This window comes from Tachypleus tridentatus, chromosome 9, assembly GCF_004210375.1.
Source record: "Tachypleus tridentatus isolate NWPU-2018 chromosome 9, ASM421037v1, whole genome shotgun sequence".
NCBI lineage: Eukaryota > Metazoa > Arthropoda > Merostomata > Xiphosura > Limulidae > Tachypleus > Tachypleus tridentatus.
The window spans coordinates 16,516,310-16,588,398 of NC_134833.1; the positions used below are offsets into that span (position 1 = coordinate 16,516,310).

The following is a 72,089-nucleotide window of genomic DNA, read 5'->3' on the forward strand; positions in this document are numbered from 1 at the left end:
AAAGTAATTATTGACCTAAATGTTTGGGAACTTTAATAAAAGATGTTTTGCAAAGTAATTTATCCATGTTTAGAATTTTATTGGACATTCAATACGGTTTTATTAAGAAAAAATATCTTGCCTTCTCAATCTTTTGACACACTTTGAAAAGGTTGCTACTCATGCAGATGAAACTAAGAGTGTTGAGTTTATGTATCTGGATTTTCAGAAAATATTGACAAGGTGTCTCATAAAAGGGTCGCGAAAAAATTGTCTCTGTATGTGCGGGGAAGTAAGATAGCAAATTGGATAGAAGAATGGCTGGATTTCCGAACCTAAACAATATCATGGAATAAAAGGGTCCTGGTGTAATGGTTGATCAGACGCCGAAGCCACCCAAGCAGTGTGCTGTTTCTAGTGGTTAAACAAATGGGATTTTAGATTGTATCTAGAGAATACAAGACTAAAGAGGCTATAATTGTATTGTATCTTTTACTGGTTAGGCCACATTTGGAATGTTGTGTCTTGTCTTGGGCTCCTTACCTTAGGAAAAACATTGAATTGTTGGAAAGAGTTCAGAGAAGGATTACTAGAATCGGTCCTGAGATGGAGGGATTGTCATACAAGGAGAGGTTGAAGCCTCTCAAATTGTTTTCTCTCAAAAAGAAGAGTTAGAGGGGATCCGATTGAGGTGTTTAAGTTTGTAAAGGGAATGTATAGTGTCGATACATCATCTTTATTTCATAGTTAACAGTGAGAATAGTAGGACTTGGGACACAATTATAACTTTGGCATGATAGGAGTTATCTTCAGTTGAGACAGTTTTGTTTTTCTAACAGGACGGCTTGCATTTGGAATTAGTTGCTGTCGGATGTTATAGAGGCAGAAAATTTAAGTAAATTTAAGAAAAAGTTTAATAAGTGTATGAATATAAGGGATAACTTTAAGGTTTTTGAAAATTATTTTAATTTAGTTTAGATGATGGAACAACCGAGATGGACCAATAGGTCTCTCGTTGTCAGCAAATATTATGCTGTTTTGTAATGATAAAAAACCGAGTTTCGATACCCATAGTGAACGTAGCACACCTAGCTCATTTTGAAGCTTTGTGCTGAATAACAACAAACCAGAAAGTTACCTAGCGTGGAAAATAGAAGCTACTTACTTGGGATTTTGTATAAACTAAATACAATATTGTAAATTATTCAAGCATCACAAAATTATGTTTGTAATAATGGAATTATTTTATTTGATGTAATTAATTAAAAATAGATGTTGTTATTTTGAATTAAACACAAAGCTACACAATAGGCTCTTGGTGCTCTGCCCACCAAGGGTATCGAAACCCGGTTTTTAGCGTTGTAAGTCCGCAGACATACCGCTGAGCCATTTGGGGGCTTAGAAACAGATAAAAAAATTTTAAATATTTTGAACAACAACATAATTATGGAACTCTTACAATTCACTGTTTCATTTCATTTCAGGTGGTTAAGGCGCTCGACTTGTAATCCGAGGGTCAAGGGTTCGAATCTCCGTCACCCCAAACATGCTCGCCCTTTCAGCCGTAGGGGCGTTATAATGATTAGGGCTATCCTATTATTCGTTGGTAAAAAGAGTTGGCGGTGGGTGGTGATGACTAGCTGCTTTCCCTTTAGTCTAGTCTAGGGACGGCTAGCGCATATAGCCCTCGTGTAGCTTTGCGCGAAATTTAAACCAAACTAGAAAAGAGAAAATTATGAATATGAAGGGGCAGGATGCTAGAAGCTTATGGTCACTAATAAAAATAAGTTAGTGTTTTAGTTGATTAATTGCTTGTAGTTAAGCACAAAGCCACAAACTAGGCTCTCTGTGCTGTACCCACCACGAGAATCGAAACCTGGTTCTAAGCAGTATACGTTCACAGACATTCCGCTGGGCCAGTGCTGGAGGAGGGAGCTAGTATATCAGAAATGATATAATAAAAAGAAATGTAACTAAGTACTCAGTGATGGTTAGTTGCAAATACAATGAAAATTAAACAGCATAAAGTAACTTTAGTTAGACATTTAGAATATATTTATATCATAATTTTTGACAAGATTACTTTGACACTACAATTATTTGTGGTACACACATGCATTTTTGTATGATCGCAAATTTTTAAACTGTTGAGATTCTTCTTTTCTCAATAAAACATTTTTTACACGTATTTTAGTCTCTCTTACTAATAGACTTCGTAATTCTCCGACATATTGTATTTCAGATTCACCCGCATGTGAATATATTTAATAATAAATTTTAGGCTGTTTCACGTTTAGAATTTTGCTTTTGTTTGTCAGTCGAGCGCCTTAGTTTACATTGGTTTAAACTTAGTTAAGTCACAAGTGTTCTGTCAACAAAGTACTATATGAGAATTAGGCCTAGGTCTAACGTGTTTTTCTTTTTTACTTTTTCTGTACAGTTTGACGCTGGAGGTTGATTTGTAAAATTGAGTTCGACGAATACGTTAAGAACAGAAAGTAACACAGCTTTCATGAAAGTAATGAACATTTAATAACCATGGAAATAACCAAAATAAGTAAGATATTAAAACATTTTTGAACGTTGAAGTAAATATTTAAGTTTCAACTTGTACTTTATATAAGTTATATTTGTAAGATACCACGGTCATCACTGTAATTGCAAAATTATGAAAATGTAATGCCAGTACATAAGAGTCCTCAAAAGTTAAGTTTTAGAAACTCGATATTGGTACAGTAATAGTACTCACTAATACATAATGGTGTGGATAGGATATATATAAGTGAACCTGTTTTAAACGAAGTAAAGTTTCCATATTTTCATGTTTTTCATTTTTGATAGCATGGTTGTTATGAAGCTCATTGTGTAATGTAACAATGTGTGAATTTCTAATGTCTGTTACATAGATTTCAAGGAAACTTTATCAGTTGTTGAGACTGCTATTAGAGAAGCGACTTTTCTTAGCATTGATGGAGAATTTACAGGCAAGTTAATTATTTAATCTCTTTATTATAGTGTTACTACATATTTGTTCATTCTGTTATTATATGACACTAATTAAAACATGCCAGTTATTTAACTTCAACACAAAACCAAATACGATTATAAAGTGATTAAAACTCCATTTCATGATTCTTACTGATTACGTATGAATCTATTTTTTTCGCTTTTGATCATAACTATGTGTACAATGTATTTAAAACCTAATATAATGTTTGTTGTCAAAATAATCTAAGATATGATGTGATAATATTGTTTTTTCAGACATTAAATTAAAATTAGTGTTGACTGTTGTCACATGTAATTAATATCAATTTATGAATCTAATGCTTTTTAAAAACTAAATATTTCAATTTTTAAAGGTTATTGTAGTGAGTTTAGGTTATTTTATTGAATCAGTGTGTGAAGGTACTTCCAAACAAATATTGTATTACATTTCTAGTGAATGATATAGTGACAAGTCACTTTAAATAAATGTCTTGATTTTCTGTGCATTTACAATGTTTCAAGGAATTACATTCAGAATTTAGTGAAACAACTTTTATTGTCAATGTGTTTAGTAAAATTAGTATCAGAGTATAGTTTATAATTTACAGTTTCATGTAATATAAGGTTTAATTTATTAATTTCAAAAGAAAATATTTTAAACAATTCTGTTTTTATTTCTGTGGCTTAACAGTAAATCTGAAGGTTTTTCAATGCTAGAAAACAGGTTTTAATTCTCATAATGGACAGAAAACAGACACTATTATATAGCTTTGTGCTTAACTACAAAGAAATAAAATAATTTCAATGTGTTTGCATTTTAAATTTTTCTTTACTTTGTATAACTTTAGTATTATAGCAACTACACTATCTGAATTGTGTTATATATGCAATTTCATGGTCAAATGCATACATTCAGTAGATGGACTTCTTCCTGTAGTCCCTGTCACACCAAACATTTTCACCCTTTCACCTGTATGGGACATTATAATGTGATGATCAATCACATATTTGCTGGTTTAAAGAATAGCTCAAGAGTTCGTGGTGGGCAGTGACTAGCTGTCTTTCCTCTAGTCTTACTCTGCTAAATTAGGGATGGCTAATTCAAAACTTCCTGTACTCAGATATCTACTTTATTAACCAACAAGAGGAACCCTGCTCATTTGTACTTGATTTTTAAGGCTGATCTACATGTTTATAATTAATAGAAAGAGCTTAAATGTCTGTTTTCAGTGGTGTTCTTTGAATTGGTGCCAATAGATACTAGACCATTAGAGAATTTCTTTACGTGCTTGTTGCTACATGCATTGATATTCATGGTATTTAACTTTGTTTGTTTTTTTTTTAACCATAAATAGCTTAATCAGAAAAGCTAGTTAAATTACAGTTGTTTTTGGACATCATGTTCTGGTAATTTGTGTTGTTTTAAAGTTCATATTTGAAAGGTAAATTAAATTTTGCTTTTGAAAAAGACTTTGAGAAAGAATTATATTAAAGTAAGTGTGAGTGCACTAAATCTGCTCATGTACGTTGTATTTGTGTGTGAAGTGTTTTCCTACTGTGAGGTCTTGCTGTTTAGGTGATAAAAAGCTGGAAATTGTACAAACCAAGTAATAAAAATATAAAATAAAATATATGTGAAAAGGTTGAAATTCTGGATAGAATAAACTTGAAGAAATGGAGGTTGTTCAACTAATGAATAAAAGAAAAAGTATTGATTTTATTTTATAACTTCAAAATTTCACATTGTTGGCTATTGATGATTTAGCTATATTGTTACTGTTAGGGAGCCCCCTAGTGGCTCAGTGGTATGTCTACAGACTTACACACTAAGAACTGGTTTTGATACCCGTGGTGGGCAAAGCACATATAGCCCATTGTGTAGCTTTATGCTTAATTCAAAACAAAAAGTGTTAGGGAAGACAGAAAAGGAGATAAATATATACTTTTACCCTTAAAAACATTTAATATTCATTGACTGATTTAGGAGGTTCGAGAGGTGATAACTATTTTTATTCTTAGCATGAAAATCACATTATTCACAAATTTACCCTATGAAGTTTCATAAGTTCACAGACATCCCTAATTAAAAATATTATTATTTTGTATAACAGTGACTTTAATGTTTATTAACTTGAAGATGTGCTTGGTAATATCAGAACTATAACATGTAAAGCATCAAACTTGTGTACAATGACTGACCCATGCTTGAAGGATTCAGAACTATAACATGTAAAGCATCAAACTTGTGTACAATGACTGACCCATGCTTGAAGGATTCAGAACTATAACATGTAAAGCATCAAACTTGTGTACAATGACTGACCCATGCTTGAAGGATTCAGAACTATAACATGTAAAGCATCAAACTTGTGTACAATGACTGACCCATGCTTGAAGGATTCAGAACTATAACATGTAAAGCATCAAACTTGTGTACAATGACTGACCCATGCTTGAAGGATTCAGAACTATAACATGTAAAGCATCAAACTTGTGTACAATGACTGACCCATGCTTGAAGGATTCAGACGTCTAAATTAATAGTTTATACAGATGGAAAGTCCATCTACATCCAAAGTTTATTTTCAAAATGAGGCAATAAATGATGTTGTAGTGTTTCTAAACATGAATGTATGTGTGGTTTTTTGGTTTTTACAGGTTTATGTACTGAAATGTCTATTCATAGGTTCGATACAGCAAGGGAGAGGTATATGAAGTTACGAGAGGTAACTCTACCTTAATATGTAGATTCATGCATGCATTTGTTAAGTACTGATGAAATAGAAGAAATTTCTCTTTTATTGTCTTATTTTATACTTGTGTTTATAACGAACTTTAGAAGAAGTACAACTTATTAATTCTCAGCATTGTTTTAAAAATATGAAGTAGTTAATGTGAGTTTGTGCTTTGGATGAAATAATTTTTTGATTTTAGCTAACTCAGAATTTCAGAGTCATCTATTTTACACAATAATGTTTCTTTGGGTGTAAAATGATTGGATGTGAATAATATTTACAACTTTTTTTTTGTGGTGCAAGTTATATAAAAAAATAGTAGAAAGTTTAACGAATGAAAATCTATTAAGAATGTGCCATATGGGCTAACAAAATAATATTATGTGGAAAGTGAATTTCATATTGCTGTATTTTATCTATGCAAGTATTGTTTACTGATGAGCAAAAGATGACAGACGTGTCGTTTACTGATGAGTAAAGGTGAAAATTACAGCCTTGGTTAAGCCATGTTTTGAATATTGTGTTCAGTTTTACCTTTGTTTTACTTATAATAAATGCTAGATCATGCACATGCGTTATCCTAATTTGAAAGAGGACAACCTTAACATTGTCATTGAAGTTTAAGTTCTTTTGCAAAAATATTAAATACAAGAGTCAAAAGGTTATACCTTTATTAGGCCACATTTGGAATTCTGTGTCTATTCTTGGGCTCCTTATCTTAAGAGAGACATTGAACTGTTGGAAAGAGTTCAGAGAATGATTACTAGAATGGTGTCTGAAATGGAGTGGTGGTCATATGAGGAAAGGTTGAAATCTTTCAAATTGTTTTCTCTTAAAAAAAATAGTTAGAGGGGATCTGATTGAGGTGTTTTAGTTTATAAAGGGAGTGGATAGTGTTGATACATCATCTTTATTTCATAGTTAACAGTGAGAATAGTTGGACTAGGGGACACTGTAACTTTGGTATGATAGGAGTCATCTTCAGCTGAGATAGTTTCCTTTTTCTAATAGGATGGTTGGCATTTGGAACTAGTATAATGTTGCAAAGAGAAAGTTTGATAAGTGTATAAGTTATTAGGGTTGGCTTTAAGATTTAAAAAAACAAACAACATATTTCTTAATAGCGTTAGTTTGGTTTAGAGGATGGAACAGCCAGGATAGACCAATAGGTTCCGTGTTATCCTGAAACATTATATGCTGTCAGAACCTCAAGCAAAGATATGTTAAAAGTGTGCCTTGACAAACATGAATGTGAATGGAAGACATTTTGGCAATTATATAATTAGAATTTGCTCTTCTATGTTACTTTTAATGTGGTGAATTCATTGTTATTATTAAAATTTGTGTTTAGGGCTTGTAACTGTTAGTGGGAAGAAGTTATAGATATGTGGTATTGATCAGATGTTTATATAATTTACAACAACATAACCGTAATAGGATACCACAAGCTAGGTACTTGCGACTTCCATAAACACGTATAAATGTACAGCTTATTTCAAGGCCGTTGTAACGTGACACTTGTATTTATGTATTTGCTAACAAGCATCAGATTTTGTTTTAAACAAAATTGTTGCAAGTTGTATGAATTTTTGGTCGTTTTTTTTTTTTTTCAGACTGCTTCTAGTTTTCTCTTGATTCAGTTTGGATTATCTGCTTTTCTGTATGATGCAGAAAAAGACAGGTATGATTTTCTGATCTGTTGTAATTTGTTGACGTTAGTACGATAATAGTTTTTACATGTAACAGCTGAAGGAATAGTAGCTATTTTAAAACCTATTAATAAAATCTAAAAAAATGAAGTTTCTTTTCAATAATCTAGTAGTATGAGTTGTAAAACCAATATATTAATATTTTTATAATAGAATTTATTTTGATTTTTAAGTTTTGTGTTTATTTTAGCAATGTTTTAAAATTCAGTGGTATTAATGTCTTGAAAACTAGAGGCATCCTTAAGAACATGAGATGAATTAAAATGTGTTGTTTTGCAGTTGGATTTTACGTAAAAACGTACTATTAATTCAGTTAGTAAAATTGTGTAAATTAATGTAGTACTGTATTTTGAAACAAATGTTACTCTTTCATAGTATCACTGTTTAGGTTTATCTCCAGAATTTGCAGATCTTCCATTTTCTTTTCAGTATAACAGATAGTGTGTTCATATAGCATATCCTACAGTCCATTAATTGATATTAAAAAAACAAACTTGAAAATGGTTTTTAAACTGGACAGTATGAAATTTTGAATATGGTGAAAGATGGCTCATGGTTGTTGAATGTGATCAAGCTTATGAACAGTCTAGTAATGTCAGTGTTTTAAAAATAAACCAATGATTGTTGATTGACTGGTCTTGTGATTGTATTGACAATTTCCAGATTTAGAATCTGCTTTGATCAAAAGAAAAGTGTACTATTTTTATCAATTCCAAAATACCTGTACACAATACAGGTTGAGAAGCATTTCATATCAATAAAATACAAGTGGAGTTTTAAAGGTTTTCATATTTATGAAATAGATGGTTATGCTTCAACTTTATTTAAAAGAAAATCTGTAGAAACTGCATGTTTTGGAGTAAACCTTTTCTTAACTACATTGTTTATTTTAACAAAAACAATTTTTTGAAATTTATATTATGGGAAAAACCAAGCTTGACAGTGTAATTTTTAAACATTTTTTGAGTTATTTTATTAACCCTTTTGGCACGGTTGGCGACCACAGTCGACTTGAAGGCTCAGCGCGGCAGGCGACCTACCTTTATTACTGTTATTCTGATGTATTGAATTTAACATGTATAGTATTGGGTACAATCACTGAACATTTCAGGGACTTTTGTTAAGTTATTGCTGAGATATCATGCTTTTAGTACTGATACCGTAATTAGTTGAAGTATCAAACATATATATTCAGCGCCCATGCCAAACATTAAAAGATGTTATTCAGTGCTGAAAGGGTTAAATTTGATTTATTCTTTCAAACATTTTTTTTATAATGTTGAGTACTTTATTTTTTACTTTCCTATAGATACACACATAGAGACTTCAACTTTTATGTATTTCCTAGAAAAATAATTAGACAGTGCTTTGACCACCAATTTCTATGTCAGGTAAGTAATGTCTTTTGTGATGGAAATTCCTATTGTTTTTTCCTGGAATTCATAGTGTGAAATAGATTAAAAATATTGTTTAACAAGAAGTAAACAAAGTGAAACTTTTTTATCAGTTAATTTTAACTTCATAAAAGGGTGTAGTTAACGTACAGAAGGAATACAGAAAGTAAATACAGGTGTAAATGTTATGGAATTAAAATTACAATGGTGATAAAACACAATGGCTGAACAAAAGCATGAAAACAATCTGCCATTGTTACATTTTTTTGTAATTATTTACTCAGTCCATACAGATTTAAAACTAAAATTTTACAAATGATTCCTCTGTCTGCCACGTGTTCAACATGTGCAAGGTCATTTATTCAGTATTGAAAATCTTCATGTAAACAAGTCTTGTAGTTACCAAACGCTTCTTGTGAAATACTGTTTTTATGCTGTATTTTTTGTGGTGTTTTATAGTGATGAACCTTAACAGCTGAGGAACCATGGGAGACTTAAAGAAACTTAAGTCTTCTCTTCACACTATAAAATGTTGTGCTTGTTTGAAGCTTTGTTATTAGACTGTACATGTTATGTATTATTTAACATTTATATCCTTAAAGCAACATTTAATTGGCTTTTTTATAATTTTAAGATTGACTTAACTGTTTTACCTAACTGATGTCAGAAAGTTTAAATTTATAGATGGATTGGACATTTTTTAATTTAGTTTTTGCATTGTTATAGTACAAACTGTTTGTATTATTTGAACCTACAAAGTATTTACCTGTGCTAGGCATGACCTAGTGATTAGCATGTTCATTCTGTGGATCCAACTGTTTGTGATTTACATTCTGTTACCACAAACATGTACTCTGAATATTGGGGCTGGAAGGACAATATAAGAAGGACGGACAGAGCTCAATATTTAGTTCCATAATAATAATCCAAGAATGTGTGTGTGTGTGTATTTGGTGGATCCTGTTGACTAATTATCTTTCTTCTAATCTGTCAGTTCATGATCAGGAACGTGGATGTGCAGATAATCCTTTGTAGCTTTGTGTAAAAATTCTGAAATAAAAAACACCAGTAAAATTTATAAAATACAGAGATATGTTGATGTGTTTTTCATTCAATCTTTGTTTCTTTTTTCAGGCATCTAGTTTAGAGTTTCTAGCAAGTAAAGGGTTTGACTTCAACAGACTAATCAGTGATGGTATGTAATCTGTTGTAGTATACATAGTATACATTTAGAGTAATGAATTTTTTTCATTAAAGCTATGTTTGTTTGTAACATGATCGTACCAATGTTAAAATAGGTCATGTGACTTATAGATTTTCTAGATTTCTTTTTTTAAAACAATTTGATTTTAATAGTTTCATTTTGAGTTTACATGCAGGTATATTTTATTACAATTTACAGGTTTTGCAGAATTTAAATAAATATTATAAGTGAAATGATGCATTTAAATACTAAAATGTTCTTTACCTGTAAACATTTGTGGATTTGATAGTGAGAGCCACAGTGAATGAAATGTTGTACTTGTTTTAATTCCAGTCTTATGTTCTGTAAAAGTTGTAAATTGTAATGAAATACAATTTTATTTAAGTATATTTTGGATATTAAATTACAACTGCTGGAAAGAACTTATTTTCCTAAACACAAAAGGTAGTAGTTAAAAATGTCTTACTTTTGTTCAGCATATTTTATTCATTGTGTACGTGTTATTATCAGGCTAAAAAGTATGAGTTGTTATTTTATATTAGCCAGTCAAAATTCTATAATCTTTGATTCAAATGCATACAATTTTTATAACTAAGCAAAGAAGAAGAAAATATTTAACATTAGGGACATGTTTGTTTGTAAGGATACCATATTTATTGCCAGAAGAACAAAATACTTAACATTAGGGACATGTTTGTTTGTAGGGATACCATATTTATTGCCAGAAGAACAAAATATTTAACGTTAGGGACATGTTTGTTTGTAAGGATACCTTATTTATTGCCAGAAGAACAAAATATTTAACGTTAGGGACATGTTTGTTTGTAAGGATACCTTATTTATTGCCAGAAGAACAAAATATTTAACGTTAGGGACATGTTTGTTTGTAAGGATACCTTATTTATTGCCAGAAGAACAAAATATTTAACGTTAGGGACATGTTTGTTTGTAGGGATACCTTATTTATTGCTAGAAGAACAAAATATTTAGCGTTAGGGACATGTTTGTTTGTAAGGATACCATATTTATTGCCAGAAGAACAAAATACTTAACATTAGGGACATGTTTGTTTGTAGGGATACCATATTTATTGCCAGAAGAACAAAATATTTAATGTTAGGGACATGTTTGTTTGTAGGGATACCTTATTTATTGCCAGAAGAAGAAGAAAAAGTGAAAACTATCCTTGAAGAAAAGCATAAAAATGAACAGACCAGTGTCTCGGCCAACTCGCAGCAAGTTTCTGGGAACAGAAGTGCTGTGTTCTCACCTATTAATGCCACTGAGTTGAACCAGGAATTCCTCCAAAATGTGATGTAGGTTCTTAGTTGATGTATCTTCATGAAAAACACTTCTATGAAACTATTTTTTTTATCTGCAAAATTATTTTCAACTGGATAAAAATTATAAACAGTAACTTGATTGTTTGTCCTAATATATCTTGTAAGATGTAAACTGTAAGTCTAAGATATACCTTCAACTGCTATTGTCTCAGCTATGACAAGTTTTGCTATACATTTCTGTACTTCACTATAGTGAATATTGGTATATTAAACTTGGGCATCTCAAATATGACTGATATTAGTCAGAATTCAGTCCTCTCTCTTAACATTTATTCTGTCAAATATTCTACATTTATTATGCATTAAAACTCTGGTCCAAGCCCCAGAACAGCTCATATTTTGAATAAATTCCCAAAGTTTGTAGCACTAACAGGTCCATGTGACTAAGTGATTGGGGCACTTGCCTCTTTGACTTGCAACTAGAATCATGGGTTTGAATCCCTGACCTACGAAACATGCTTTCCCTTGCAGCCATAGAGGTTTTCTTATATGATGGTTAATCCCACTATTCATTGGTAAAAGAGTAGCCCAAGAGTTGGCAGTGGTTGGTTATGACTAGTTGCCTTCCCTCTAGTCTTACACTGCTAAATTAGGGATGGCTAACAGAGAAAAAGCCCTCATGTAGCTTTTCACAAAATTCAAAACAAACAAACAAATCAAACCTGACACAGATGTACTGTTGCTCACATTTAGTTACAAGAGAACTTATAATTTCTTGACAAGAGACCACAAGTTCATAGTTTAGTCACCAATGTTGTGTATTGAACTGCACTGAAAGCCAATATTAATATTTTAAATAGTATTTCATATATAAAGCAAAAATGTATTATGCTTTCTTTCTGTACAATAGTCTGATTGTCACCTGCTTTTGCATAAAGTAAAGTACTGTTAAGTATTTAATAAAGAAAAATACTTTCTTGAACTAAAGTGTAAAATTTTGTAAGGAAACTGAACTGTAGAAGTATTGACAACAATTCTATACACATTGTTTAGGTTTTGTTTTTTAAAATGTAAGATGCATCATTAATGTTTGGAAAGTGAAATAATAAACAGATAAAAACATCCAAATTCTCCCTTTATTTATGTAAATATTGTTGTACAATCTTGCTTCAAAATGATGAAAAATTCACTTGAAGTAAAAATGCATTCTCAAGATGGCTGAAGTCGGACGTTATTCTGTACTTTATTTTAATTAAAGTTTCAATGACTGCATCAGCTGTCTTTAGAATATTGTTTTTCATTTAATATAATGGATGTTAATAAATGGTTCAGTTTGTTGCAGTAATGTGTACAATGAATCTCATAACATTTAGTGCATTGGATTTATGAACTTTTTTTTCTTTATTTTTATACTGTTTGAAAAAAACAACATAAATTATGATAAAATGGACATTGCCCTTTTGTGGATAAAGCACCAATTTCACAACATGCATACTTTCTATTTCTCCATTTGAGATACCATCAAAGAGTTCATTGGGTAGTTGGACAGTAAGTAGCTCAGTTTTGTTTTGTTTTTATGTATAGAAAGAAAACGATTCATAAGTAGTGGGTTTCAGTGTGACTGAAATGCAACTTCGTCAAAAGAAGTATTTGAAAATTATCTGTTGTCTGAAATACATTAAATGATAAAAATATATAATGTTATATATATATATTTCTTATTTTTATTTTCTTTAGCGAACAAACACAGAACTTTTTAGCCAGTGATAAGGAAAGTTTGGATTTCGAACCATGTAACTCTTTTCTTCGAAAATTAATCTATCAGGCATTAGAGAATAAACGTTCATCAGGAATATACATAGAAACACAGACAACTGAGAACCAGGAGAGATTTATCAGAATTAGAAAGTGTTCTGATCAAGAAAAAGCCCAAATAGTGAAAGACAAGCAAAGTTCTGAACTGGTAAGAAATTGTCAAAGAGAATTTCTATTTCAAGTATGATTTATTTGAAGTGACAAACTGAAATAAACCAAAAACTTGTATTAGAGTTAAATGTTAGCCTTTTCAAAGAGAAAGAAATCATAGGAGTTAATTTTAAAACATTACATACCTCTGCCGAGAGCTACAATTTATTACCTTGTGCCACTGCCCAATAAACATTTATACCCATGCACCAAGGATTGAATTACATTCATACATTTACATGTTTGAATGTCCACTGCACTAATCTCTGATGCAATTGGCATAAGACAACACCCCTTTTTTGATGTTCTATAATTGTCCATTCTATTCCATTCTAATTTTAGATCCATGGATCCTGTTTTTGCTGAACTTACCTCAGTGTTTAGGAGATTTTCATCTGATTTTATTTGTTGTTTTTTCCTTCCTGGCAAGGTTAAAGTATACACATCTTTGTCCTTTGTTATATCATGTAATAATTTATTCATTATTGTAAGGCTTTATTGTCTTGGTCAACACTACACATGATATGCTGAGATATCCAGACTGGTTGAACAGTCTTTAGCATTCATTTACTTGGGTGACACTTTAGCAGTGCCATGGAGGTTCTTTTGACAGAACCATTTGTTCTACCAACTTTAATGGGCAAAGAGTATTCCCTGCAAGAGATGGATGCAACCTTCCACTGAGTGATATCAAAAAACTGATTTTAAAAATTTTATTTATCTACATTGGCTCCTCTACCATCATATCAGTGTAGATTCTAGTTCTCAGATCTGTTCAGAGATAAAATGTGTTTCTGAAATTAACATTTTCCTCACCTGAAGATATGTTTCAGAGACTCAGCCCTTCATGAGCCACCATTTTTTCTTCCCTCTTCTGGTATGTTTCTTTTACTTCTCAAGAACAAGCTGGTGATGTGTCGCTCTCCTATTGGTAGAAGGTTATAGTCGAAGTCTGATTGCACCACAGACTTTACGTAACTCAAAGTACAAATTTACACAACCATACTGAAAATGTAATTAGAAAATATGATTCATCTATTTAGATAAATTTGAATTTGAAAGTAATGTGGGAAGGATGTTTAGAGTGGAAAAATATTTTTAATTTCTATAGTACCTGTATAAGAAGTTGAACAGTTTATTATGTATTAAGATTTTTTTCTTATTGTTATCATGGCTTATGTTTGTGTATAGAAATGTAAAGAAAATGGCATATTTATCAAGTTTCTAGGTGAAATACAAGCTGAGCTCAGATTTTACTGGATGAACTAGTAAGTTCTGTATTTATTAAGCAAGTCTTGACAAATAAACATTTTTATGAGGCTTGAAAATGCACTATTCCAGCTAAAAAAATAATGCAAAGAGGACTTTGTTGGGTTCAAAATTACGTAACCAACTTAGCAGTCATTTTACATCAGAATTGTTCTACAACTGTAAATTATGAAGTAGTGGTTTGGTGAAGTTATACTTGTAAGGTGGACACTGTTTTTAGAAAAAGTTTCCAGATAATTAGAGACATGGAAATTTGATACTGGATTTGTTTTTCTTTTTAAAGCTACAGAAATATTTATGTCTCACAAGAATTTGGGTAAGGATATTTTAGGGTTAGTAAGTACATAGGCTTGGAGCCTTGGAATGCTATCTGTTCATATGTCATTATTAATTGTATAGTATTTGTGTGTTTTTTGTTTGATTGAACACTTTTTGTAGCCCACAAAACAAAACATCAAAAGATCATAAAAATATGTTAATAAATACAAAACAAGTTAACATTGATTGATATATTTTTCTTCAAAATAAATTGAAGTTTTACCAATTTTGTCATATTTTGTAACAGGCTTCTATATTGCATAGTGCAGAATCTTATGCAAGTTTCCATAAATTTTGTATGATGCTGTTGAAATGATATCAGTAAAAAAACAAAATACTGGAGTTTTATTGAGACAAATAGCTGTTGCCCATATTTCTTAGAGTGTAGACTGGTGAGGAAAAGATAAACCTGAGACACAAGGAAGTATTTTTATAAAAGTGGTGTTTTACAATATATATACACAAATTCCAGAAGCTAAAATTTTATAATGAATGCTGAATATAATTAGGTTTTTTTTGCATATAAACTACTTATTGTGTAGAAGAGTTTGTATGCTGCAGTTTCGTTCTGTAATTTGTTTGTCAAACAATAAATGGAGGAGGGAGTTATTGAATCAAAGACCTGGACCTTAAAGGATTAATAATTTGTTCTTACCATATCTGTCTGCTTGTCTGGTTTTGTATAGACCTCAGCAAACACTGTTATTTTGTCTGTTAGTGCATGTGTTTTTGTGTAAGCATTTTTGCATTCCAGGATGTTTCAGAAAATGATGTTTGTGATGCTAACTAAATTTAATGTAAAATGTATATTAATTTTTCTTTAAATTTCATACTTGGGTTTGTTTTTCAGGAGGAACTGCAAGATGCTGTTGGTTTTAGTAAGGTTATTAAGTTGATCACAGAATCTGGAAAACTGGTTATCGGGCACAACATGATATTAGATCTTCTCCATACCCTGAACCAGTTCTGTTGCCGTTTACCTGAGGTGAGATTTTGTTTATGTGAGTTCTAAAGACTGAATAACATGTTGAATATCCTCATAGAAATAAGGATACATGTTATAGAAGATCCAGGGTTTTGATTTGTAATAAAAAAAATCAAACTTTCTAATTTTAAATGCTTTTATGTTACAAGATAAAATGCGCATCTCTTAACCCTATTGCGGTAGACTCGTGCAATTGGGGGAAATTGAGTTGTGAATTTCACTTGTGTAGTAATATGTGTGGTAACTCTTAGATTTCTTAACATATTTTCTCAAAAACTGGTAAGATATTTTTTTAAAGATTGTAAGCTCCTTGTGTATAACTAATGACAGTTTTATATTTAAGTGTTTTTACTGAAAATGTATTTTTTCGTTGCAGTTACTTGTATTCACACTATTAACAACTCGAGTGCAAGGTGGTTTTCACTTTAAATTATATAAATAATTATCTTTATCTTATAATTCTCATATTTCATTTGGATAATTTATAGAACCTCCTAGAAGGATATCAAAATATTTTCATGGTAAATGTTTAAATTTTAAATTTTTGTTACCATATCATTAACTTTAACTTTTATCACTGATGTATAATGCAGTGATATGATTAAAATTAGAGAAAAAAATCAAACAACAGCAGAATATCTAGAGACATTGATTTGCTTATTTCATAATTTTCAGTATCTTTCATTTTCATGTTTTATTATATGTTCTTATCCTTTACCACTTATTGATGTTGACAAAATAAAATAGTGCTCTTTAGGTATATTACAATATCTTTGGGAGACATGCAACCCCTCAGCAAAACTTACATTTAGCGAATAAGCCTTAAGAACGGATTTCAATGTATAATATATATTTAAAAACGTTTTGAACCTTTTTAATTATGCATTTTGAATCAGCTAATACATAATTAAAATAAATTTTAACAGTAAGACCTAAATATGTTTTACACTTTTCTAACTATAACATGTTTAGGTAAGAAACAACTAATTACTTAAGTCAGTCAAACAGCTAACTGTATTATAGTCAATTTCATGTACTTTGCGATGACAACTTGAGGCTAATTCAAAATAACCATCGTTGGATCATACTGTAAAATGAACTCTGTCTAGTGGTTATATAAGGAGGCTATAAAGCTTAAAAAAAATAAAAAAATGTGAGCATGGTAGTTGTCAGTGTGTGAAAAAATGTATTGTTTGTTTTAATTGTATTCTTTCAGGGAACTTTGACATTTAAAGTCAAAAGATTATGTAAATATCTTACAGTCAAGACACACTTCTAGAGTAATGTAGTATTATTGAAGATACAGAGCACGAAAGTATGAAACACTTCAGGATGTTTAAGCAGTTTTCAAAGGTTTATTTTATAATAAAGGACTTAAAACTTGTATAAAATAAAATGTTTATAATGTAACATGGTGATTTGTGCAGAAAAATGGGTAAACTTGTTACCTGCCATTAGATGCAGAAGAGAATTCATTAATTTGTTAGACTTTCTAAACTAATGTGAGGTTATATCTCTGAGTTTACTACTACTTGCTCTTGAAGTTTGTTCAGTTGTTATTTGGACAATGTATTATTATAAGTTTAGAAACTATTATGTGAATTTTGAAGCTTTGTTTAAGTTTCTTAGGCTTTATAAACCAAACTGTAAATTGAAAATCATCCACAAAAATGTTCCAACTGTTTTTAGTTACACTTTTAATAAACAAAAAGCCATAATATGTGTTTTATTAATCAAATGTTGCTGTTAGTTGTGCTCAAAGCAGTTAGCTGTGACTTAAGTAATTTATCAGCATATCTTACTTGAAAAATAACTTACAGCTGAACAGAGAGCAAGATATATAATTTCAATACATATGACAACCAGTGTCTCACTTTAACTTACAAACTGGTGGTTGTCTCACCATGGTTTCAGTGAAATTGATTCGTTTTAATTCAATGAATGGTCTGAAATAGATGGTAGAGCAGGAACAAACTTTTATCTCATTACCTTCCTTGTTTTGAAATGGAAACTGTTGTTACTTTTTTTACTTTTACATTATTTAAATGGGATTGAATTACTCTGGTTGTAGTATAATAAGTACAAAACTGGTTTTTACAGTAAGTTGAGGGATTTAAAAAGGGTTTATTTTTTGAGAGTGGTTTGTTGAATAATTTTTTTTTAATTTGTGGTTCATTTTCATTTTTGAGCTTTTAAGTTTATAAGTGTAGTCTGCTACACGTTTATGTATAATTTCTTTCATTGGTATGGGGTGCCTCTGAGGTTTACATTGATGATGTGTGCACTTCCTTTTCTAGAGCTACGATGACTTCAAAAGCTTGACAAATTGTGTTTTTCCAAAACTACTTGACACAAAACATTTGGCTAGTGTACAACCTCTAAGGGTAAGTACTCTGTTACGTTTTCTTACGCATATATTAGTGACAAAACTGAAATTGTAATGTTTTATACTTATGATTTCTTTTATAGGCTTGCAAACCACAATAGTTTTATTAGATTAAATGATGTTACCTGATTTATAACTGTACCAATATCATTGCTGTTGAAATTTTGGTTAAGACTTGTGTTAGATTAAGTTTTTGATATTATCTCTGACTCTTAACTGTTAAATATTCTTTTGAAAATAATTTAATTATTACAGTGTGCTTTGATTTAATCGAGAAAATTAGGCTTACTGATACATAAGGAGTATAGTTTGATGATAAACCCACTTCACTGCAGCTGAAGAAACTTATGATGTGACTTTCAACACTAATGGTACAAGATATGACATTTGAAAATTTCGTTATGTAGCTTTTGGGGGTCTATCAGACAGGTGCTAATACTGTCTGTGTAGGAATGACTTGGACTGTTCATCAAAATGGTATTATAAATATTCCCTCAGTGGGTTCACAGATCTTTACAATACTATACGGTATTTCATTTTATAACAACATCTATGTAATGACCAAGTCATCTGCTTTATTTGTAAAAGTGTTGATATCCATACTAGCTGTTCTGAGATATAAAGCTGTGTACAGTTGGGGAAAGTTTGAAATCCATGAAAAGCCATTTTGTGGATTTGTATCATATCTGCAAACATTTAAAAAAATAAGTCTTAACATTTTTACAAAGTACCAAACAGATATACCAATGCTACAAGGTTTGTTGCACATAATTCTCGGCGATGATGTATGTGGTAACAATGCTTTTGCAATCATAAGTTGGTGAGGACTGATGTGCTAGATGAATCGTCATACAAAGGTACGTCAGAAGTTAAGTAGAATTTATTGCTGTCACGTTAATGAAGGAGTCAAAGTGTAAAAGTGTATTTCTTTTCTGGAAAGGTTGTGTTGTCACCAGAACTGAACCAAAATATTTATTGATGAAATTGCTTTGAAGTTGTTTGGGAAAATGACCGATCCAGTTTGCATCAGTCAGATGCTGCTTATGAATGAACCCATTGAAAATTTTCAACTAAATTCTGTATCTAGCACAGCTAAAGAGAACATAGTAAACCCTTACAGATGTGTAAAATACCAGTGAGAAGTGATGACATCATGAAAATATTCAAGTGCTAATCTCATGAGAATCTAAATATTCATTTCATATCATTCATCACTGATATGTTTCATTTCATTTGAACATGCTGTTGTGCTCTATGTAACATTATGTAATTATGTAACTGATAATTGAGTGGACAGATCTTTGGGTTATCCAAAATATGTTGCTTCTCTCCCATTGACAGGCATATGTCAAGATGCAGCTTTCAGTAAAATGAAGAGATAATTGTAGAAAACATGAAAGAATTCACACCAATTGCTCAGAGAGTAATCTCACGTTGTGTGAAAAGTAAGGGTGGTGTGAAGAATTTCATTACGTCTATACTCCTGTTTCTGTACAGGAGTGTAAGCAATGTGTACAAGCAACAGGAAACAGAAGAAAAGGAAATATGAAACGCTGTGCTGTGTGTGCTGACATTAACAGGTTAAAACTAAGAGAAAAATACTCGGTTATCATGAAGCCTTGTTAAAATCAGCAGATACTTGTACAGCATTATCAGAGATTGATAGGAGACTTAGTTTATTTCTAAATCAGATATCCCGAGGAAATAAGCACAGGACAAACAGGCATAACTGGAAGGAACTGATAAAACCTGGACTGTAAGCTACAGGTGCTTACGAGTTAAAGCATTAAATATAATATTGTAATTTACTCTAGGTTAAGATATGTCTCATTTCAGAATACTTAGAATCGACAGCTTACTCTTACATAAAGTTGAGCATTATTATTAAACTTATTTATTGTAACTTTTGACAAAATTTATTTATTTTTGATCATTCTGTTGTAGTTAATCTATGGATGTCAATGTGTATCTCTCTCTGTGAGTCCGTTCCCAATTTATATGTAGCCTTTGAAAGCAGATATTAACAAGTATATAAAAGTTTGATAAATTCAAAGCTAATATAAAACTATGTAATATAATATCTGTTAGATCAACTGCTTGGTTAGTTGTCTTAGGCACTATAAAATATGAATAAAGGTGTTTCCATGCTCTGCTTGGTGAAGATTTGAAATGGGACATTTCTAAAACATATTAACAAAACATTTGATGTTCTTATATTTTAATGACACTAATAACCACACACTCAACCTTTTTATTTTCATATTTAAAACAAGTCTTAAGAGTTAAACCTTGTTAAAGAGATAATCAAAGGAAAAGAAAGCAGTGTTATTACTACAGTCTTTCCTGTTAAATAGACTGATGTGGTTTTTTATCAGATTAAATGATTCTAAACTTAAAGGCTTAAGTTTGTTTAGTTGCATCTGATGCTGGTGTTTGGGTATAGTGCTCACGAAACCCTGGCATTGCTGCAATGTCCTTGCATGACATTGTAGTGCGTCCCCTTGTAGGGCTCCATGGTGGGTGGGGTCAGTGGGTACCAAAATTTTCCTTTTTTCCTATGGATCCTCCAACAAAAAATTTAAATAAAATAGTGAAAAAACAGTCAATAGGTAAATGACTATGTCTTGAAGACTCTGAGCAGCAGTCTTCAACATCTGTAACACATGTACCTCATTTTCTTATATTACATTCTCTTTCAGAAAAACCTTTAGGGCAAATGTCCCCCTTTTTTATTCATAAGGGACTAGAGGGACTTGCTGGCTCTCCAAAGTCAGTAAAGAAGCTTCGATCTGGAGACATATTGGTTGAAACATCCACATCCCAACACAGTGAACTCCTCTTGAATTCACAGGCAATTGGGATGTACCTATTGAGGTTACCCTTCATGCTACCTTGAATTCATCACGAGGAGTTATTGTTGAGAGGGATTTGAATAACGTCCCCAAGTCAGAGATTCTTGCTGATCTCTCCACTCAAGGAGTTTCTGCAGTGAGGTGCATCTTCACTTGCAAAGGCGGAGTTACACTACCGACAAATATCCTCGTTTTGACATTTTCATCACCGCGTGCACCTGCCACCATCATGGCAGGTTATCTAATCTGCAGAGTACAACCGTACATTCCAAACCCTCTTTGATGTTTCCAATGTCAGAGGTTCGGCCACTCAAAGACGTCCTGTCGTGGTTCCCTGACATGTGCTTGTTGTGGTGGCAAGAACCACGATGCCTATGAGTGTCACATGGACCCACATTGTGTCAACTGCAATGGTTCCCACCCTTCCTACTTTCGTTCTTGCCCAAAATGGTTGGAGGAAAAAGAGGTGCAGCGGTTGAAAACGACTCATAACATTAGTTATCCTGAGGCTGGGAAATTGCTGTCCGCCACTCAAACTCGGAAATATGCTGCTGCACTTTGTTCCACAACTACAGAGGGAATGCAGACAGATCTCTCTGTACTTCAAAGAGAATCGTTTTCAAAACAAATGAAAAGTTTTTTGACCTCCATGGTTAAAAAGGTTGATGAATCGACTTCTACACTCATCTCTGTTCCTCCCATACAGTCCAACAAATCTCAATATTCACATCCTTTGGTTTCAAATACAGGCATTTCTTCTGATACATCTTTTTCTCCCACCACAAGAGACAAAACAATTATTCGTTTGCATCCTAAGTCACTGGAATCCCCTTCCAACAACAAAGACCTGCCCAATCGACCCAGGGCAGGATCCATTAAAAATGGCCACCTTGATACAATGGAACTGTTGAGGTTTATGTTCTAATCTGGATGATATCAAAACATTGATACCTACCATTCTGTATGTCTTTTCTTACAAGAAACATTTCTAAAAGCTGCTGATACAGTCACCATTTGGCAGTTTTCTCTGTAAAGAAATGGCAGGCTGTATGATGGATGAGTACATGGATGGGTGGCACTATTGGTTGCTCAGCATGTGCCCACCCTGTCTTTGTCACTCAACACACCCTTGGAGGCCGTAGCCATCCGTGTCTCCTTGGATCATACCATCACTGTTTGTTCTCTCTATCTGTCCCTTGGAGAGACATATGATCACTCAGACCTTGATGCTCTCGTTGAACAGTTGCCGTCTGCATTTCTAATCCTGGGGACTTTAATGGACATCATTCCCTCTGGGGAAGTGCTGTTATTGATAGGAGGAGGGGTTGCTCTGTAGAGCTATGCTCTCTGAACACAATCTTTCTCTTTTCAATGCTGGTTCTTCCACTTATTTTCATGCACCTAGTCAGTCCTTTACTGCTATTTATCTCTGGGTTTGCTCCCCTTCATTATTTTACCATTTTTCATGAAGGGTTGGCAATAATCCACCAGGCAGTGATCATTTTCCTATACTTTTGAGAGAGACTGGCCGTAGTCAATGCCACCCTACCCGCATGCCCCGGTGGAAGCTGGATCAGGCAGACTGGTCCACTTTCACTGCTCTCGATGTTCTATGTTAAAGATATATTGTGCTCTTATTTGTTGAAAACTCGACTTTGGACCAATGGTCTATGGCTCTGCCAGACCCTCGGCCTTAGAGATGATGGACCCCATTCATCATCAAGGACTTCGACACACAGATTACAGTTGACTGCTGAAAAGGCAGCAAACCAGGTGCCATACCTTGTGAAGTACATTTCAGTTTTGAACCAGTTTGCAAAAAGCCTGAAATATTCTCTCAAGTTGTGTCGGGTTCTGGAAGAGACCAAAGCATTGCATGGAGAGAAAAACAACAAAATCAAGCAAGTGTTCTTCACATGATGGCTCTCTTTTAATGATTCCGTCCAAGCACTAGTCAACTGTATTGACTACAAGTAGCATTCCCAGACTAGTACTAACATGTCATTGTTTCAATATTTATCTTATGTCACTAAAGCAGAGTCATTCTGTATCAGTTGCTGAGGATGGATCTGAAGAAACTCATGCCAGCACTTCTCTCATCAAAGATATTGATTTATCAGATGAGGATGAGGCACTGACTGAATGGCTCACAGCAGAGCAGTATCTATCTGAAGAAACTCAAAACATAATGGAACAGGATGCTCACAAAAACAGAAACATGAAAAGCTTCTACAAAGAATGCATCCACCAGATCCATCAAACTTTTCCAAATCTGTCTCAGCTTGCAGAAATTCAATTAATAATTCCAGTTACATTTGGTGACTGTGAGCGGAGAATTAGCGGGTACAACAGCATCAAAACTTTATGTTTTTGTCTTGTTTTAAAAACAATCTTACAAAAAGAAACATTAATTCCATTAAAAACCTAAATCAAGACAAAAACATAAAAATTCTGAAAGCAGATAAAGGTAACGCTATAGTCATAATGAACATGAATGAATACATCCAAAAAATGAAGAACATCCTATCAGACACGAACAAATTTAAACAAATAAACACAAATCCAACAAAGACACACGAAACACAACTGAACAAATTACTACTACAGATGAAAAAGCCAACACAATTTCACAAACACTTTATTCATACCTATGTAAAACCGACTCACGCACACCACAAATATACAGCATCCCCAAACTTCATAAACCAGATTGTCCATTACGACCAATAATGTTCACATATGAATCGTTTAATTACAATCTCGGAAAATACATAGCATGGGTATTCTCCAAATATGTAACATCAGCCAGCTCATTCATCAAAGACTTTTAATTTCAAGTCTAATCTAAATCAACTTAATCATAAAGCCTTAATGGCCAGTTTTGATGTTATATCCCTCTTTACAGAAGTTCCAACCACTGAAGCCTGCAAGATAGCCTTAGAACTCTATATCCGAGACCCTAACCTAACAACAGACATTCCCAGTAACCAATTAGCAACCCTCATAGAATTCACCACGATAAAGACAAACTTCATGTTCAACAACCAAAACTATATACAAACAAATGGCCTAAGCATGGGCAACCCAGTATCACCAGTTCTAGCCAATATTTTTATGACACAAGTTGAAACACAAGCAATTAACATAGCATTACATCCACCACTATACTGGTACAGATATGTAGATGACACGGTTGCAGGATTCAAATCTACAGAACACATACTTAATTTTTTCAATCACATTAACTCTATACATCCCAACATTAACTTCACATGTGAACAGGAAGAAAGCAATCAAATATCATTTCTTAACCTCAAAATTACAAGAACCGACACCCAATTCAAAACAGAAATCCACCGAAAAACCACCCATACTGGACTATACATTCCTTGGGACTCAGCACATGAAACAAAACAAAAACTCAACATACTAAGAAACCAAATAAACACAGCCATAAAACTATGCTCACCAGATAAAATTAACGATGAATTAGACAAACTAAAACAATACTTCATCAACATCAATAAGTTTCCTCCACAAACTGTAGAAAACATTATATGCACACACCTAGACAGAAAGCAAAATCAACCAACAAAAGTAAATATATCTCATGAATCAAAAAATCATGAAACCATATACTGCTGTATACCATATATTCCTGACATCAGCAGACAAATAACCAACATTTTGCAAAAACTAGTAATAAAAAATTTGACATTCCAGTTAATACCAAATTTATTCAAAAACCAGGCACAAAACTGAGGTCTATACTATGTAAAAACTACACTGACAAACACCACACCAACATTATTTATAAAATACAATGCGATAACTGCCACGACTTCTATATTGGAGAAACAAGTAGAAAAATGGAAACCAGATTCAAAGAACATAAAAAGTCACCTTCACACGTTTTCGAACACTGCAAGTCAAATAAACACAACATAACCATAGAAAACACTCAAATACTAAATAAAGAAACAAACATAAACAAATGCAAAATTAAAGAAGCCTTTCTTATACAACAACTTAAACCCAAAATAAACCAATATAAGGGAACGCCCTTTATACCTATATTAATATAATAAATAAAATTATATATTCAAACATCTAACACCGCCCTCTACTTTCCGACACTCAGTTGCACAACCCCTTTCAAACATGTTGTCAGCTTCCGGTCAGTTACCTCTTTCTTTGTGAACCTGACGATGACCGAAGAAGGTCAAAACGTTGTTTGCTCTTCTATGTAAAATATTTTCTCAACCCAAACGAGCCGTTTTTGCATATATATTTCTCTACAAGTGGGTTTTCTCGACATCACTGAAAGTAATTTTCTTATAGCCGCAGTGACAGTTGTTTAGCCACAATTTTAGGTTGCCAAAAACTGTGTGGTGCATGTCTTTTAATATGCATCAATTCCACCCAGTAAAAAATAGTTGTAATTATGTGAAAATCTACAAGACTTTAAGTTTTGTACTATTTTTTATTCCCCATCAATCTTTCCTGACAAAAAAACCAAAACAAACAAAATAACAAAATAAACATGGTAAAGAGGAAAATAAAGAGATACATTTCTCAAAATAACTCGGAAACAAAAAAGTGACTTAAAACTAGAGTATGGTAGCATGGCTAGTAAGTAGATAAATTCAGTGGCAGCTCTTCAGCCAAATCATTCTCAACAGAAGATGTGGTAGAAGTTGACACCTGAGGTTCCAAAGCACATTTCTTCAGCAGGGAATGGTACCCACGTCTGTCTTTGCGAGTGTTCTACCTGGTATCTGAATGCAGAGTTGAAGTTAAAATGATCTAAAGGTTTGGACTCCATGGATTAGTTGAGTAACATTTCTGTCTTGTCCACAGACAGACTGTTCCTGGGATCTGTTTTGATGCTGTTGTACCCGCTAATTCCCTGCTCACAGTCACCAGATGTAACTGGAATTATTAACCTAATTTCTGCAAGCAGAGACAGATTTGGAAAAGTTTGATGGGTCTGGTGGATGCATTCTTTGTAGAAGCTTTTCATGTTTCTGTTTTTGTGAGCATCCTGTTCCATTATGTTCCTTAGTAGCAGCCATTCAGTCAGTGTCTCATCCTCATTGATGAAAGGAGAGAAGTGTTGGATGAGTTTCTTCAGATCATCCTCATCAGATACTGCTCTGTTGTGACATGGGCTAAATATTGAAACAATGACATGATGTTAGTGTCTGGGAATGCTACTTGTAGTCTTGTGACCACCTCTTCAACAAATGACTCAGAATCTGATCTGTACTTTTCACTTTGTTTATCAATATCTTTGATGTCATGGCCTCTGTAAGAAGTGTAACCACTGTCATCAGGAGCTTGTGAGAGTTCCTTCAGTGCAGTATGTGTGTAAGGACCATGGATGTGTACCAGCAACTGAATTGACAGAATTGACCCATCCATAATTGCTTTAGCCTGATCATAAGATAAATCAGTTCTCTGTAGAGATCTTGACAAAAGTCCAAGAATGCCAACAGCATCAGCCCAAAAATGTGTCATCATGGCAAAGCTGTAACATGACATTTTCTGAACTAGACCATGTAGTAAGGCTCGGCCTGGAGTACCACGTTCCATTGCTACGACCTGCAGGCAGCTGATCACAGATACAATACAGGTGACTAGTGCTTGAACGGAATCATTAAAAGAGAGCCATCATGTGAAGAACACTTGCTTGATTTTGTTGTTTTTCTCTCCATGCAATACTTTGGTCTCTTCCAGAACCCAACACAACTTGAGAGAATATTTCAGGCTTTTTGCAAACTGGTTCAAAACTGAAATGTACTTCACAAGGTATGGCACCTGGTTTGCTGCCTTTTCAGCTGCCAACTATAATCTGTGTGCCAATAATGACTTATTATTATCCAGGGGCATTCCTCCTTATATTTTGTAGCAACACTTGTTTTTATTTCCACCATGACATTTGCACCATCAGTTGCGATCTGCTTTGACTGAGCATATTGTGTTATAGATGGAATCAGTCCCAGTGTTGGTCAGCTCACGCACAGCAAGGTATTGACTTGTAATCTCATCTAATGATGAAAGATACCTGATATAAATTATCAGTATAGAGGTGTTTCCTGCATCAGTTACTTCATCTGCTTCAAGAGCAAAAAATGGGAAAGGCAATGCCTGAAAGTGTGCCTGCATTTCATCCTGAACTACATGATTTAGGGCACTGTACATATCATCCAGAGACTGGCTGTGGGTGTATACGAACCTCTCTGTTCCACTTTGTGACTGAGTTTCTTTAGAGAGGTCACTCCCTGTTAAAAATATATAAGAACTTGTGTTTTGAAATAAGACCACCAATTAAAGTAATAAACAAAGATATTTGGAAAAAAGATATTTGATACAGAGAAGAGATTAGAAGCTGCTGAAATGTGGTTCCTTAGAAGGATGCTAAAAATATCATGGACTGAAAGAAAAACAAATGTGGAAGTCATGGAACTGGCAGGATACAAAAGGTCCCTCATGAAAACTATAAGAAAGAGACAAATGGAATTTCTAGGACACATCTGTAGGAAGAATGGGATAGAGAAACAGATGCTATGTGGAAAAATAGAAGGGAGGAAAAGCAGAGGGTGTCAAAGAACTAAATATATCGACAGCCTCAATAACTGTCACCAAGAACTCAATGAGCAACATCGAGTTGATAAGGAGGATTGACAACAGAGAAGTCTGGCATGACATGGTCGTCGATGTCTGCCGCAGATTTGACACATGAAAAAGAAGAAGATTTGGAAAAGTTGGCTCGCTACTTAATTTTTGATAGATATATTCAAAATGTTTCACTTTTGGAAAATTGTCAAATTGCCTTTTGTTTTAAGAAAATACTGTAGAAAACAGAAAGTATCTTATTAATACTAGAATGAAGAATATTCTTACATTGAATACTTGTAGTGAAAGGAGGAAATAAAACTTCACAATGGCTTCCTTTGTTTGTACAAGTAATGTGGTCATCTGTGCCTGAATGTCACCTTTACACCCAACATACACATTCACAGCAGCAGTTGACATGTCCTTCTTCAAAACTTGTGATGCTACTGCACTGCGATGATCTTCTGACCGTGCATGCTTCACCAAGTCGTCTTTTTTAGGCTTAGTAGCAATTTTCCCAGTGGTAGCATAAATATTTGTTTTCTTCTTGTCTTCGCATAATATGCAATGAAATGTATTTTATTGGGAAACATGTTCCAGCCAAGGAAACTGTGAAAACCAAGTTTTTTTAACAACTCTGTGAAAATCGCGGGTATATTTTTTTCACACCGACAGTCTGTTCACTGCTGCAAACTTCAGTTTCTTCAGAGCTGTCTTTTCTTTTGGAAGTGGATTTCCAACCATCAGTTGATGTTGTTGCTTCGACCTTCTTTTGAAAAAAAAACTTGATATATCTAACGTATAAATATATACGTCTTTTTACCTGATCTAGGAGTTGTCATGATCTCAATTCAAACACATGTCAATGAAACTTGGGATTTCCACTTTGATACAGACCATATGTTGGTTTGACGAAAGTCCGGTTTTCTCTGATTACTGTTTGTGTACCACGGGCAGAACCAAACATGTAGCATAAGAAATGAAAATGAAAGAAATAATTAGCACAGCTGAGTAATAATTATTTTTTTAAATTTAATTTGTTTATTGTCATATCCCTGAAATCATAAAAATACATATAAAGAAAATGTAGATTACAATCAGTGATAATTTAAAGACGTTTCTTGTTTCTTCAACTCACTGGGGGGCGCCTCTGGTCATTTTTCATGATTAATGGCATGGATGGCAATAAAAAACCATGAAAGCTGTTAAGACCGAAACTTGAGCAGAATAAATAAAGGAAAACCATCCAAGACCGAAAAATTATCTTTCACCACTGTGGCAAAACCAACTCTAGATTTGTTAGCCACAGGCTGCTTCTTTTCGCCAGTGGCGATGTGGCTAAGGGCTCACACAAGCCTAGAGTATTTCAATGTGATAAATGTTAGTTATATTCAGTAAATAAGGAACCTTGTCATCAAAGTAGTTTTTGTCACTAAACACAACCAAGATTACCTTTATCTTGTCATGGTTGAAAATCTCCATAGCTTTGGTGTCTTTGATGCCAGGGAATACAGTATATTTCCAGGGGATAGAAAGAAAACCTGGATAATCATATTTCCAGGGAATAGAAACAAGACCTGGATAATTATATTTCCAGGGGATGGTATTTTCTTAAGTATAATCATTTGCTTTAAGATTGGCATAAAAATATTTGAAATTTGATGTGTTTATAGCTGAAACTCTATAAGGAAATTAAAACTTGATATTTTGTCATTTTCCTTGCAAATTACTTTAAATATTTGCTAAAGATGACAAAATAGCAGTTCTAAAGTTTTGAGGTAAAGATTCTTGAAATGCAGTTAGCTTTATTATTTCTAGCCCTCGTGTAGTTTTGTGTGAAATTAAAAACCAAACAAATAATCAGTTAAGGGGAGTTAAAGTGTAGACATAAGAAAGAGAGGGAAGGAAATGCCTCCAATGAAGGCTTCAAAAAGGTTTTAAATCATTTTACCACGTTATTGATTAGGTATAGATTGATCAGAAGTCCTCATTACTGATAAGAAACTTGCAAAATGGTTCTTTTGATCATGCACTGCCAAAAAAAAAAAACACAAACAAAAAACTCCTTTTAATTTAAGACCAATTAGTTATCCTTTTTGGCAAAAATTGGGATATTGGTCACTTTGGAGGCCACAGGCATGTAGCCATGTTATTTTCTATTTAAAGTTGTATCTTTACAATCAAGTAAGCTGGGTTTAACTTTAAAGATTGTTTGTAGATTTGGAAGTTGAAGCAAATAATAATGTTATTAAGCAGATTTAATAAAGCTTGTTGAAATTCATATAAAGAAACTACAGAAAAATATTCTGTCAGAAAATATGAAATTTTGAATGTTAGATAAAAGTGATGAAGTAATAAATGTCAAATATTTTTATTACACTATCCATTATAACAATAAATTATAATGGAATATAAATAAGTGTAATGATAATTTTCAGTTATGACAGATGTAAGGTATAGAAAATACTTGATGTGAAATTTAAATTTCATCTTTATTATTAGAGTTATTAATATATTGCACCACAAACATACCAATGACAAATAGAAAAAACATCTTTGTAAAAATACCTGAATTTAAAATATTCCCTTGCTGTAGCAACAGTGTTTTGTTTGTGTATATATATGTATATTTTCTTGGTAATTTTGTTATACTATTGCAGTGTTTGCTACATAGTTTGAAAGCCACTAAAAAAGGTTATTTATAGTTTCACATCCTTTGTTGGGGATCCTGCATTCATTCATCGTTTAACAACGTTCGAAATTTGTTTGTATGCTATTTTTAATTACATAATTTATTCATGTTCATGGAGAGCACACTTTAGCGATACCCAGTATTAATATTTATTAAACTTTGTGAATTCTCTGTGATTCACTGCTTCGAGTATTGCGAAAAGAATTTCATGTACGAACAATACACTGCGGGAAAAGTAACGTGATGAATGTTAAAAAACCTGAGGAGTTTTATCAAAACATTTGTGAAAGCTTTTTGTTTTAATGGAGATATTCTTTGGTCATTTAACTTCATTGTGTAATCTTCACTAGAAAACTTGAGGACTTACCTTTGGAGGGATGTAGGGAAAGAAGGGTTGGGTGTGCCATAGATTGAATGAGAGACACAAAAGTGATAAATCAAAACTCAAGACAAATGGTATCCAACTCGTGTGCACTGTGAAGGGTTATATAAATAAAATAAACTATGGTTATTGTGCACTGTGAACGTTATATACATGAAATTAACATTGGTTATTGTGCACTGTGAAGGTTTATGTACATGAAATAAATGTTGGTTATTGTAACTGTGAATGCTATATACATGAAATTAACGTTGGTTATTGTGCACTGTGAAAGTTTATGTACATGAAATAAATGTTGGTTATTGTAACTGTGAATGCTATATACATGAAATTAACGTTGGTTATTGTGCACTGTGAAGGTTTATGTACATGAAATAAATATTGGTCATTGTAACTGTGAATGTTATATACATGAAATTAACTGCAGTTATTTATTTTATAACAAAATATTATTAGCAAACAAAAAATTTACATTAAACTAGTAGTGACAAGTAAATGTCATTGGTGATGCTGATTGGCCAGAGTTAGAAATAAAAAACTGAATTAATTTATAACAGTAAGAAATTTTATTGAGTTTTTCTAATACCAGATGGCACTAGTCAAATGGTATTTAGAATTTTTTAAGTTTTGTCATCCTGTAAAGAAGGTAAAGCACTCTTGAAATTTAAAACAAAACAAAACAGGTTCAATAGACTTTTTTTCATACATGTTTTCTGTTATTTTTGTTTACTTTTATAATTGATATCACCTTATTATAAGTAGTTTGTCAGCTGATGTTTGTTTTATTCTTGTATATATAAATTAAATTTCTGTTAAAAAAAACAATGTTAATAAGATTTATAATTCTGTGCTCATAAATTTAAACTTTTGTATAGAATTATTACCTTTTAAAAAATTTGATTATAAAGAAATTGTTGCAAGTTAGGGATGCTAGTGATGTATGTTGACAGGTTTTTATAGAGGAACAAAATATCACTTCACATCACATTAAACTTGTGTTGTTTTCTCATGCATAGCCTCTAATACCAAACATGTATGCTATTGTAGTAACTACATTGTTTTATAAGTTGAAAAATGGCTGTGAATTGTTTTGTTAGGTTACACTAGGTTCTGCTAAGATGTAGGTAAAGAGACAGTTTTCATTAATATTGATCAAGATAGTAACATAACAAAAATAATGTTTTTTATTCTTCCATAATTTTGAAAGTTTAACCAACTTTGTTTTTACACCTATAAAATACTTAGCTCCAATGTTATATCTCAAGCCAAACTTTGCTCGATGTGATTGTGGTAACAAGATAGCACGAATAGTACTTGTTGATTGTTGTCGGATTCTTGACCTCGTGTAATTGCATACTTTATGATAATTGCGAGGTTTCATTAAAATAATTCTTGAAAGTGTGTTTTTCGTATGTGGTTTGTTATATCTTATTGAATAAAGTGTTTCTTTTAACATGAATCTTTATTTTTACTCTATGACATGTGCTAAATTATCATTTCTTTATTTATTAAATGCTATTTGTATGTAAAGTTATATTTATTTAAAAGTTTGTGGTAGCTGTCAGTATGTGCACATAGGTTTAAACAGGTATTGAATTTCCTGTAACATTGTGTGTAGGATTGCATTGTTTAAAGGAATAGTGTCTTTTATTTAACATTACATGTTTAGGATTACATTATTTCATGGAATACTGACTTTTCTGTAACATTGTGTGTAGGATTACATTGTTTCATGGAACACTGACTTTTCTGTAACATTACGTGTATAAGATTACATTGTTTCATGGAACACTGACTTTTCTGTAACATTACGTGTATAAGATTACATTGTTTCATGGAATACTGACTTTTCTGTAATCCTACATGTGTAGGATTACATTGTTTCATGGAATACTGACTTTTCTGTAACATTACGTGTATAGGATTATATTGTTTCATGGAATACTGACATTTTTGTGTGACATTGTGTATAGGATTACATTGTTTCATAGAATACTGACTTTTCTGTAACATTAACTGTATAGGATTACATTGTTTCATGGAATACTGACTTTTCTGTAACATTACCTGTATAGGATTACATTGTTTCATCGAATACTGACTTTTCTGTAACATTACGTGTGTAGGATTACATTGTTTCATCGAATACTGACTTTTCTGTAACATTACGTGTGTAGGATTATATTGTTTCATCGAATACTGACTTTTCTGTAACATTACATGTATAGGATTACATTGTTTTATGGAATACTGACTTTTCTGTAACATTACATGTATAGGATTACATTGTTTCATAGAATACTGACTTTTCTGTAACATTACATGTATAGGATTACATTGTTTCATGGAATACTGACATTTTTGTGTGACATTGTGTATAGGATTACATTGTTTCATGGAATACTGACTTTTCTGTAACATTACGTGTGTAGGATTACATTGTTTCATGGAACACTGACTTTTCTGTAACATTACGTGTGTAGGATTACATTGTTTCATGGAATACTGACTTTTCTGTAATATTACGTGTATAGGATTACATTGTTTCATGGAATACTGACTTTTCTGTAATATTACGTATATAGGATTACATTGTTTCATGGAATACTGACTTTTCTGTAATCCTACATGTGTAGAATTACATTGTTTCATGGAATACTGACTTTTCTGTAACATTACGTGTATAGGATTATATTGTTTCATGGAATACTGACATTTTTGTGTGACATTGTGTATAGGATTACATTGTTTCATAGAATACTGACTTTTCTGTAACATTACCTGTATAGGATTACATTGTTTCATGGAATACTGACTTTTCTGTAACATTACCTGTATAGGATTACATTGTTTCATAGAATACTGACTTTTCTGTAACATTACGTGTATAGGATTACATTATTTCATTGGATACTGACTATTCTGTAACATTACATGTGTAGGATTACATTGTTTTATGGAATACTGATTGTTCTCTGACAATATGTTTTTAGGATTACATTAGTTCAACAAGTTTGAATGATTTGTTGGAACAGATAAGAAGAAAACCTTTCACAATCCCAACAGTTGGTAAGAATGTATTTTTAATTTATGGATGGATACAGTATTTTTGTTTCATTATTTGAAGTAAATAGTGATGTTAAATATAAAGTATCATAACACACTTAAAAAACAGCAATAACACAAAATGCCTTTTCTTTTTAGTGTTATTTTATGGTTACAAGGTCTATTTATCAGAATATAAATTTTAATATTTTATGATGTAAAGTTGTGTGGTTTTAGTGATGGGAGTTACTCCTCTTGGAAGACTTAATCCCTCATTATTCAAAGTCAACTTGGTTTAATAGCATTTTGTTCTTTTATTGTCTAGAGCATGCTGATGATATCTGTGCCTATACGACTGTAAATGAAAAACAGCATGAAGCAGGATATGACGCATTTATCACTGGACTTTGTTTTATTACCCTCGCTAATCATCTAGGTGGGCTTATTTTATCTTGTACATCTTTTTATTATTTTATTCTGAGAAGTTCAGCATTTAATTTATGCCAGTTTATTTTATATCCATATTATACATCAAAATATTTAGTTTATATTTTTCGTAATATTTTGAATTTAATGTGTTTAAAGCTATAATTAATTTTATGTATTTTGCTCTTTATTAAAGTTTGTTGTCTTTGTAAGAGATATAATAAATATTTTTCTTACATGTTAGAAAGGAAGGTGTCTTGGCCTTTTTGTAGAACTGATATAAAAGTAAAATTATGTTGGATATATACTGATAATGTTATTAGTTATCATTTGATTAATGTTCATTTATTGTTTGAGTAAACAAGTTTTCTTACTTTCATTAAACACTCATTCGTGATTACGTTATCTAAATTTACGTTTAAGTAACAATACGTTAGAGATCTTCTAGTAATTGTATTGATGATAATATTGATGCTAATATGTATACTAACTAAATGAGTGTATCATACTTGCATTCAGTATTATTAATCATGGTTACGTTTGTAAAAGTCTATGTACTTAAGTAAAACTAAATATAAAATATATTAATAATTACCTCAATTTAGGTTACTTTACTTTTTCTGAGATCCATCAAAATAGTGTATCAGAGGAGTATAATTATAGAACAATTATGTGAGTAAAGAGATACTTTTGATGTATTTTACTAAACGAAACTTTTGAGTATTCTGATATAAACTAAAATTTGTAAAGTCAACTACTGGAAGGGGCTACATGTTTACAAAATTGAGAAATATGAAGAAGAGAAAATCTCAATGTTAATTAGTTATGTTCTCGTAATCGTTTCAGGTTCGTTTCAGGATCCTCCAGAATATCCAGTTCTTCCAGGATCTCAGCTTTTAAAGCCATATATTAACAAGTACATGTTAATAATTATTTTAATTTCATATTCTTTAACATGAATTATGATTTAGATGATTTGTATAGGGTAAGTGTTAAATATGTTATTCTTGTAAGTGATGGTATATTGAAAACTGGTTTATGTAATTCTATATGAATCATTGTTGTGCATTGGAAATTATTGTAGTATTTATTTAAGTTTTCAAGTGAGTATTATTATATAATAATATCTCAGTGTTTGGAACGTTCTAGGCCTCTGTTAGGGTATAAATATGCATTGAAAATTTACTTAGGTTACATTAGATATAGACTGAGAGGTTATGAGTTGAGTCATAAATAACATATTGTAATGATTTGTTAAAGTAAACTTGTCACTGATTATCTTGTATTAATAGAGCAGAGAAAAATAATTTGTCTTGTTAATTGTATTATAAAGTTATTAAACCTGTCTGTGTGGACTTTAATGTAAATATCAAAGACAGTTATTGAAAGATCTGGATACAACTGTATTAACCAACAGTGTAACAAACATTTGTATATACTTTTTCAGTTGTTTTAATATATTACTTTAAAATACGTGGACTGTGTGCTGCATGTTTGTTGTTGAAATCTATTGCCAACAAGTCACAGGTACCTACTGTAAAGAATCTAGCCCAGTTAAAAGTCTAATGGGAAGATTTGACTAAGTAAACCAAATTATTTACCCTGGTAGTATTTAAATTCCTTTTTTAAAGTAAAGATGTGGTTATTTTTTATAATCTGTATGATGTATTATTAAACATTAAATAATCCCAATTAGTTTGAAGTCTTATTTGTGAAACTTTAAATTTAATAATTCAGTAAAAAAAAATAATAATAGATTTTTGTATAGTAATAAGTTGAAAGTATGTAATAAATTGATGTTTGTGTATGCAAGTTATTATGTAATACTTTTATAATATGTGGATCTTACAGTTCCAGCATTACAAATTTCATTAATATTTACATGTCTGTAATTGAACAAGGCATTTCAATTTTTTAGATTGTATTTAGCAAAGAGCCATGATGTACACTTCATTAACCTGAATGGCACTGATGGTAAGGGATTAGTGTATTTATAAATGTCTTTTATAAATATTTTTGTTTTCATATAGTTCAGTCACATGTTTAAAACTACATTTTAGTTTCATATCCTCGTATAGCAGTTATTTTATGCTCGTAGTTTGTTCGAGAGAAATTAAGCTTTGTTCTTTACAAATTTTGTCATAGTTTTACTTAATAAAGTCGGTTCTTTCTTCTGAATCATTTGAAGTAAATAATAAATTTTAGGATTTTGTAATTGGATGAGATAACAAATGGTGAATAGTCAAGAGAGACATTAAATATACATATAGTTCACTTTTGGTCTTAATTTTTTACATAGTTAAAATAATGCACAAATAATATAGAGTTAAAGATTTGACCTTAGAAGTTTCATGTTTAGAATTTTTGTACTTCATAAAAATATCTTGTAAATGCAGTTGGTTAACCTTCAAAAACTAAATGTGATGTGTGGGTCGAACTTATGGCAAGGTTAAGGTTATCTTAAGTTTTTCTTCTATTTCTTTTTTAACTTCAGTTTAAAAAAGCAAAAATTATTCTTTTACAGCCGAACCCAAACGAGACCATGTTTTTCACGTAACATTTCCGAAATCTTGGAAAACATCAGACTTGATTCAGTTGTTTTCTGAATATGGTAAGTCTTTATCGAAATGGCAGTTTTATTTTTTCAAATGGATCAAGCGGCATGTTAAAAATAATAAACTTTACATCAGGGGGAAAAAAAAGTGTTAAAAATATCTTATAATAGCAACTAGTGCCCTATTTTAAAAGACAGTATTTTCTTATGGTTGTATTTTACATAGTTGATGTCTAATCTTTAAATTTCATTTTTTTATGACAGTTAATTTGTTCAGGTAACATTTATTTTTCACAAATTCTGAACCCATTATCACCAAATAAGTATAGGAAAAGTGAGTGTACTGGCACTAAATAAAGGTTTCCACAACTTCTGTTGTATTACTGTTGTTTATCGTGTATATTTCGTGAAAGTGAAAAAGAAAGGGCTTCTTCTATTTGTTATTGTGTTATAATTTATCAGTTGTAACAGAATCAAGTTTAATAAAAAATTGTATTAAGTAATGTGTGACTTTTGGTAATTAATTTGTGAGAGTTGCACAAACTGTTATAGTTAACACCTGGAGAAATAAACAAACATAAATTATTACATCTGTGTAATGAGAAAGAGCAGTGTTCTTCTGGGAAAGAAACTACATCAGTCTTTATGAAGGACTTTGTGAGAGCAAGTTTCACCTAGGTCATGAGAAAACATGGAGTTCATATGGAATTGCAATTTCAGTAAAATGTATTTAGGAACTAGTTTCACGTGTGCAATAAATAAAAATAGTGAAATGTGAATTGATCATTGAAATCTGAAATTTTCTTAACATTTGCTAAATAATATTATTATATTGGAGCTTGTTATGTATAAGCCTGAAACATGGATCTTGAAAACCACTGGCACCAATCATTATTGGTTAATATTTTGATAACTAGGCAGTATTTATATAGCAAATAAAAAACAATTGAAATTTCCACAGAAATGATGTTTCAGATTTAACCAATAAAAAGTACAAAAATTTCAAGTATAAAACAAAAAACAAAACTTAAAAAATTTGTTTTTTCCTTAAGTGGAAATCTCATGGCTGTTGAAACAAAAGTGTGACATATTCATTGATAACTGTTTTTACAAAGAAATACTTCAATAAAACCTACTCTGTGATGTAATACTGTGATGCTAGGTCATTTTTAAACTAACATTTCAATAAAATCATTTTTCTAATGGATGGTGAACATTACTGAATGTCAAACATCATGAGTACATGGTTGTAGAACCTACAGACAATTCCAGAAAGGGCCTTAGGCCCAGTAGACTTCCATAGGAACCAGCAGTTATACTTGCCTTGGAAGGTCCTCTCCTGGGACAGCTGTAAGTCTTCAGATTTACAACACTAAAATTAGGGGTTTGATTCTCCTTCAGTGGACACAGCAGATAGCCTGATGTGGCTTTGCCATAAGAAACACGTGCACACACGCTTCCCCAGAGGATGAGTATTTCAGCTAGTTATTTTGAAATTACTGAATTATTTGCCAAGATTTTATCTTTTATAAATGAATATCTTTATATGCAAAAACAGCTCGTTTTGGTTGAGAAAATATTTTACATAGAAGAGCGAACAACGTTTCGACCTTCTTCGGTCATCGTCAGGTTCACAAAGAAAGAGGTAACTGACCGGAAGCTGACCACATGTTTGAAAGGGGTTGTATAACTGAGTGTCAGAATGTAGAGGGCGGTATTAGATGTTTGAATATATAATTTTATTTATTTTATTATATTAATATAGGTATAATGGCGTTCCTTTATATTAGTTTATTTTGGGTTTAAGTTGTTGTATAAGTAAGGCTTCTTTAATTTTGCGTTTGTTTATGTTTGTTTCTTTATTTAGTATTTGAGTGTTTTCTATGGTTATGTTGTGTTTATTTGACTTGCAGTGTTCAAAAGCGTGTGAAGGTGACTTTTATGTTCTTTGAATCTGGTTTCCATTTTCTACTTGTTTCTCCAATATAGAAGTTGTGGCAGTTATCACATTGTATTTTGTAAATAATGTTGGTGTGGTGTTTGTCAGTGTAGTTTTTACATAGTATAGACCTCAGTTTTGTGCATGGTTTTTGAATAAATTTGGTATTAACTGGAATGTCATATTTTGTTATTAATTTTTGCCAAATGTTGGTTATTTGTTTGCTGATGTTAGGAATATATGGTATACAGCAGTATATGGTTTCGTGATTTTTTGATTCGTGAGATATATTTACTTTAGTTGGTTGATTTTGCTTTCTGTCTAGGTGTGTGCGTATAATGTTTTCTACGGTTGTGGGGAAACTTATTGATGTTGATGAAGTATTGTTTTATTTTGTCTAATTCATCGTTAATTTTATATGGTGAGCATAGTTTTATGGCTGTGTTTATTTGGTTTCTTAATATGTTGAGTTTTTGTTTTGTTTCATGTGCTGAGTCCCAAGGAATGTATAGACCAGTATGGGTGATTTTTCGGTGGATTTCTGTTTTGAATTGTGTGTCGGTTCTTGTAATTTTGAGGTTAAGAAATGATATTTGATTGCTTTCTTCCTGTTCACATGTGAAGTTAATGGGATGTATAGAGTTAATGTGATTGAAAAAATTAAGTATGTGTTCTGTAGATTTGAATCCCGCAACCGTGTCATCTACATATCTGTACCAGTATAGTGGTGGATGTAATGCTGTGTTAATTGCTTGTGTTTCAACTTGTGTCATAAAAATATTGGCTAGAACTGGTGATACTGGGTTGCCCATGCTTAGGCCGTTTGTTTGTATATAGTTTTGGTTGTTGAACATGAAGTTTGTCTTTATTGTGGTGAATTCTATGAGGGTTGCTAATTGGTCACTGGGAATGTCTGTTGTTAGGTTAGGGTCTCGGATATAGAGTTCTAAGGCTATCTTGCAGGCTTCAGTGGTTGGAACTTCTGTAAAGAGGGATATAACATCGAAACTGGCCATTAAGGCTTTATGATTAAGTTGATTTAGATTGGACTTGAAATTAAAAGAGTCTTTGATGAATGAGCTGGCTGATGTTACATATTTGGAGAATGCCCATGCTATGTATTTACCAAGATTGTAATTAAATGATTCATATGTGGACATTATTGGTCGTAATGGACAATCTGGTTTATGAGGTTTATGAGTGAACACTTTATTCCTACCTAATCATAAAGCCTTAATGGCCAGTTTCGATGTTATATCCCTCTTTACAGAAGTTCCAACCACTGAAGCCTGCAAGATAGCCTTAGAACTCTATATCCGAGACCCTAACCTAACAACAGACATTCCCAGTGACCAATTAGCAACCCTCATAGAATTCACCACAATAAAGACAAACTTCATGTTCAACAACCAAAACTATATACAAACAAACGGCCTAAGCATGGGCAACCCAGTATCACCAGTTCTAGCCAATATTTTTATGACACAAGTTGAAACACAAGCAATTAACACAGCATTACATCCACCACTATACTGGTACAGATATGTAGATGACACGGTTGAGGGATTCAAATCTACAGAACACATACTTAATTTTTTCAATCACATTAACTCTATACATCCCATTAACTTCACATGTGAACAGGAAGAAAGCAATCAAATATCATTTCTTAACCTCAAAATTACAAGAACCGACACACAATTCAAAACAGAAATCCACCGAAAAATCACCCATACTGGTCTATACATTCCTTGGGACTCAGCACATGAAACAAAACAAAACTCAACATACTAAGAAACCAAATAAACACAGCCATAAAACTATGCTCACCAGATAAAATTAACGATGAATTAGACAAAATAAAACAATACTTCATCAACATCAATAAGTTTCCCCCACAAACCGTAGAAAACATTATACGCACACACCTAGACAGAAAGCAAAATCAACCAACTAAAGTAAATATATCTCACGAATCACCATAATATAAATTTGTGTTTACGATAAAATAATATGCTTCTAAACTAATTTTTTTTTATTCTTTGGAATTATTGACAGTTTTTTATTTAAAAATCACGAAACCATATACTGCTGTATACCATATATTCCTGACATCAGCAAACAAATAACCAACATTTGGCAAAAATTAGTAACAAAATATGATATTCCAGTTAATACCAAATTTATTCAAAAACCATGCACAAAACTGAGGTCTATACTATGTAAAAACTACACTGACAAACACCACACCAACATTATTTACAAAATACAATGTGATAACTGCCACGACTTCTATATTGGAGAAACAAGTAGAAAAATGGAAACCAGATTCAAAGAGCATAAAAAGTCACCTTCACACGTTTGCGAACACTGCAAGTCAAATAAACACAACATAACCATAGAAAACATCCAAATACTAAATAAAGAAACAAACATAAACAAACGCAAAATTAAAGAAGCCTTACTTATACAACAACTTAAACCCAAAATAAACCAATATAAAGGAACGCCATTATACCTATATTAATATAATAAAATAAATAAAATTATATATTCAAACATCTAATACCGCCCTCTACATTCTGACACTCAGTTACACAACCCCTTTCAAACATGTGGCCAGCTTCCTCTTTCTTTGTGAACCTGTGGATGACCGAAGAAGGTCGAAACGTTGTTTGCTCTTCTATGTAAAATATTTTCTAAATCCAAACGAGCCGTTTTTGCATATAAATTTCAACTCAACATCACTGATTATAAATGAATATCGTTATTAAAGCCATCCCATATTATGGCCTACTGTATTACATAATATCAGGAGGACTTTCAGAAGTGTAATGAATTGTTATACAACAGTTGTGATGATTGTTCATTTAAAACTTGTATATTTTAATGGATCCTTTTCTTTGAATTTTCTAGATTTGCAAAATGTAGAGCTTTGTAAGAGCGATTTTTAAAAATAGATGTGACTTACCAAATGTACTGTGGTTAGCAATTTACCAACAATATACACAAACTTCTATATGAATGATAATTTTATGAAGGTATGGTAACCTTTCAACTTATTTTAATTTGTGTTTAGAAAAAACAGTTTTCATTACATGTAAATAAAAGAACAACAGTTTCATGATCCTTATTGTTTTCTTTTTCAAATCCCAGTTACATCAGTTTGTGATGTATGATAACAGGTTAGCAGATTTGTAAATTTTTATCAGAAACTGAAATTTGGTTTTTAGTGTACTTGCTATAAAATACCGAAATGTCAATATTAACATTTTTAACTGTCTCCACACTGCAACATTTCATAATTGTTACTATATAGAATCAACATACATATTTAATTACATTAATCATTAGTTGTATGTGGCTGTGAGTACAGTTAGGTCATATTTTTAACTTAAAGCATGAAAACAGCTCACAAATATTTCTGTTTATTACATGTACCTGTAATATTTTCAAGATAAGAATAACCATCTAGAAATGGAGTTTCGATACCTGTGGTGGGAAGAGCACAGATAGCCCAATATGTAGCTTTGTGCTCAACTACAAACAAAAATTAAAAATCATTTCAAAAACTAAATATCACATTGTGTGTAACATTGCACCATAATATAAAATTGTGTTTACGATAAAATAATATGCTTGTAAAATAATTTTTTTTTATTCTTTGGAATTATTGACAGTTTTTTATTCACTGCTAACTTAAGAACATTCTCTTGTTTAACATTTACAGGTCAAATTACAGAAAATGTAGAACCTCAGTATGTAGTTAACCTGTTATAGGTCACACTACTGTTTAGGTTATATGTACAGCAAGGCTTCTGTAATCTGTATATCTAATTAACCTGTTGAAGGTCACACTACTGTTTAGGTTATATGTACAGCAAGTTTCCTGTAATCTGTATATTTAATTAACCTGTTGAAGGTCACACTACTGTTTAGGTTATATGTACAGCAAGTTTCCTGTAATCTGTATATTTAATTAACCTGTTATAGGTCGCACTACTGTTTAGGTTATATGTATAGCAAGTTTCCTGTAATCTGTATATTTAATTAACCTGTTGTAGGTCACACTACTGTTTAGGTTATATGTACAGCAAGTTTCCTGTAATCTGTATATTTAATTAACCTGTTATAGGTCACACTACTGTTTAGGTTATATGTACAGCAAGTTTCCTGTAATCTGTATATTTAATTAACCTGTTGTAGGTCACACTACTGTTTAGGTTATATGTACAGCAAGTTTCCTGTAATCTGTATATTTAATTAACCTGTTGTAGGTCACACTACTGTTTAGGTTATGTACAGCAAGTTTCCTGTAATCTGTATATTTAATTAACCTGTTGTAGGTCACACTACTGTGTAGGTTATATGTACAGCAAGGCTTCTGTAATCTGTATATTTAATTAACCTGTTGTAGGTCACACTATTGTGTAGGTTATATGTACAGCAAGTTTCCTGTAATCTGTATATTTAATTAACCTGTTGTAGGTCACACTACTGTTTAGGTTATGTACAGCAAGTTTCCTGTAATCTGTATATTTAATTAACCTGTTGAAGGTCACACTACTGTTTAGGTTATATGTACAGCAAGTTTTCTGTAATCTGTATATTTAATTAACCTGTTGTAGGTCACACTACTGTGTAGGTTATATGTACAGCAAGGCTTCTGTAATCTGTATATTTAATTAACCTGTTGTAGGTCACACTACTGTTTAGGTTATATGTACAGCAAGTTTCCTGTAATCTGTATATTTAATTAACCTGTTGTAGGTCACACTACTGTTTAGGTTATGTACAGCAAGTTTCCTGTAATCTGTATATTTAATTAACCTGTTGAAGGTCACACTACTGTTTAGGTTATATGTACAGCAAGTTTTCTGTAATCTGTATATTTAATTAACCTGTTGTAGGTCACACTATTGTGTAGGTTATATGTACAGCAAGGCTTCTGTAATTTGTAAATTTAATTAACCTATTGTAGGCCACATTACTGTTTAAGTTTCATAACCAATTCTAATCAGTTCGTACTTTATTAGATCATGTGATATTGTCTTGCTTTACTGAAGACAGGCCTTTTATTATTTTAAATATCTCAGAAGTACCAATATTTTTCACAAATATTATAATGACTAATTGATAAATAAAGGCATTTTTAACAGTTAGTCATTTATGTAGAGAAAACCTCACAGCTACGATTGAGAAACCTTTTGTGACTGCATACACAAAGTACAAATAGTGATTTCTGTACTTAGCTCTTATGATTAAAGGTTCATTTGTAGATGGATTTGAGTGTTTATTTTATTATACAAATGTTTTATATTTAAAATATAGAAATGTATAATTCATGAATTTTATCTAACCTTCAAGATGACTAAACATTTTTAAAATTCTTTATACAGTTATCTTCAGATTTGACTGCTTGTTTGAGCAAGTAAAAACACTAAAGAAAATATGTTTTCTGGGCACGTTTTAAAGCTATAGGATGATGTCTTGATATACAACTGCAATCACTCATTTGATGTGACACTACTTTGTTCCTTCAGACAGCTTAGTTCTGTAACGTCAGTCCCTGTTAATGAAGACATGCACAAGTGTTTATCAGAGTCGTACATTTCCAACTGTTATTACAGATTGTTCTTTCTTTCAGAAGGCTATAACACAATGGAAGAATCAGTTTTCTTATGTTAAGAATGAAAGTTTGATTAGAGTAGACAACTTTTGATACACAAAAATATTCTTGTGTGGAAAGTGTTACCATTCACATGTGACAGGTTATGATAGACCAACAACATTATTACTGATGAGATGCGTGTGTGATACTTCAGAAGACTGCTGCTGAAATTGTTTTGCATGATTTTTCCAACACACATATCCAAAGTTCTGTGTTAAAATATTTGATGGTAGTGTCAATTATAATTGTATAAAAAAAATATATATAGCTTGCATAACTATTGAACCTTCACATTGGGTATTTAAAATGGTGTTCATGTACGTTACTGTGGTCATACTAAGTATGTACTTTTATAAATGACTAATTTGATTAATTTGTATGATACTACAAAGAGGTATTTATGAAACCATTAACTGTTATAAGTGTATAACTTTTCAATGTGAATATTAATATAGTAAATGAATTATTGTTTGTTTAGTAGTATAAATTACATTAATTGTTTACTATATGTAGTGTATAAAATGAGAATGATGCAGTGTATTATGTAATTGTGCAGTTGATTACATAATGGTGTTACAGAATAGACGTAACATATGTAGAATGGATAATTTGACAACTAATTGTTATAACTACTGGTTGGAAGTTGTAGAACATTACATGCAGTGCTGTGTAAAGTGAAACCATGAATAAATATTCTGTGTGCTAGTGAAATTAGAACAGTGAGTCTGTCTTGTATAATTTAATCGTGACAAATTAACTTAGCCCTAGCGAATGTGGTGCGCTTTGGATCATATAGAAGTGATAAGACTCGGTTTCAGCTGGAGGTAATATAAATGGCATATTGTGAATCTGCCATTAAGCAACTGTATACAAAGTTGGAACTAGAACTTTGAATTTATGATGGGTAATAAAGAATAATACTGGCAGGTGTGGGGTTAAGTGATGAATTTTTTTCCTTTAGTAAAATTAAGTTTTGAAACCTGCAGATGATATAAGATTAAAACATAGTGAGTCTGATTTAGTGATAATCTACATGGGTGGAAAATTTCCGATTGTTTAGATATTCATGTCATGTGATTTGCTAGGAAGAAGATAAGGTTTTCAATGGTTACTTCATGTTCACAGAACTGACTGTATTGTGCTAAATGTACTAGAGGTATTTATTTAGCCTATTATCCTAGAAACTTGAAAAAAAAAAAGGTTAAAACATTCAGGTTGGTTTTTATAATAGCGTAGGGTGTCAAGAATTGCATAATTCCATTTATGTTGAACCTAAGTGACACTTCAATTAAGGATACATATAATTCTGTAGGGTGTTTACTGTCTTACTTTGTTTTTAGCTGTCTGTACAAAGTTTGTTATTGGAATTTTAACATGTCATGATTTTGTTTTTAAATTATGTGTTGGATTATGTTGTATGTGAAGAAAAAACGTGAAGTTTATTTTGACTTGAACAGTAGAATCTTTAAGTCTTAAATCTTAGCTACTTACTAAAAAATAGTATACATGTAGTCATGTTAAGAGAAACATTTTATAACTATTAAAGTATAACTTGAATGGTGAAATTGGTTATTTATAAAATTTGGATTGTGTTTTCGAACAAGGACTCTTTGTTTTAAAATAAAATTATATTTGAAAAAGCTTGTATCTTTTTCTTTTGCTCTAGGGGCTATATCAGTCTCTTGGCTAGATGAAACTTCTGCTTTAGTTGCACTTAGACAGCCCGAGCACACTGCTGATGGTGAGTTTTTTTTTTATATATTCCTCATAGATTTTGAACAGTATCACCTTTAGTATTTTTCTCAAGTGTATGGAGGACTCTACATGTATGGATATTGATGAGTTTTCACTTCAACCTCCCTTTGTTAGTAGTTGTTGAAAAAAGTGACATTTCAGTAATGCGAGGTAGGTAAGTCTCTGCAGGTGTATCGGTGTGTTTCAAGACTGCAGCTCAGGAGTGTGCATGTATGTGACATTTTGCTGCACCCCCTGTGGATTCAAGTAGCTAGAGCTGATGATACTGTCACCCTCCTACAGTGTCAATAAATCTTACAAGTGAACACATGTTATTAACATGATAATTGAGGGCATAGTGCCAAATTACCTTGTGTGATTGGATGGCTAAGAAAGACATTTGAGTGATGAAAGATTTTATTTTGATAGATACATACATGGTGAACCTTAATTTATTGTGACACTCCCTTAAGAAATATTATTACTATTGAACATCTGTAAGCAGTTTGTTTTCCAGCACAAATATTAATACATCTTGGGAATTAGTAATTTTGTAAGATTCTCTTTAAGAGTTTTGCACTTGATGAAAATGAACTAAGATGTTTAGTTAAAAACTCATTTTTGTACCTTGAGCTTTTTCTACCACTGTTTGTTTTGGAAATTCAAAGTAAGAATTGTACTGTGTTTTGTCACATGTTTCAAGTGTGTATCTTTTTAACGCTTGATTTGTCCCCTATTTCTATTAAAATATTATTATGTTGCCCAAGAACATGTGTTAAATACAATTTAATAAGTGAAACTTTTATTTTTAAAAATAAATGATTATTAAGTAATGGTTGATTTTTTAATGTACTATTGTGCTAAAAAGTGATCTGTTGTTTAAGAAACAGTGTTTAAAATTGAAACACAAGCTGTTGGTTTTTACTACATCTATAATGTGTTCTTTGACATTAGAAGTATTGTAACACTTGTGGTGTAACATTCAGAATAAAAGTTGATTAATCTTACAATAGATTTAAAATGAGGTTATGTAAACACTTGTTTGTTTCAGTTTTGAAGAACCTTGTTCTGTCCAATAGCAATGTTTACTCAGTGAAGAGATATTTAGATTTTCAAAACAGGCATCAACCAGATCTCATGGTTGACAGAAAAGTGTCTCCAGTTCCACACTGTGATTTTGGACTTCCTGTGAAGAGGAGAAGCAGTGGAACATATGAGTAAGTGTACGAATTCTTAAAAGTTTTCTCTGTTTTGTGTAATAATGGTGTGTACTGATATTAAAGATGTTTAATTTTGGAACACAGGGTGAGTATCACATTACCTTTCAGGGATAATTTCTTTTAACTTTCAAAATAAACAAACATTAAACATTAGTTTAAGAAAGGTATTGCTTCTCACAGGTTACTTGTATTAATATTCTATAGCTTGAGTTGTCACTAGAATATTCTATTGTAGTCGATGTAGCAGATTAGATATAGCTCTCTAGTTGTTTATACAACATACAATAATAAAAAAATTAAAGCAAACACATTTGAGTTTATATTTAGCAGTTATAGAGATTTATTAGAACTAACAGATTTTATTTTACTTTTTAATACCTGTCCAGATATTGAGGCGTAACGGAACTTAAGGCTTTCCGTACAAGGGATATTTTTGCTAATAATGAATTTCAGGAAGTTATAAATAATTCTGTTAGAGTAAAAAGTAATGAATTTAGTTATAATAAGACTATTCCATTTAGCAACAAATTTATCCTTTGGATTCTATAGATGAGGAACTACTGGAGGTAAAGGAAACAAAAGTGACCAAGAAGGATGTGGATAATAGGAAGGTTGTAAGTGGTCATTTCTTGACCCAGACATGTGGATAGAATAGCCTGTAGGGTAGATAGGGAGCAAATAATTAGATTATGCTACCCAGAACCACAGAGTGGAGGATATAATTGACAAAACAGAAGATATAATAAAAGTGGCTGGTAGAAATGTATATTTTGTGTTGCATGTAGGGGCTAATAGTGTGCAGAAAGCTAGGTTAATTGAGCACAAGGGTTTGATAAAAGCATTTAAAGTAAAAGCCTATAACTTAATTTTATCAGGGATACTGCCCAGAATTACCTGTGGGGATGAAATTACAAGTAGGTCACTAGGACTAAATGCTAGGCTTAGGTGAATATCTCTGGATGAGCAGATAAGCTGGTTGGACTTGTGAGATTGGTTCAGTGGAAGATAGATTTTTGAATGGATAGTTTACATTTAAATAAGATAGTGGCTAGCTTGTTTGCTAAAGTTTTTAACTGAGCTTTAAAGGAAATTTTTAAACTGGGACTAGACAGCGGTGAGGGCCAGAAAACTATGGAAGAATAAGAAGCAAAGAAAAGTTTATCACAGGAAATAAGTATACAAGTAGAAATGAGGATAGGCTTAATTGTTGCTATTGTAATGCTAGTATAAAGTATAAAATAGACGACTTTAGAGCATTGGTACAAATGAAGGAATTTGATATAATAGGAATAACTAAAACATGGTTAAACATAGAGGATTTTGATGACAGAATTTCTTTGAAATTCAGGGTTACACACTACATAGTAGGAATACAGTATTAAAGACAAGATAGGAATGTCTTTATATGTAAAATGTGAGTTACATCCTGTTAAAATTGAGGATAAAGATAACACCAAGGAGACTGAATCCATGTGGGCTTCTGTTAGAAGATGTAAGGGGAAAGACTTTTAGCAGGAGTTTGTTACAGATCACCAGATGATACTGAATAAATTAGTGAGAAACTTTACACTGAGACTAAGATTTCAGCTGTCAGTGAAGACATAGGTAATTTTAATTTCAGGCATGTAGTGAGAAAAATGTTGAGTCAAACTATGAGGGAGAAAGGTTTCTTAGAAACTGTTCAAGATGGCTTTCTTTAACAGTTAGTCAAGAGACCTATAAGAAACAGTACTATTTTAGATCTGTTGTTAACTTTAAATAGAGAAATGATTGAGAGGTGGAAATTGAGAACATCTGGGTACGAGTAATCACTTCTGTATTAGATTCAATATTCTGCTGCATGTAGAGATAAGGAATAATGACATTTTGGTTACAAATTTCAAAAAGCAGATTTTGAAGGAATGCAACAGGAATATTTAAAGATAAATGTTTACATATTCAAGGTAAACATATTCCTTATAGAAAGAAAATGGTCGCTGTAAGTAACAAACCATGTTGGCTCACAAAGTTTAAGAGATAAAATTAAAGAAAAACATAAATTTAAACTGACTGGCTTGATAACAGACTTAGAAGATTATTGAAGAAGTTGGTGAAACAGGAAATTAGGATATCAAAAAGGATGTATGAGAAAAGGTTGACTGAAAATCTAAAAGTAAGAAGTAAGGATTTCTTTAAATGCAGTAAAATATCAGGATAGGGGTAGGACCCTTGAGGAGTGATAAAGAAGGCACATATGTGATGATTGAGATAGATAAGTTATATTTTGGTTTGTACTCACAAAGACCTAAGCAATATTCTATGTCTTGAACAGTTGATATATGGAAACAAGATGATTACAGTAATCCTGAGCTGGTTGTGAAAAAATTGGGAGGTTTAAAAAGCAATAAGTCTCTTGGGGAAATATTATCAAGAACTGATAAAAAAAAAGTCAAGTGCAAGATGTTAGCTAATGTATCTCTTCTTTTCAAGGTAGGTGATAAAAACTGTACTAGTAAATATAGACCTATTAGTCTTACATCAGTTGTGGGAAAAACAAAAGCAGTAGAAAAAAATATTTAAAGCTTATATGGTGCTGCTACAAGACATAACAGCATGATTAAAATGAACTATTTAAATAGTCAGTTAATGTTCAATATCTAATCAAACTTCATTCTTCCAGAGGAAACCTCAGTAATCGTAGCATTGAACCAATTCCTGAAGAAGATGAAGATAACTTAGTAAGCAGTCCATCAGGTATTGTCTTCATTTTAATAATGCAGGTGATAACTTAGTAAGCAGTCCATCAGGTATTGTCTTTATTTTAATAATGGAGGTGAAAACTTTGTAATCAGTCCATCAGGTATTGTCTTTATTTTAATAATGCAGGTGAAAACTTAGTAAGCAGTCCATCAGGTATTGTCTTTATTTTAATAATACAGGTGAAAACTTTGTAATCAGTCCATCAGGTATTGTCTTTATTTTAATAATACAGGTGAAAACTTAGTAAGCAGTCCATCAGGTATTGTCTTTATTTTAATAATGCAGGTGAAAACGTTGTAATCAGTCCTTCAGGTATTGTCTTTATTTTAATAATACAGGTGAAAACTTTGTAATCAGTCCATCAGGTATTGTCTTTATTTTAATAATGCAGATGAATTGGCTTAAAGTGTCTTTACATATGTTGTTAGAAATGGGATAATTATAAAACTGTTTAGTAAGTGAGAATAGCTTAGTTTGTATGTTAAGGAAGGAGAGTAGACGTTGAATTTATTCTAGTTTTTGTATTTTGGTGAAATAATCCATAGAGAGAGTTGTGATAAACAGGAACATAACAAACCAGCCTTTCCCACACAGATGTGTTTATTGGTAGATCCTTAGGCAAGTGGTGCAATCATGTTTTATTGTTATTGTATATACGGTTTTCTTTTAGAATAATACGTTAGGTTATTTTTATGGTTCCTTATCCACTAATCTTTTGTTTGGTGCTTTTGATTGTAATATTCTAATATATGCTTTGGTAGTGTACTGAATGAGATGCTAACAGTTCTTTCTCTGAGTTAATACGTTGAGATGGTTATGATTTTTCTTAGGCTTCTTAAAGTTACAAATTGTGAGGTTAAATTTATTTAAACATAGCATTTTCTTAAAGCTGTATATTTAGTGCAATGATATAAAGTATAGGGATATGATTGAATATTAAGTATACTATAAAGCACTTTGAGATTATAACAGTGTTTTTTGGAACACTCTTGATATCTTTGGCCTATCGACTTATATAGTTTGCTGTTGCCAAAGTTCATGAAACTGAATAAGACGAGGATGTTATAGAGTGTAGCATTGCAACAGGAAGTGATTTTGGAGTATTTGGGTCATTACCATTTCTAGATGGATATAGAAGCTTGTTCCCCTAGGTAATGTTTGAAACTTTAATGCTTTAGGATAGAATCATGAGCCATTTTTAGTACAAAAACTGCATATGTGCAACAAATGTATTGAGTGGAAAGAAACAAGTTGTAATGTAACTGATGTGCAATGAAAAAGTGGTCAGGCCATGGCCTGACTGGCCTCACCACTTCTTACAACTGTGAGTAATGAAGACTCGCATACTTCAGGATGTATTTTGTAGACAGCAGAGTGATGGCAGCTCATGCCCCTTGTGTTTTAATCACTTTAATCTTTCAATATAAAGTATCAGCGACAACAACTTGCAAGGTAAGCTCCGCCTCGCGAGTTTTTCAGCACCCATCAGTTCACCTGTTACTGTTACAATTAAACATTAATCATATTTAATTACAGATAGAGGAGATAGCATTTTAAGTTGCATTATTAGAGTGATTTATGTGAACTGCTGTGCAAGGCTTTGTTTCTTTTTGTTTTTTTAGAAATTAAACTAAGAAACAATACTTGTGAGAGATAAGTTGGAAACACCCTATTATATAACTTTTTGTTTTTCTATTAAACTTCTGTTTTCATATTCATTTATCTTTCTTATCATTTTTCTGAGGTCAGTTTCATCTGAGAAGACAGGCAACTAGTGCTATTTTAATACAAGATAAATTTTCTTTTGTTACTCGTGACGCATTTGAGGCATAGATTTAACAATAAATGTGAATTATTTCACATATCCCATAAAAATAATTAATTTCTTGATATTCAAGTGGAATGTACTTGTCAAAATATTTTTCCTTTTAATATAAAGAATATTTTATTGGCAAACTAGTGGATTTGCTGATTGTATGTTTCAAGATGGACTCTTTGATAATTTTTATCTTTATTTATTTCTTCATTTGAGGAACATTATCTTCAGTGTTCTTAGTTTTTGACAAAATGAAGAAGAAAATCTGAGTGATGAAAGATCTCTGATTTGACTTTATTTACGTCATTATAACTGACTTGTTTGTTGAATATGTGACTGGATAAAAATAAACAGTGGTTTTCTCAGAAGGCAGTTCAGCTATAAAACACGTCAATTTACATGAGCAATGACGAAATGTGATAACATGCCAAACTGTTTACCACGGTTTAATAAACAGTGACTTCGAGTGTAACCATTTCGTCTTGTTGGTTTTATCACTTTCTTAAATTAATAAAGATTTGTTAGAGTTATTATGAAACTAGATCACTAACTGAATAAGCCATAACTCTATTGTAATTTGGAGTAAATGGTATAATGAATAGAATGATGGTTAAATTCATAGGTGCAGTTTAGATGTTTAGGAAATATGAATGAAAAGCATCATTGTGTTACAGGTTTCCTTTTTCTTTTGAGCAACTTCTGTTGCCAAATAAGTATATTGTAGAGATTAACATAATAAGTATGCTGATGAAATTCTTAAAATGTTTATATAACTGTTATGATTTCTGATTCTTTCGTTTGTGATTAAAGAGTCTTACAAGAAGTACACATGTTAATAGATCCACAGCTACATATTATACGCGAAAATAGTGTTTAGTCTTTAGGAAAGAAGCACATCTTGAGATAGAAATAACAAATACAAAATTTTTGTCTTTATAAATTTACTAGTTTAAAGCTATTTCATGTATGTTCTATAAAATATTTTTCTGCGGGTCAAATGTTAAAACCCACAGTTTACTTTTATTCTATTTTGTACAAGTAGATCCATGGCTGGACTACCAGGTACATTGTGTGTGTGAATATGTTAACAATCTATAGCTAGACAACTGGAAAAACTGAATTTTTGCACTATATTCCAAGTTATGCAACACATTTTATGCATATGTTACTGATACATCTGAAGAATGCACCCACACATAGTGCACATGTTTATCATAAGTTAAGAAAATGCTCAGTGACTGCCAGCCAACAATAAGTCATACTTATCACTGGTCAACATGGAGCCATACTTGTGCTTTTAACAACAGTTTATACCTACTGGAAGTCACTATCAGGTTATAATTACTCCTTATCGGCAAGAACCCATATCTGCACCTGGTCAGCTTGAGGTCGTATCTACTAATGGTCAACAGCAGTATGTATCTACTGCTAGTCAAATTGACTACATTTTAAATTTTTAGTTTAATGTATTTTAACATTTTTTATTTTGTAATATTGTTGTGTACATTCCTGTTATGTATGATTTATTCTTATTCAGCCATCTTGCATGTTGTATGTTTTTATATAAAAATATACCAAGTCTTTTACTCTGTATCGAAACAGGAATGGGAAATTGTTATTAACCTTATCCAAAAAGGATCAGTATTCTTTTTGAGGTTTTGATTTATTTTTTTTTTTGCATATTTTGTCATAATTTCTATTTGTCAAATTTTTTCTTACACTAACTTCATTTGAATGTTCCTCAGTAGTCGTAACAAGCGACAAGTGGACTTGCATTATTCTTAGATCCCAGACCTCTGTCTGGGTATCTCCGTGTTTGGTAGTAACAAGTCTGCCTGAAAGAAACAAACAAACAAATCTATTTGTTATTCCTGTTTTCCATGTCCTGAGTTAACTATTCCAGTTTTGGAGAAATGCCACCTTGATAATGTACCTACTAGACACTTACTAGACTTGGACTCTTTTTTACTGGAGCGACTTCAAAAGGTGAATGATTAAAACCAGTTTTTCTTATCAGGTCTTAACTGTTTTATTGTTTTCTCTCATTTAGTGGAACCAGTGGAAAAGAAACCAAAACTTGAGAAACCTAGCAACAGTAACTTGCCACCTTCCAAGTGTGTAAAGTTATTTGAGGAGAATGATAATTGGACCTAGAACTTTGTGCATCTGTTTTTAAAGATATAGAATGAAGGGAAGTTTGTTTTGTTTATCAACTGTTTAATGAATGCTACATGTAACTTGAGATATCTAATGACACTCACTGGAAGCCTTAAAGTGCTTTAAAATGTAAGTTTGTTTTTTGGGGTTCTGTCATGTTTCAAACACGTTTCTGAAGTAATTTATGGTTCGATATGAATAACTTGTCAGTCATTTTGCATTTTGTATTGAAACAGTAAACGGAAGATGTTAGAATTATGTGTGTATTCATGCAGAAAAAAAAATAATTTTTTTTTTATGGACTACAAACATTATTTTATAATGTTTTATTGTACAGACAGACTGGTGCAAGAAATATAGGTTTAAAACCTTACGTAGTTCGTTGTTATCAGTGTTTTAAACCTATTTTCGTGATGGTATTTGCTTTGCCACAAATATAAGTTTTCAGATGCTCATTGATTGAATTTTTTTTATATATATACATAACATGTCAGGTTTTATTATTGGATTTTCAAGTATTACATGTATTTTTTCTTTATTTCATTAGATATAGAAACTAAATAAAGAGGAATATATTTCTAGTTCATATCTAACTATCTCATTCATTTTTAAATGTTGTCTAAAGATTGAAAGAAAAGGTGGTTACATTTTAAATAAATTATTCGTAACTACCAGTAAGATCAAATTATCTGTGATACGAAGAACTAACAGTCCAGTTTTTGTTTGAGAAATCCCCAATTTAAGATGAACAGTTGTGTTCATCGTGGTTTTTAAGAGCAGTTTGGAGAAATTGGTGTGTAATTAAACATTGGTGTTCACTGAACTATTTTACCATTAAAACGAAGTATGTAAACTCTGTTTCTTAACCTCAACTGAAGGAATGTCTTCTGTTTTGTAACATTTTTTTAATATTTTGTAAAAATAGACAGAAATTATTCGTAGAAGAAACTCTTGTTTCTGAAATTCTCAAAATTAATTTGTTGTTCTGCAGTATAAATATACATAAACTTATCTCCCACTTAAATATTATGTTGTTGATATAGGGTTACTATGAATTCTAAAGTAGTATTTCTAATAATAGATGTACACGTAACGTAAAAGATACATTAGTACACGTGATAAACGCTATTTATAACTGGTCATATGCTGTTTACCACCGTTTTATTTATTAATCTTTTTGCATGTCGACATGTAAATATTTCTTGTGTTGTAGTCGTATGTTAGATATATTTCAAAGAGGACACCATGTACTCTCAGTGGAAGCTGTAATTTACGTTTTACAAGTTTGGTATGTAATCCGTTGACACATTCCCGTGGTAAGAAAATGTTTGTAGTACTGATAGCTCTGAGCACGTGAGAGTACCACCAGTTCAGTAAAAGAGGGTTTTAGACGCAAAACGTATACGTGAACTTCGAACCAATTCGAAAAAAAAAATAGAATATTCAATTGAATGATAATAATTGGAGAAATAAAATAAATGTGTAGAGAAGTACACTTATTCTTGACAATAGGCTTAACAACGGACGGTTTTCAGTGGTTAAAACCGGCTTAAAACACGTAACTTGTGAATAATGAATGGTTTTGATAGAGAATTAAAAAATGCTGTATAAAAATAATCTTTTGTAGGCTAAACCTTGATTTTATTAGGAGAATACATCTATACACAAGTTAATTTAAGATAAATGTATCAATAAACGAGTAGATTGTGACCCTTACTCATACTACAACTGCTTATTGTTAGGCACGTCCGACTGCCGATCGAAGGGTCCAGGGTTCGAGGCCCGATGCTGCCGCGCACACTTCATACTTAATTTGTGTGTACGGTATAAAAGTAACAGGAAATCCTGTTTTCTCTTCAACCCTTGTGACCATGAGTGTTGTCGTCTAGCTGTATTTCCTGTTGTTAGTTTTAAATTCAGAGGTACCTACATCGAACCACAGTGGCCTTTGCTTGAGGTAATATGTTTAGGTTTAGAATTCCGATTCCTTAACAGAGTCGCATTTCTGCAGGTAGGTTAAAGACGAGTGTTTATAAATCTTTCTCAAATTGGTATAGGTTTATATAGGTGAAGATAACGAATAAACCAGCACGTATTGAGGCAACTTCCTAACCAAAAGCAACGTGAAGATAGCCATGGCATAGAATGTAGCATTCGGATAAGATTACAAAAATGATGACAAAGATAAAACTGGTGAAATGGATTACACATGAAACAGTGGCAGAAACGTTAGGTAAGTTATAACCGAAACGATGGCAAGATTTTGATATATACTGTGCACAAAACAGTGGCGAAAATTTAGTATGGATTACAACCGAAACGGTTGTATTGCTAACAGTTTAACACTCCTACGAAAAGACGTTTCTAGTCCTGATTTCTCAAAGCCCGTTCCCCTGGCTGTGGTTTCGCTAGATAGTAGATAGGGACAGTGGGAATCTCGTTAATCCATTCATTAATGGATTTAAATGGCAATTTCATTTAAATACAAAATTATTAGCCAAATATTAATAACCTTTCAAGTTGCTCTGGGGCCTATTAGGCCCCACTTTTCGTAGGAGTGTTAATGTGGACAATCCCAGAAAAGTTTGAACAGTTCAAGATATATGATAACAGAAATATAGCAGAAGTTTCGGATTAATGACTTTAGAAATGGTGGTGACAGTTGAGTGCTTACGTCTGAGTGTGGATGTCATATTTATTTTTATTCAGTTTTTTTTTTTTGTTTATGCCTAATTAAATCAAACGTAAAGGAGATTTACACAGTATCACAGGTTTATCTGCCTACCATCAGAAACCTAATGAGTGATATAATAGGCTGTTTTGAGTTTGTTAGCGTGTACAAATCGGGTCTGTCAAAACATATGTATTATATTAAGGGTAGGGTGGGGTGAGAATGGGTAAGTAGCGTCGGTCTCGAGGTATGCCGTTTTTTGTTTTTTTTCATGATACAATATAGGAACCATAGTAGTACTGAACAGGAAAAATCAAGTCCCATCGAGTTAATTATTGTAATATTGTTTAATTAATTTCAAATATGGATACAGTTTTATGACTGACAAAACTGGTCATATTTTATTACTTCCATTTGACGGTTTCAAAAAAATAGGAACAAAACAACGCGAATGAGTTTTATTCTTGATAATTAGGGTTAAAAAGTCTCGTCTTGACATGGCGGCAGTTCGTTTGCTTTCTAGCTGAAAAGATCACTTTACGAGTAATGTCATTTCCAGATGTCGTGTTATACCTTTGGATTGTATCTCGAAATAAGTATAATCGGATATTATTTTGAAATATTTTATTTTGTTTTATGTTAAGTTATATTCTTGTGGTTAGTATAGAGTTTTGAGCAACCTAAAAGTAATACATTACTGATAATTTTACGGACTTGCAGCGCTATTATCCAGGGCACGTCTCCTGATGGTGGACAGTGAAAGAATCTGTCAATGTAACTTTGAGCTAAAAACCAACAACTTTATCGTAATACTGTCATAAGAACAATTGATCCCTGAACCTTATTTTACTAAGAAATTAATGGCTAATAGATTGATGAATGATAAAAGAAACGCGCCCGGTCTTCAATGAGTTGGCGTCCCCCTGAAGGACAACGGTAAGTCTTCAGATTTACAACGCCAAAATCAGGAGTTCGATTCTTCCCGGTAGACACATCAGCCAGCCAGCGCCATTTGGCTTTGCTGTAAGAAAACAATTACATACGATCAGTTGGTGGCTTTAAAAACTGGCGATGTGACTGATGCGACATCTACGCTCTGACCACCACGGGGATCGAGCCTCGGACTTTGGCGTTGCAAGTCCATAAACTTACCACTGACTCATCCCTCGCAAAATAACTAATGAAAATTAAACGTTTTTACAAGAGAGACTGAAATATTCATGAACGTTATCATAAATCATTATACATACATTGGCTCGGCATAACCAGGTGGTTAAGGCCCTCGGCTAGTAACCTGAAGATCGCGGGTTCGAATCCCCGTCACATCGAACATGCACGCCCTTTCATCGGTGGAGGCGTTATAATGTGCTCGAAAACCGGATTTAAAAATAAGAGAGATTTTTATTTGTTAATGATTTACATTTAAACAAATGCTTTTGTTGGAAATATTACGCCTTCACATCACACAGCTAATAACCGAGAGTACAAAAATTTGGTTGTATTGACTGTCAGAGAGGTATGATTTATTACGTTAGGAGGCGACTGGGTCTCGTTTTCTTTACTCGGGTAACGTGTACCGACTAATAAACACCACACGCTGACGACATTAACAAAGATTTCACGCATATCCAAAGAGAGTTTGATATTGCATTAGCCGAGTGAATGTGAGGCACTCCTACGCTTTGTTTAGTAAAAGTTGGGGATAGGTCCTCAGTCGCTAGTTGGTGAGATGGGTTTTGTGGGTTTATCTTTTGTGACAATCTTCATTCAGAACATTTGGAACTTGTTGAAGTTGTAAGTGAAGGCAATTTTGGCAAAAGATAGTTATTTTAACAAACTGTTCTAGAACGAGTTTTGAAAATGTTGTCAGGTCGGGATGTTTTAAAACACGATTAAATACAATCTGGTTCACGCACAGAACCTATAATTCCTTTTTCATAAATAATCAACAGAAATGTATTCATGTTTTTTAAAGCTCTTTTGTCGTAAGTATGTTTAATTGGCTATTCCTTTACCAACGTATAGTGGGATCGACCATCATTGAATGGGCGAGCATGTTTCGTGCGACGGGGATTCGAACCCGCGACCCTTTCATTACGAGTCGAACGCCTTAACCCATCTGGCCGTGCCGGGTCTGTTATCGGAAGTAATTATTAAATTCTGTGTTTGTTACGTAGTTCATTGTATTCATATTTTTGTAATTTACCCTATAGTATGGCCATGATACTCTATTCGCAATTTGAGGGTCAAAAGTTCGAATCCCCGTCACACCAAACATGCTCGCCCCTTCAGCCGTGGTGGCGTTATAATGTCACGTTCAATCCCACTATTCGTTGGTAATAACAGTAGCCCAAGAGTTGGTGGTTGGTAGTGATGACTAGCTGCCTTCCATCTAGTCTTACACTGCTAAATTAGGGACGATTAGCGAAGATAGCCCTTATAGCTTTGCGCAAAATTCAAAAACAAACAAACAGTATCGTATAGTTCTTAAACTTCTGTTCACCATGGGTTGAGTATCAGTTCAGTCGTTAAATTTTGTTCCTAGAGAAGTGGTGTAAGAATAAAAAAATTTTTCAAATGAAAATTAAATGTCCCATACGACTTTAATTAGCAAACCGTAGGCATAATGGTAGGAAACACGCATGATGAAATGATTTCTATTGCTTATTGGGTTTATTACAAAAATGACATAATTAAACTTATGTTGATTGTTGATTTATTTATGAAAAATGGTTAATAATACATAATTTACCTTGCGTTGGTTATTCCGTTACTTATGACAAGGACCGGCATGGAAGGTGGGTTGAGGCGTTCGACTCGTAATCTGAAGGTTGCGGGTTCGAATCCCCGTAGCACCAAACATGCTCGTCCATTCAGTCGTGGGGGCGTTATAGTGTTACGGTCAGTCCCACTATTCGTCGGTAAAAGAGTAGCCCAAGAGTTGGCGGTGGGTGGTAATAACTAGCTGCCTTCTCTCTAGTCTTACATTGCTAAATTAGGGAGGGCTAGCGCAGATAGCCTTCGAGTAGCTTTGCGCGAAATTCAAAAACAAACAAACAAGCAAAGCCATATCGGGCTATCTGATGAGTCCACCAAGGGGAATCGAACCCCTGATTTTAGCATTATAAATCCGTAGACTTACCGCTGTACCATCGGGGGAACCATATCCCACTAACAAACAGTAGTGAATAATTAAGCTTGGAAGATAGTATAGGTTACTATTCATGATAAACTTTTATCATATAGTGAGGGTATTTATTCATGAAGTGTAAATCCAATTATTCGTGGTTCGCTGCCCGTAATAATGTTTAATAGCAAGGGACCGTTGTCTCTCTAAGAGTTTCAGTTAGACATAAGTTGGTAGCGAGTACGTTTTCTCTCTTTCTCTGGTATAGTTGCTGTGATGGAGAGTGTTTTGCTGTTTCTTACGATAGTTTATTGCTGTTTCTTGACGAGGATGTTTTTTACTTATTACATATCAGTCGGAAGAAACCTCAGATAGAATCTTGGGATTTATTTTTACGAAGAAAAATTCAAAATGGCTAACAGCGGAGTCTCGAACTTTCTGTACTACCATAATAATGCATTTTTACTATCGGCTACGTATGCGAAGTCAAGAATTCGAGCCCAATTCATTGTAACAGTCTTTACTGCCTAACAAATGGCGTCTGCTCGAAACATCGGAGAAACAAAAATAGAAGAAAACAATTATCAATTATACCTGCTTATTAATAATTATTATTAATATACGTCAAAACACTTCTCGTGCCACCATTTGGCAACCAGATTATAAAGAGTTAGTGCAGAATTAGGACCGTATGTTTTAGATAGATCGTTATGGAACTGTGTAAGACTTCTAAAACAAAGAACTGAAACTTAAAGGGTTTGTTTGTTTTTTGGAATTTCGCACAAAGCTACTCGAGGGCTATCTGTGCTAGCCGTCCCTAATTTAGCAGTGTAAGACTAGAGGGAAGGCAACTAGTCATCACCACCCACCGCCAACTCTTGGGCTACTCTTTTTACCAACGAATAGTGGTAAAATAACCCTCATAACATTGTAACGCACCCACGGCTGAAATGGCGAGCATGTTTGGTGTGACGGGAATTCGAACCCGTGACCCTCGGATTATGAGTCCAGTGCCTTAACCACCTGGCAGTGCCAGGCCCACAGCAGATACTCCGGTTTTTGCCGTGAAAACCACATATACAACAAACTAAGTCAAACAAATCAACTTCAAGAGATGGTGCCATCTTTAAACGGATGGAAACGTAATCCCGAATAAATGTTAATTTTGAAATGTGATACGATATTCAATACGTGCATTTAGTTAAAGATAACATACATTCAAGTCAGACCGTCTTGGCTTGAAAAACTGAATAACGAAAACAGAAAAAGACTTACACTGGACCATTCAGCCAGTAGAAGTGGCTGAATAACATAAACAGAAAAAGACTTACACTGGACCATTCAGCCAGTAGAAGTGGCTGAATAACATAAACAGAAAAAGACTTACACTGGACCATTCAGCCAGTAGAAGTGGCTGAATAACATAAACAGAAAAAGACTTACACTGGACCATTCAGCCAGTAGAAGTGGCTGAATAACATAAACAGAAAAAGACTTACACTGGACCATTCAGCCAGTAGAAGTGGCTGAATAACATAAACAGAAAAAGACTTACACTGGACCATTCAGCCAGTAGAAGTGGCTGAATAACATAAACAGAAAAGACTTAGCTGAATAACATAAACAGGACCATTCAGCCAGTAGAAGTGGCTGAATAACATAAACAGAAAAAGACTTACACTGGACCATTCAGCCAGTAGAAGTGGCTGAATAACATAAACAGAAAAAGACTTACACTGGACCATTCAGCCAGTAGAAGTGGCTGAATAACATAAACAGAAAAAGACTTACACTGGACCATTCAGCCAGTAGAAGTGGCTGAATAACATAAACAGAAAAAGACTTACACTGGACCATTCAGCCAGTAGAAGTGGCTGAATAACATAAACAGAAAAAGACTTACACTGGACCATTCAGCCAGTAGAAGTGGCTGAATAACATAAACAGAAAAAGACTTACATTGGACCATTCAGCCAGTAGAAGTGGCTGAATAACATAAACAGAAAAAGACTTACACTGGACCATTCAGCCAGTAGAAGTGGCTGAATAACATAAACAGAAAAAGACTTACACTGGACCATTCAGCCAGTAGAAGTGGCTGAATAACATAAACAGAAAAAGACTTACACTGGACCATTCAGCCAGTAGAAGTGGCTGAATAACATAAACAGAAAAAGACTTACACTGGACCATTCAGCCAGTAGAAGTGGCTGAATAACATAAACAGAAAAAAGACTTACACTGGACCATTCAGCCAGTAGAAGTGGCTGAATAACATAAACAGAAAAGACTTACACTGGACCATTCAGCCAGTAGAAGTGGCTGAATAACATAAACAGAAAAAGACTTACACTGGACCATTCAGCCAGTAGAAGTGGCTGAATAACATAAACAGAAAAAGACTTACACTGGACCATTCAGCCAGTAGAAGTGGCTGAATAACATAAACAGAAAAAGACTTACACTGGACCATTCAGCCAGCAGAAGTGGCTGAATAACATAAACAGAAAAAGACTTACACTGGACCATTCAGCCAGTAGAAGTGGCTGAATAACATAAACAGAAAAAGACTTACACTGGACCATTCAGCCTGTAGAAGTGGCTGAACGTCCTCCTTTTTCAATCCTAACCGACAAAAGGCTTTATTGGTTTAAATATTGTATATTATTACTTGTATATAACCCTCATGTAGCTTTGCGCGAACTTTAAAACCAAGCGATCAGATTTTTAGTCTATTCTTGTTTTATTTATATTTCCAGTTATTATTCGTTGAATTTGGAGTTCATTAGCATTAGTGGGCCTGGCATGGCCAAGCGCGTGAGGCGTGCGACTCGTAATCCGAGGGTCGCGGGTTCGCGCCCGCGTCGCGCCAAACGTGCTCGCCCTCCCAGCCGTGGGGGCGTTATAATTTAACGGTCAATCTCACTATTCGTTGGTAAAAGAGTAGTCCAGGAGGTTGGCGGTGGGTGGTGATGACTAGCTGCCTTTCCTCTAGTCTTACACTGCTAAATTAGGGACAGATAGCCCTCGAGTAGCTTTGTGCGAAATTCCGAAACAAACAAACATTAGCATAGTTGTTTATTTGCAATGGGTATTAAATTACATCATCCACAACTATTTCTACTGCGGTTCCTGAAATAAACTTCTATAAATCTTAACATTTTTTCCCCTTTTTTTAGATTTTATTAACGCCTCCTCAGTTTTAATTAGTATATTAACTAGTGGATTATATTTCACAACGAATATCGGAATAAAAGTCGATTTAATTTTTATTTTATTTTTTATCTACCTGTACCGGACGATTCACCTGTCTTGTATAAATATATATATATATTCTACGTCACGAAGAGCTATATTAATAATGTAGTAAGAGTAAACCTTTAGGGTTTTGTTGCTCCGAACACTGGCAAGTAAACATGCAAGTTTAGCTTATAATTAGCATTAATATGAGAACAACGCGTTTGTTTACACTTTTTAAAGGATCGCCCGCATTGTAAAATTAGTGGCTGGTTCATTTCATTTTAGTTTTTTCCTTTTTTCTAGTAGAATTTAAGTATAGTGTGTCGCCTTCTCCAATTAATATTCGTTTCGTGGCACGGTTTCTCGCTAATATTGTAGTTTAACAGTTTCGTTTTCCATACTTTGGTTTTTGTGGAACACGCATCAGATAATTAATCATACTGTGTATATATTATCTTCAACGATGTCAAAGGTTCGTTTGTTAGTCAGATCGACATGAAAGGTGCAGAGTGGTTAGACTTGCTCTGTTTTTAAAATAACGTACTTTACAATTCATAAGACTAATGTCAAGGTCTGTGTTCCCTCATCATAGCCAAAAAAGTAAATTTAAACTAAGGCCATGAAATAAAGTAATTATATACCTAACACAAACAACTTGAATGTTGAACACCAATCGTGTCTAGCCGTTTCGGTTTATTTATTATCAAATACTATCAATTGTAATACGTGTACCACAAATACGGTTTTCGGAATTTTTTTTCTTTTCAACGGCAAGTTTCACAAGTAAACAAAAAATCGATTTTGATGTACTTTTAAAGCTATTTTCATAAGCGGCAGAAGCAAGGTAGTTGCGCGCGTGCTCGTGGAAGCGTTTTGTTTGTTTAGAATTAAGCACAAAGCTACCCAATGAGCAATCCTTTTCCTGTTAACCACAAGTATCGAAACTCGGTTTATAACGGTGTGAGTCCGCTGTACCACTGGAGAGTATTTCAAATGAATGGAGGTTGTTAGAAGTGAAATTACTAGAAAGTAGAGAAGCTATAGACCTGGCTCTCCTGAAAATATTTTACTATTAGAGCGACAGTTAAGGCCAGAACATAAGGGTTTGTTTTTAGAATTTCGCACAAAGCTACTCGAGGGCTATCTGTGCTAGCCGTCCCTAATTTAGCAGTGTAAGACTAGAGGGAAGGCAGCTAGTCATCACCACCCACCGCCAACTCTTGGGTTACTCTTTACCAACGAATAGTGGGATTGACCGTCACATTATAACGTCCCCACGGCTGGGAGGGCGAGCATATTTAGCGCGACGCGGGCGCGAACCCGCGACCCTCGGATTACGAGTCGCACGCCTTACGCGCTCGGCCATGCCAGGCCTGAACATAAGGGAAGAGAGGGAATAATATAATAAAACTTAAAGTGAAACGAATCAGTTTCATGACACGTTGTTTTACATTTTGTACTATCATCGTAGGGACAGAATTAATTATAGAATCTTCATATGAGTACAGCGTGACATTATTTTCAGTGAAAAATCAAGACTGCAAAAGTTGTAATTCTACAAAATTTAATGCATCGAGGGGGTGGGGAGAAGTCGGTAATACTACATTTTATAGGACTGAAAAGCCCAAAATTTAACCTATGAATAATATCAAGTAAACAAAAACAGATGAAGTGTTTTTTTTTGTTTTTCACGTTTAATACATAGCTCGTATTAACTATGACCTAATATATATAATACATCATAGCCACGTGGTTACGGTGCTCGCCTCACACTCCGCGGGCTGCGGGTACAAGTCACATCCCCCCACATGTAACAGTTTTATTTTCAGTTTCGAAAATTTAGTTCGTTTCTGAGAAGTTTTACTTTCACTACCGAGAATGTCGTTGTTTGGTTTGTTTCTGAGGTTTAATTTCACTCGCTACCGAGAATGTCACTCTTTTGTTTCTAAGAAGAGGTTGTTTACTTTTATTTCCGAGAATGTCACTGTTTTGTTTCTAAGAAGTGGTTGTTTACTTTTACTTCCGAGAATGTCAGTTTTGTTTCCAAGAAGAGGTTGTTTACTTTTACTTCCGAGAATGTCACTGTTTTGTTTCTAAGAAGAGGTTGTTTACTTCCGAGAATGTCACTGTTTTGTTTCTAAGAGGTTGTTTACTTTTACTTCCGAGAATGTCACTGTTTTGTTTCTAAGAAGAGGTTGTTTACTTTTACTTCCGAGAATGTCACTGTTTTGTTTCTAAGAAGAGGTTGTTTACTTTTACTTCCGAGAATGTCACTGTTTTGTTTCTAAGAAGAGGTTGGTTACTTTTACTTCCGAGAATGTCACTGTTTTGTTTCTAAGAAGAGGTTGTTTATTTTTACTTCCGAGAATGTCACTGTTTTGTTTCTAAGAAGAGGTTGTTTATTTTTACTTCCGAGAATGTCACTGTTTTGTTTCTAAGAAGAGGTTGTTTACTTTTACTTCCGAGAATGTCATTGTTTTGTTTCTGAGAAGAGGAAAAATTGTGTTGGTTCTGTAGCAAACTGTTAATAACTTTATAAACCAAGCTCAAACCCCAGTGTGACTACAAGTTAGACATTACAAGCCAAGCTAAAACCCCAGTGTGACTACAAGTTAGACATTACAAGCCAAGCTAAAACCCCAGTGTGACTACAAGTTAGACATTACAAGCCAAGCTAAAACCCCAGTGTGACTACAAGTTAGACATTACAAGCCAAGCTAAAACCCCAGTGTGACTACAAGTTAGACATTACAAACCAAGCTCAAACCCCAGTGTGACTACAAGTTAGACATTACAAGCCAAGCTAAAACCCCAGTGTGACTACAAGTTAGACATTACAAACCAAGCTCAAACCACAGTGTGACCACAAGTTAGACATTACAAACCAAGCTCAAACCCCAGTGTGACTACAAGTTAGACATTACAAACTAAGCTCAAACCCCAGTGTGACTACAAGTTAGACATTACAAACCAAGCTCAAACCCCAGTGTGACTACAAGTTAGACATTACAAACCAAGCTCAAACCCCAGTGTGACCACAAGTTAGACATTACAAACCAAGCTCAAACCCCAGTGTGACTACAAGTTAGACATCACAAACTAAGCTCAAATCCCAGTGTGACTACAAGTTAGACATTACAAACCAAGCTCAAACCCCAGTGTGACTACAAGGTAGACATTACAAGCCAAGCTAAAACCCCAGTGTGACTACAAGTTAGACATTACAAGCCAAGCTAAAACCCCAGTGTGACTACAAGTTAGACATTACAAACCAAGCTCAAACCCCAGTGTGACTACAAGTTAGACATTACAAACCAAGCTCAAACCCCAGTGTGACCACAAGTTAGACATTACAAACCAAGCTCAAACCCCAGTGTGACCACAAGTTAGACATTACAAACCAAGCTCAAACCCCAGTGTGACTACAAGTTAGACATCACAAACTAAGCTCAAACCCCAGTGTGACTACAAGTTAGACATTACAAACCAAGCTCAAACCCCAGTGTGACTACAAAGTAGACATTACAAGCCAAGATAAAACCCCAGTGTGACTACAAGTTAGACATTACAAACCAAGCTCAAACCCCAGTGTGACTACAAGTTAGACATTACAAACCAAGCTCAAACCCCAGTGTGACCACAAGTTAGACATTACAAACCAAGCTCAAACCCCAGTGTGACCACAAGTTAGACATTACAAACCAAGCTCAAACCCCAGTGTGACTACAAGTTAGACATTACAAACCAAGCTCAAACCACAGTGTGATTACAAGAAAAACAAGTTAGACATTAGAAACTAGACTCAAACCCTAGTGGACTAAACGAAAAATAAAATTCACCTTACAAACCAAACACAACCTTTGGAAAATATTTGTTTGATTAATATGAAGTTTATGACTCCGATCTTTTCTTGGAGTACCGAAGTTATTTTCCGTTTGTATGAAAAGTTTAATATAACACAAAGCGAGTAACCATCCATCTGTTTTGTTCTATCTTCCATACATGTGTACATTGGTACATTACTATACAGGGTAGCTGACAGCTTCCACAAACCCTAGGGAAAGATTTATTTCTGCTTTCATTAATTAATGAACTTCCCTACCTCTCATAAATACTGACAACCTAAGTCTGGATGAATCGTACTGCATAATGACTTCGTAGTACAGTCATTACCCAGTTAGGGAAAAGCATTATTTTCGTTTGTTTGTAATGAAGCACAAAGCTATACAATGGGTTAACTGTGCTCTGTCTACCACGGACACAGCATTAAGACATCAGGACGTTGTCATCGCTCAAGTAAAGATAAAAAAAGGGAACTTCAGTGGTAAAGAGAGTAGATGGAATCATAACGTTAAAGCACGATAGGTTACAATATTTCTTTCTTTCTTAACAACTACATACCGTCTTAACCTGTTGACTGCCAAGTATTTCAGCTGCTACGGCAACTCCGAACCAAGTTCAAAATACAACTCTCATGCTTCTTCATTTTGTAACCTTTTGTGACGCCATTTTGGATCGAAAGTGAAACAATCCATAAAATGAAGTGCGCTGTTGTACAATGCCATTAGGTTTAGCTACAGTTTCAGATTGTATTTTCAATATCTTCAGATGTGAGGGTTTTTTCATCTTCTGAGTCGGAAGTTTCGTTATTGGAAGTTTCATAATCTAAATCTTCCGGATCTTTATTTTCAGAGTCTGAAGTTTCCTCAATTTCCAAAGAATCTGACCTTGATTTTCTTTTTCTTTTTTTTAGAAGCACAAAAAACATTTCCTGGTACATCAGATTGGTTGGAACTCATATTTTAACATATTGAAAAAAATATTAAAAATACATGAAAAAGAGAAAAAAATCGTTATTTTACATAGATTCATATATCAAACATTTTCTGCTTTTGAACTTCTAACACGATCCCCGAATTGGTTAGGTGGGATAGTAAGACTAAATGCATTCTTAGGTCCCAAGCGACCCGCTCGTGGTTTGTGGGTCAAAAATGACCTTTACAACGTCTTTGACTCGTACCTAACATAATTTAAACGTCTTATGTTCTTCCTAAAAAAAAGTAATTATAAAATGACTAGTGGGACCATGGAAAGTATCGGCAAAATAGGCTTGGGAACCAACGTGTTAAAATAATCGTCATAAACATCAGTTGAAATACGGAACACTATTAACGTGTTTTTTTAAAGTGATTATTCGTTACTCAAATTATACAGTGTTTGGGTATCTTCTATTAAAATAATTTTATGGTCTCAACACATCATTAAAGTCTATGCTGTAACGTCTGATCATGCTCTATATGGCGTGAGGCTGTCATATCCAAAGCACGCTCCTCCTCCCTGAGAGCTTTCCATAAGCCATCTAAGGTACAAGGATGGCAGATTACTAATGCTCATTTCAATAGCCTAATTGTAGAAATCGATATGTTCTACGTACGAAAACTTAACCGGTATATTTTCATATAGAATAGCAAAAATATCTGTTTCATTTTTCAACTGTGTGACGTTTCAACTGGTATGCCTTTTTTCCAGGCGGAGATTCCCTTTTATAATGTTATGCACTACTGTCTTTGGTACATGAATGGCTCTTGCCACTGACCTCTGTGTTCGTGGATTCTTACCTGTTGTGATACGCTGCAATGCACTTTGTTTACCACTATTGGGGTATGACTTGTTGTAGGCCTCTTTCTGAATGGTCCATGTGTCCCAAACCCTGCCATATTTCTTTGTTTTTAATGCCATTAAATAAAATAGGATAATCCCGTCTTGGAAACTATGAATCTCCAATCTGAACAGTTTTATGATCGGAGTGTATGAATATTCTTCATCGGAAAGGACTGTTATATATCCTTGTTAAAAGTAATCCGTTTACTGTGATATCACACTATTTATGAAAGGCCAAACAGTGTGAAAATGTAGTTTTTATACATCCTGTTCCACTTCATATCGGCATTAGTTGTTATATGGTTTGCAAAATCAATATATCTTAGAGGTAGAAAGCAGAATTACAGAGTACACACAAGTGTAACATACTACATTGTATTATATTACATTATCTTAAAATTTAATGTACGACATAGTAGTACGAACATACTATCCTCTGATGGGACAAAGGTGCGTTTACGAACGTACAGCGCTAAAATCCGGGGTTTGATTCCCCATGTATACACAGCACACAGCCCAGTGTTGCTTTGTTATGAAACAAATAAGTATACTACTGTCTATGCTGGCCCAGTAAACAATTGACAGCATCCATAATACTGATAATCCAACCTTAGAAATCTTTAACAAACTTTCGTGTGTTTTTTTTATGTTGTTTTACTTCCCAATCTTAAAAAAAACAAATTATTCATCATTCTTAATAATTACAATAAGCAAAAATAAACAATAACAGCATGCAATCAACTTTCAGGCAAAAATATATCTGTAGTTAGCATTGTATTTTACGCAAATCAAATGCACTTAACCCTATTCATAAATGTCTTACCCACACCCATTCGAAACTGGTCCAAGATTTACGAGTGTTGTAAAATATTTATGAATATAAACAAACTTTGCCCACACTTCACACACAGAGCCCTCTTTGCAAATGTAGACCCAGGGGGAAGGAAGTTCCCCAGTTTACCTACCCTTTTGGTGCAATTGCTGCTCTGTAATCAGGAAATTTATTCATGTAATTTTAGTTACTATAGGGTAGGACGCCATTACAAAATTGTAGATTTTTGTAGTTTTTCTAATAACTGAACTCAAGTTTGATGACATTCGTAAAATAAATGTTTTACAAAATCGTTGCTACTCGAGTGCGAATGAATCTAACTGTATATATAAAAAGACTCTTGCAACATATTATTAAATTATGTAATGTTTTGTCCAAATGAACAAAGAATTAGAAAATAAATTAAGTTGCGTGCAGTGTGCACGTTGACTTAATGCCAATACATGATTCTTTAGAGAAAGTTAGAATTATCACATGGCTCTTTATACTTGATTTAGTTCTGTAATTGTATACAGAATACAAAAAACAAAATAAAAAACACAAAAAAACACGATTCTGTTCGTAACGTTAAAAACTGTTCAAACCTGTGTAGTTCCACACTGTGTTAGGCCTACATGAAGCTTCGTGACTTGTAGAGTACGCCATTGTTCGTGGCAGACAGCTGTATTGTCAAACTTAGTCTAGCGGTAGGTCTCATAGGGTTTGCCTTATTTATTCATGCATTTTGAACATACACTGACTGATTCATGAGCGTTTTGTTGAAGCAGTCAACGTTTGCACACAAATCATCGCGTTACGTGTGACCCGCCTACAGTGAAACGCCATCCGACAACTACCTGGTTATTATTCTCGTTAACCTCGGATTTCGGGAGAATGTGTCCGGTCAGAGCGCTGTGTTAGGGTGTGGTCCTGATCCAGCAGGGTCTATCCGCTCCAAGCCATTGACCTCGACGTTCCCGCTCGCTTCTACTCGCACCAAGAAAGTCAGGCAGATACAGTCACGATGGGAAAGTTCGCAAGCTAGATTCCAGTCATCCAGTCACGCTCCAGAAAGGAATGCAGAAAGCTGTTTTAATTATAAAAAAAGAGTTATTAAGCCTAAACCGCTTACCTTTCGTCTCAGTGACGATCTTATCACGTGACTAGCCATTCCCCTACCGATATAACAAGATATTTTCTTCGGTAATTTACTAATATATGGAATACAAAAGCAATTTTCGTTTTGCTAACAGATGCATAAGAATGTGATTGTTGTTTGTTTGTTTGTTTTTGGAATTTCGCCCAAAGCTACTCGAGGGCTATCTGTGCTAGCCGTCCCTAATTTAGCAGTGTAAGACTAGAGGGAAGGCAGTTAGTCATCACCACCCACCGCCAACTCTTGGGATACTCTTTTACCAACGAATAGTGGGATTGACCGTCACATTATAACGCCCCCACAGCTGGGAGGGCGAGCATGTTTGGCGCGACGCGGGCGCGAACCCGCGACCCTCGGATTACGAGAAGCACGCCTTAAGCGCTAGGCCATGCCAGGCCGATAAGAATGTGAAGTAATATTGATTTTATTGAAGCAATATGAACAGTTTTAATTGGAATACTGCCATGGGCATTCAGTTCTAGGTGATTTTATTGAAACAATATGAATAGTTTTAATTGGAATACTGTCATGGACATTCAGTTCTAGGTGATTTTATTGAAACAATATGAACAGTTTTAATTGGAATACTGCCATGGACATTCAGTTCCAGGTGATTTTAGTGAAACAATATGAACAGTTTTAATTGGAATACTGCCATGGGCATTCAGTTCTAGGTGATTTTATTGAAACAATATGAATAGTTTTAATTGGAATACTGTCATGGACATTCAGTTCTAGGTGATTTTAGTGAAACAATATGAACAGTTTTAATTGGAATACTGCCATGGACATTCAGTTCTAGGTGATTTTATTGAAACAAAATGAATAGTTTTAATTGGAATACTGTCATGGACATTCAGTTCTAGGTGATTTTATTGAAACAATATGAACAGTTTTAATTGGAATACTGCCATGGGCATTCAGTTCTAGGTGATTTAAGTGAAACAATATGAATAGTTTTAATTGGAATACTGTCATGGACATTCAGTTCTAGGTGATTTTATTGAAGCAATATAAATAGTTTTAATTGGAATACTGCCATGGACATTCAGTTCTAGGTGATTTTATTGAAACAATATGAACAGTTTTAATTGGAATACTGCCATGGGCATTCAGTTCTAGGTGATTTTATTGAAACAATATGAACAGTTTTAATTGGAATACTGTCATGGACATTCAGTTCTAGGTGATTTTATTGAAGCAATATGAATAGTTTTATTTGGAATACTGCCATGGGCATTCAGTTCTAGGTGATTTTATTGAAACAATATGAACAGTTTTAATTGGAATACTGCCATGGTCATTCAGTTCTAGGTGATTTTATTGAAACAATATGAACAGTTTTAATTGGAATACTGCCATG

The 72,089-nt window shown here is 33.2% G+C and overlaps 1 protein-coding gene across 3 annotated transcripts; it reads left to right on the forward strand.

Annotated features, from left to right (window-relative positions):
• The first annotated feature begins 2,197 nt into the window (after positions 1-2,197).
• Positions 2,198-54,646, forward strand: LOC143224780 (poly(A)-specific ribonuclease PARN-like). Of its 3 annotated transcripts, XM_076453075.1 has the most exons (20): positions 2,198-2,233; positions 2,420-2,536; positions 2,886-2,963; positions 5,626-5,693; positions 7,316-7,383; positions 8,721-8,802; positions 9,940-10,000; positions 11,148-11,325; positions 13,030-13,255; positions 15,695-15,829; positions 18,127-18,213; positions 33,753-33,828; positions 34,130-34,240; positions 35,077-35,146; positions 36,149-36,204; positions 36,755-36,841; positions 46,061-46,135; positions 47,180-47,345; positions 50,008-50,081; positions 53,954-54,646. In XM_076453075.1, exons 2-20 carry the CDS (start codon positions 2,518-2,520, stop codon positions 54,055-54,057), a joined length of 1,821 nt encoding a protein of 606 aa, XP_076309190.1. In that variant the 5' UTR covers positions 2,198-2,233; positions 2,420-2,517; the 3' UTR covers positions 54,058-54,646. The 3 variants fall into 3 exon arrangements, with proteins under 3 accessions (XP_076309190.1, XP_076309191.1, XP_076309189.1); XM_076453076.1 differs by lacking the exon at positions 2,198-2,233 and having other exon boundaries at positions 2,296-2,536; positions 50,008-50,134; XM_076453074.1 differs by lacking the exon at positions 2,198-2,233 and having other exon boundaries at positions 2,296-2,536.
• The last annotated feature ends 17,443 nt before the right edge of the window (positions 54,647-72,089 follow it).

What these genes read in the sequence shown, in the direction of transcription:
- LOC143224780 (XM_076453075.1), top strand. An exon ending in GGTATATGAAGTTACGAGAG is followed by an intron (nt 5,694 to 7,315) that starts GTAACTCTACCT and finishes TTTTTTTTTCAG; the next exon opens with ACTGCTTCTAGTTTTCTCTT. An exon ending in CAACAGACTAATCAGTGATG is followed by an intron (nt 10,001 to 11,147) that starts GTATGTAATCTG and finishes GTTTGTTTGTAG; the next exon opens with GGATACCTTATTTATTGCCA.